The 60,948-nt window shown below is 41.3% G+C and overlaps 1 protein-coding gene across 4 annotated transcripts; it reads right to left on the bottom strand.

Annotated features, from left to right (window-relative positions):
- Positions 1-7,055: 7,055 nt before the first annotated feature.
- LOC109899435 (interaptin) lies at positions 7,056-24,847 on the bottom strand. Of its 4 annotated transcripts, none has more exons than XM_020494676.2 (17): positions 23,927-24,847; positions 23,577-23,669; positions 23,171-23,392; positions 22,854-23,003; positions 20,807-21,043; positions 20,511-20,615; positions 20,031-20,282; positions 19,553-19,648; positions 16,815-17,039; positions 14,064-14,175; positions 13,802-13,825; positions 12,577-12,626; positions 12,199-12,432; positions 10,823-10,948; positions 10,347-10,583; positions 10,164-10,268; positions 7,056-9,962 (listed from the first exon to the last, which is right to left on the bottom strand). In XM_020494676.2, the coding sequence occupies exons 1-17, from the start codon at positions 23,960-23,962 to the stop codon at positions 9,927-9,929; spliced, it is 2,340 nt and encodes a 779-aa protein (XP_020350265.1). In that variant the 5' UTR covers positions 23,963-24,847; the 3' UTR covers positions 7,056-9,926. The 4 variants fall into 4 exon arrangements, with proteins under 4 accessions (XP_020350265.1, XP_031691944.1, XP_020350267.1 ...); XM_020494678.2 differs by having other exon boundaries at positions 7,058-9,962; positions 23,577-23,666; XM_020494677.2 differs by having other exon boundaries at positions 7,064-9,962; positions 12,199-12,429; positions 23,927-24,754.
- Positions 24,848-60,948: the final 36,101 nt, after the last annotated feature.

Genomic DNA, 60,948 nt, shown 5'->3' with positions numbered 1-60,948 from the left:
CTCCATGTTAAAGTAGTACATTTCTTTGTCTTCTATTTTCATTAGTTGATTGACACTCGCTAAACAAACTGAAAGGGAACATACTGCCACCTGGATTGTGTTGTTTGAACAGGTATTAAGCCAAGGTTGGTGATTCACTGCCACCTTCATTTTTTGGAACGTTTGCTCATAGGCTGATACTTCCTGCTGATCTGGACGTTATTTTCTGTGTGATCCTTCCTTAACCTAGGGTTTCCCAAACTTGGTCCTGGGGCCCCACTTGGGTCACATTTTGGTTTTTGCCCTAGCAGTACACAGCTGGTTCAAATAACCCTGCCTTAACCCATGTCAAGTGTTAACAGTGTTTGGCCACCAAGTGCTAAAAGTCAGTATCTAAATCATGTGTGTGAAATGCTAGATGGTGTACGTAATGTAAACAGAGAGGTCTACTTTCTTTTGGACCTGAATATTGAATGGTTTTCATCAAGCTGTCCACTCAAGAGGTAGCTTCTCACTGTAACCAGTGCCTGTAATCTAGTTCAGGTTATTAATTAACCTACCAGGGTGTTTACAAACACTACAGGAACAAGATCATCCACATGTATAGGTCACATTTTTACAAATACTGATGCAGTGATCACAATATAGTGGCTATATCTAGGAGAACCAAGGTTCCAACAGCTGGGCCTAAAATAGTGTACAAGAGATCATATAAAGTATGTTGCTGTGACCCTTATGTAGATGATGTAAAAAATATTTGTTGATCTGATGTGATCAATAAGGAGCATCCAGGCGCTACATTTAATGAATTTATGAAATAGCTTCTTCCAATTATTGATAAACATGCACCTGTTAAAAATACCCGGATCGATGAGGAATTGAAAAACGGTATGGTTGAAAGAGATGGGGCAAAAGGAGTGGCTAATAAGTCTGGCTGCACATCTGACTAGCTGACATTGTAAATTGAGAAATTATGTGACAGAGCTATTTATCTAATAGAACTCAGAGGGTTTTCTTTAATGGAAGCTTCTCTAAATGTCAAACATGTGGTGTACCCAGGGCAGTTCTCTAAGGCCCTCTACTTTTTTATATTTTTACCAATGTCATGCCACATCTCTAAAATTAAGATAATTTTATTTGGTACAAATCATTCCCTAAGATTTATTTTATTTGTGATACAGCCTGGATATGAACCAGGGTGTCTGTAGTGATGCCTCTAGCACAGAGATGCAGTGCCATAGACCGCTGCACCACTCGGGAGACCTCGGTTGAATCTGATAATTGTCATGACTTTCCAGTCCCGAGATGGAGATCGGGGGTGCCGGCTAGGCAACAATATTTACATTTTTGAGAATGTGGAAATGTTCAGTGGATACTAGAAGAAACCTCATGTCGAATTCATTTTTGATGTTGTGACATCATGAAAGACGGTAGAACCAGATGTAGACTGTACCTCTGTCTACACTTCTCAATTATGAGGTATGCATCTGAATGTTGTTTAAAATGAATGACTAAGTATCTTAATACCTTTTAAAAGATAGAAATGTGATTTAAGTCTTCTAAATGAGAAAATGGTTTTTCATGTCAAGTTTACCAAGTCAGTAACCACACCCACGTGAGCACAGAGATCATGCAAAATGTAATGGAACGCCCTTTTTCCCCAAGTGTTTAAAAGGACGCGCTGAAGAATTAACATATTAGACCAGTTATGTGCAGTGCCAGCTGAATACGTTACAAATGGTTGAGAAATCTACCACTCTATAGACCAAGCAGACTAAAGGCCAAACCAGAGTCGTACACTCAACATCTCCGTGACCAAAGGATTTGGACGATCAACAATATTTACATTTTTGAGAATGTGGAAATGTTCAGTGGATACTAGAAGAAACCTCATGTCGAATTCATTTTTGATGTTGTGACATCATGAAAGACGGTAGAACCAGATGTAGACTGTACCTCTGTCTACACTTCTCAATTATGAGGTATGCATCTGAATGTTGTTTAAAATGAATGACTAAGTATCTTAATACCTTTTAAAAGATAGAAATGTGATTTAAGTCTTCTAAATGAGAAAATGGTTTTTCATGTCAAGTTTACCAAGTCAGTAACCACACCCACGTGAGCACAGAGATCATGCAAAATGTAATGGAACGCCCTTTTTCCCCAAGTGTTTAAAAGGACGCGCTGAAGAATTAACATATTAGACCAGTTATGTGCAGTGCCAGCTGAATACGTTACAAATGGTTGAGAAATCTACCACTCTATAGACCAAGCAGACTAAAGGCCAAACCAGAGTCGTACACTCAACATCTCCGTGACCAAAGGATTTGGACGATCAAGGACAGCTCAATCGTAAATACATAAATTGCATACTCTTTTTCCAAATGAGCGGTTATTAGAGTGCCTCAGATTTTGTATTTCGTGAGTGTAGCTTCCCAACGTCCGATAGAGTAACTCCTTTGTCTCCCTTCCTCCCCTCTCTGAATTCGCCACTGTGTTACAACCAAACTGTCCTGCTTTGTTAGACTTCTAGGGACTATTTACTGTATAATGATATTGTGTGTTTGTGTATTCTGTAATTGTTTAATTAGTTAGTAAATAAATAATTGAGCCAACTTGTGTATCGCTGAACTTACGCACAGCTCGGACACACTTACACTACCAGACATGCCACCAGGGGTCTTTTCATAGTCCCCAAATCCAGAACAAATTCAAGAAAGCATACAGTATTATTATATAGAGATATTATTGCATGGAACTCCTTTCCATCTCATTTGCTAAAATGAACAGCAAACCTGGTTTCAAAAAACAGATAAAGCAACACCTCACGGCACAACACCTATACCTATTTGATCTAGATATTTTGTGTGTATGTATTGACATGTAGGTTGAGTGTGACATATTTAAATGTATGTAAATCTGTTCTTGAACTGTTCATGTCCTGGGGCCGGATTCACGAAACATTACTTACGAAAAAAATTAAGAAGCTACTTAAGAAAGAAAATAAGAAGTTCATAAGATACAGTTGAAGTCGGAAGTTTACATACAGCTTAGCCAAATACATTTAAACTCAGTTTTTCACAATTTCTGACATTTATTCTAAGTAAAAATACCCTGTCTTAGGTCAGTTAGGATCACCACTTTATTTTAAGAATGTGAAATGTTAGAATAATAGTAGAGATATCTTTCAGATTAGATTTTTTCTTCACATTCCCAGTGGGTCAGAAGTTTACATACACTCAATTAGTATTTGGTAGCATTGCCTTTAAATTGTTTAACTTGGGTCAAACGTTTCAGGTAGCCTTTCACAAGCTTCCCACAACAAGTCAGGTTTGTAGGCCTCCTTGCTCACATACACTTTTTCAGTTCTGCCCACACATTTACTATAGGATTGAGGACAGGGCTTTGTGATGGCCACTCTAATACCTTGACTTTGTTGTCCTTAATCCATGTTGCCACAACTTTGGAAGCATGCCTGGGGTCATTGTCCATTTGAAAGACCCATTTGCGACCAAGCTTCAACTTCCTGACTGATGTCTTGAGATGTTTCTTCAATATATCCACATAATTGTGGTGCACCAGTCCCTCCTGCAGCAAAGCACCCCCACAACATGATGCAGCCACCTCCGTGCTTCACGGTTGGGATGGTGTCTTCAGCTTGCAAGCATCCCCCCTTTTCCTCAAAAATAATGATAGTCATTAGGGCCAAACAGTTCTATTTTTGTTTCATCAGACCAGAGGACATTTCTCCAAAAAGTACGATCTTTGTCCCCATGTGCAGTTGCAAACCACAGTCTGGCTTTTTATGGCGGTTTTGGAGCAGTGGCTTCTTCCTTGCTGAGTGGCCTTTCAGGTTATGTCAATATAGGACTTGTTTTACTGTTGATATATATAATTTTGTACCTGTTTCCTCCAGCATCTTCACAAGGTCCTGGGTTTGATTTGCACTTTTCGCACCCAAGTACATTCATCTCTAGGAGACAGAATGCGTCTCCTTCCTGAGCGGTATGAGGCTGCATGGTCCCATGGTGTTTATACTTGCGTACTATTGTTTGTACAGATGAACGTGGTACCTCCAGGCATTTGGAAATTATTTCCAAGGATGAACCATACTTGTGGAGGTCTAAAACTTTTTTTCTGAGGTCTTAGCTGGTTTCTTTTGATTTTCCCATGATGTCAAGCAAAGAGAGGCGCTGAGTTTGAAGGTAGGCTTTGAAATACATCCACAGGTGCACCTCCAATTGACTTAAATTATGTCAATTAGCCAATCAGGAGCTTCTAAAGCCATGACATAATTTTCTGAAATTTTTCAAGCTGTTTAAAGGCACAGTCAATTTTGTGTATGTAAACTTCTCCCACTGCAATTGTGATAAGTTAAATAAACTTTAAACAATTGTTGGTAAACATTTCTTGTGTCATGCAGAAAGTAGATGTCCTAACTGACTTGCCAAAACTATAGTTTGTGGTTGAAAAACGAGTTTTAATGACTCCATCCTAAGTGTAAGCAAACTTCCGACTTCAACTGTAGTTCGTAAATGTAATTCCTCAAACTGTTCTTTGAAATGTGTAGTTTTCTTAGGAACTTCGTAAATATATTTCTTAAGAACTTCGTAAATATCTTCTCATGTGGCATTGACATTAGTGACATACTTGAAACCAATAAATACGCATATGTGATAGGGATGATAGGATTTGGCCCACTATAATAAAGTGTTGATATTTCAATTTGATTAAATGTATTTTTTTGCTTTATGTCTCGAGAATAAAATGTTTTAGTTGGCTCGCGAACCCTTCACACACAAACACAATCATGAAGTGGAACGACATTTATTGGATATTTCAAACTTTTTTAACAAATCAAAAACTGAAAAATTGGGCGTGCAAAATTATTCAGCCCCTTTACTTTCAGTGCAGCAAACTCTTTCCAGAAGTTCAGTGAGGATCTCTGAATGATCCAATGTTGACCTAAATGATTAATGATGATAAATACAATCCACCTGTGTGTAATCAAGTCTCCGTAGAAATGCACCTGCACTGTGATAGTCTCAGAGGTCTGTTAAAAGCGCTGAGAGCATCATGAAGAACAAGGAACACACCAGGCAGGTCCGAGATACTGTTGTGAAGAAGTTTAAAGCCGGATTTGGATACAAAAAGACTTCCCAAGCTTTAAACATCCCAAGGAGCACTGTGCAAGCGATAATATTGAAATGGAAGGAGTATCAGACCACTGCAAATCTACCAAGACCTGGCCGTCCCTCTAAACTTTCAGCTCATACAAGGAGAAGACTGATCAGAGATGCAGCCAAGAGGCCCATGATCACTCTGGATGAACTGCAGAGATCTACAGCTGAGGTGGGAGACTCTGTCCATAGGACAACAATCAGTTGTATATTGCACAAATCTTTCCTTTATGGAAGAGTGGCAAGAAGAAAGCCATTTCTTAAAGATATCCATAAAAAGTGTTGTTTAAAGTTTGCCACAAGCCACCTGGGAGACACACCAAACATGTGGAAGAAGGTGCTCTGGTCAGATGAAACCAAAATTGAACTTTTTGGCAACAATGCAAAACGTTATGTTTGGCGTAAAAGCAACACAGCTCATCACCCTGAACACACCATCCCCACTGTCAAACATGGTGGTGGCAGCATCATGGTTTGGGCCTGCTTTTCTTCAGCAGGGACAGGGAAGATGGTTAAAATTGATGGGAAGATGGATGGAGCCAAATACAGGACCATTCTGGAAGAAAACCTGATGGAGTCTGCAAAAGAAAAAAAATTCAGTCTCTCGATGTGCAAAACTGATAGAGACATACCCCAAGCGACTTACAGCTGTAATCGCAGCAAAAGGTGGCGCTACAAAGTATTAACTTAAGGGGGCTGAATAATTTTGCACGCCCAATTTTTCAGTTTTTGACTTGTTAAAAAAGTTTGAAATATCCAATAAATGTCGTTCCACTTCATGATTGTGTCCCACTTGTTGTTGATTCTTCACAAAAAAATACAGTTTTATATCTTTATGTTTGAAGCCTGAAATGTGGCAAAAGGTCGCAAAGTTCAAGGGGGCCGAATACTTTTGCAAGGCACTGTACCTGCTGGAGCATGTGCTACAGGTGGGAGATGCTATGGTGACCAGCGAGCTGAGATAAGGGGGGACTTTACCTAGCAGGGTCTTGTAGATGACATGGAGCCAGTGGGTTTGGCGACAAGTATGAAGTGAGGGCCAGCCAACGAGAGCGTACAGGTCGCAATGGTGGGTAGTATATGTGGCTTTGGTGACAAAACGGATTGCACTGTGATAGACTGCATCAACGTTAACATCGTTAGCTAAGTTCTTCTTTGCAAATTGACGAGATAGTGCCAGCTATTTAACACTTAGAGTATTGTAATATATTGTTAATATCTAGCTAGCCAGATAATGCGTGTTTCATTTGTATTATTACTGTATTTAAATATCCTGAAGCCAACTGTTTCTGTGGCGCAAGAAAACATGAATGGTTACAAAAGTACCCATTCGTCTCAAGACAAGGGTTTAGCTGTCCTAAAGTTAAGTACATTTCAAAAGAAGAAATCCTAAAGCATTATTTTCAAGAATACCATTTCTTCTGAACTTTTTTCTTAGGAAGAAACGTAGGTAAAACTTTAAGAACATTTCTAACAACTTTATTGAGGAATAGCAACTTTGCTTAACTTTCTTCTTAAGTCCGAAGATAAGGGAAAAAAATGCCAGTTAAGAAATGTATTCTTAAAGTTTTGTTAATCCGGACCCTGGACCCCAGGGAGAGTAGCTGCGGCTTTCACAACAGATAATGGGGATACTAATAAGATACAAAAAATACCATAGGAAGTCCCACCCAATTGACTAGTCCATGCTAAAACAAACTTTGGGGGCAAGTTTGCCCTCTATCCAGGTGTTGCCAAAATAGCTTAAAGGGAAATACTACTGTTTTATCAGATGGTCTTACCTGGCAAGTCATTTTTAAAGGATGGAACTAGAAAGTTAATTCTGGAACTGATGCCTGTAATTAATCTGTATAAACGCTGATGTCACCCCTGTAAATGACTAGTCACAGTATCCACTATGCTTATATCATCAGGTACTTTATTTGTAAGCATAGTAAAGTAGAAATAAGTCATATTACAACACAAGCTAGGTTTCCACTCAATTGGCGACAGATTTTCATGCAAATATTCTAATATTTGCATTTTCCCACCAGAGATGTTTCCATCAAATTGACTTGTTGCCGATAAAAGGCTGTTGGTGATGACATAGTGCACATAAATACAACTTTTGCAGTTAAATTCCTGCATGTACCAAATGAAAAATACAAGTAAAATGGGTTTCCATTGCATTTTCAACTCTGATGATTTTGCCACAAAATATGTTGCATTATAGAGCGAATGTGCCCACTGTGGTATCTACTGTAGCCAACCGCTCGAAGATACAGTGGGGGTATAGCCTACATGAGATTATTATTTGCCAAAAATATATATTTTATTTGTCAAAAAGCAGCCAAGCATCGATCATCATGTCAGAATAAGACCCTGGATGTTGATTGGAAAGGAGCATCAAGTTCATCACCTCGCACTTTCACCTCCCTGAAGTTAATAAACTTCAATGCTTTCCCGAGTCATTGTGGGAGGACCAGACAGCATGTCATGTTGTGACTCCAAGTTTACTTCGATATAATGGTTATTGTCCCCCATGATGAAACCGAGAAGGGGACTGTGGATCGGTCTCCATCCATTTGTCCATCTGAACGTTAGTCACACACGATCTCAGACACCACTGGCCCAATTTCGACAAAACTTGGGTGAGTAATGCGTCCTGCGATAGAGATCCAGCATTTACAAAATTACACTGATTGGCCCAAGGCAGAAGCTATAATAATTAACTGAAATGTGGAAGAGGCGAAGTGAGAGGGATAACTGGGCACAAAATGTGTCTTCTCCTGGAGGTGGTGTTTTTTCTTTGGCCCATGACATAGAGTACAGGGAGTGGATTAGCTAAAGAGACTTCAGTGGTCAACATCCAGGGCAGCCTGCTGGACCGGGCATCATCTGCCAAGCTCACCGGGCCAGTTAATCAAGCTTTCATTTAGCAAGACCCGATGAGAAGTTTGATATGTGCCCTAGCCAACCACACAAAGGCACGATGGATTAATTTTCCCAGGTTGACACAGACATGCTCAGGAAAGTGATATCACAACTTAAGCCATGAGCTGGCCTGGCAACAACTGCCTTCTCGATCCTATTCCACCACCTTCAAAATAGTTTTTAATTGCATATCTAAAGTACAATCTATTGTTAATCAATTTTTTTCATTTTTGAAAAAATCCAAATCTGGTTTTCGTGCCCACCACAGCACAGAGACAGCCTTGGTTAATGTGGTAAATTATCTTAGAGCCAACACAGATGCCAATCACCTCTGTGCTTGTACTCTTATATTTAAGTGCATAAGTGAATTTCTTGCATAGCTGTCAGTGCAAACTTGTAGCATATTCAAGGTTTAAAAAGCTTTCTAAAGTTTGTAATTTCCACTTTAAAATGTCAGACTTGATTTGCCCTAACGTAAAATGCAGCAACCCCAACAAAAAACATCCACATTTACTGTTGCTGCAGGATTATCTTCCCGCTATAACAAACTGCCTCAAATTAAGATCCTACATTTGTATTTTTATTTATTTAACCTTTATTTAACTAGGCAAGTCAGTTAAGAACAAATTCTTATTTAGAATGACGGCCTACCCCGGCCAAACTCTAACCCGGAGGACGCTGGGCCAATTGTGCGCACTGCCCTATGGAACAACCAATCACGGCCAGTTGTGAAACGCCTAGAATGGAACCAGGGTCTGTAGTAACTCATTTAGCACTGAGATGCAGTGCCTTAGACCGCTGCGACCCTCGGGAGTTACATCTGTACTTTACTTGCATAAAAAGGTTGAATTGAAACCTGGTAACCCACAAGAAACATGCATTTCAATGCAAAACGGCAAGGACAAAGATAACAGTCGCTCATTCCAACAGAGTAGGAGTGTACCACAGGCTATGTTCAGTTCTTGTGATTGGACTCTATACACTACCGTTCAAAAGTTTGGGGTCACTTAAAAATGTCCTTGTTTTTGAAAGAAAAGCCATTTGTTTGTCCGTTAAAATAACATCAAATGGATCAGAAATACAGTAAAGACATTGTTAATATTGTAAATTACTATTGTAGCTGGAAACGGCTGATTTTGTATCGAATTTCTTCATAGGCGTACAGAGGCCCATTATCAGCAACCATCACTCCTGTGTTCCATTGGCACGTTGTGTTAGCTAATCCAAGTTCATCATTTTAAAAGGCTAATTGATCATTAGAAAACCCCTTTGCAATTACGTTAGCACAGCTGAAAACTGTGGTGCTGATTAAAGAAGCAATAAAACTGGCCTTCTTTAGACTAGTTGAGTACCTGGAGCATCAGCATTTGTGGCTTCGATTACAGGCTCAAAATGGCCAGAAACAAAGAACTCTCTTCTGAAACAAGCCAGTCTATTCTTGTTCTGAGAAATGAAGGATATTCCATGTGAGAAATTGCTAAGAAACTGAAGATCTTGTACAACGCTGTGTTCTACTCCCTTCACAGAACAGTGAAAACTGGCTCTAACCAGAATATAAAGAGGAGTGGGAGGCCCCGGTGCACAACTGAGCAAGCGGACAAGTACATTAGAGTGTCTAGTTTGAGAAACAGGCGCCTCACAAGTCTTCAACTGGCAGCTTCAATAAATAGTACCCGCAAAACACCAGTCTCAACATCAACAGAGAAGAGGCAACTCAGGGATGCTGGCCTTCTAGGCAGAGTTGCAATGAAAAAGCCATATCTCAGACTGGCCAATTAAAAGAAAACAGATTAAGATGGGCAAAAGAACACAGACACAGGACAGAGGAATTGTAAAAACACATGGTCCTGGTCTTCAATGGTCTTCCTTATGGCCCTTGTACAAATGGAGCTGGAGAGAGAAAGTGGAATTGTGAGTGAAACATTACATCAGACATGAACAAGAATCTAATATCAGTGCTTTAAAAGATTAGAGAATAGGTGAGAGGGGGAGGGGGAGAAATAGAGAGAGAGAGACAGACAGACAGACAGACAACCAAAGACACAGAACAAACATAACAGGTAGTGGAGGTTGTGGGGTAGCTGGTCATACCGTTCTACGGTTCAGCACATCTTGAAGCATATAGCGGATTCTGGGGGAGGTCCTCCTTCTCTCCTGTATCAGATTAATCTGGGTGTAGTATTCATCCATTCTGGGCTGTGGAAGTATAGACCGGCTAAGTGAATGCTATTGACTTACAAACAGACGCACATCAATAAATCCATACAGACAGACCTGGTTCTTCTCAGAGTCCAAGTCTTTGCCAATGGTGAAGAGTATTGTGCACAGACCCTCTAGCGAATCATCATCTCCATCCTTTATTAGCTTTACGATGCAGTAGTCTATGAGGCCCTCGGTCATCATCTTCAACTTGAACAAATGGCAGATGAATGTGATGTTGCATAGCAACTCCCGCTGCCCCTCTGCCTTAGCCTCCTCCAGCTCCTCCCTCAGTCGCTGACGGTCCTCCTCCTGGAAGGAAATCAGGATATCTGTTCAGCCTGCCTTGTACTAATACAAATGGCATTGGACTAAACAAGGTACAAGTGTTACAATGATCAGTTGAAGGGAATACTTTAAATGTAATATCAATGTAAAGTTAATCAATTACAAATGTTTATAAAATAATAAGGTATTATGAAGAGAAATAAAGTTGATGTAATGTGGATTTTGACATCTCAAAGATGAAATGTTGCTGTATGAGGTGCAACCTCAGTGGTGGTGTCGAGTTCCCTCTGCTTTTCTTTTAAGATCTTTCTATTATCCTTCTCAAAGCCCTTCTGGCATTGGTTCAGCAGCAGCTTGCGGAAATTTACTGTCACTCCAGGTATTTTGAGCTGAAAGGGCAGGATATATAGGAGACAAAAACTCATTAACGGGTTATCCGATTATGGAGCGAGAGAGACAGAGTTAGATTTGAATTAGTTCGGATTAGATTCTGAACATTGACCACTATTACATTACTGTATTGGATACTTATTTGGTAGATATACAGTCACTAGTGAAGGTCTACACCCCTTGCACACAGTCTTCACATTTTTGCTGCCTTCAAATAACAGAAGGGTTCAAAATCTGGATTTCTTCCTACAGATCTACACAAACTACTTCACATTTTCAAAATGAAAGACAAATTAATAAAAATTGTAATGTGAAGAAATATTGATTGCGTATGTCTTCACACCGCAGAGTTAGCCCAATACTTGGTGGAAGCACCTTTTGCAGCCATTACAGCTGTGAATAATTTTGAATAAGATTCTACAAACATCACATAACTCTTAGGGCATTGTTTTTAGTCAAAATTGCTTTTGAGAATTGAGAATCATTGATGGACAGCAATACTCAAACCTTGTCTATATATTTTTCACGCAGATTTAAGTCAGGGGGTTGATACTGTACCACTCAGAAACACTCAATACCTATTGGAAAGCCATTGGTGTGTTTTTTGCATTAAAATGTGCTTAACTGTCCCACTAAAAGGGAACTCTATCCCATGGTTAAGTTTGTAGAAGACTATGGCGGGTTTTCCTTAAACCTTTCAAATGCATTTTGATCTTGACAAACTCCCCAGTTGCTGCCGGTGACAAGCACACCCATAACATGTTGCCACCACAATACTTGAAAATGTTGACTCCAATGCTTCCCACAGTTGTGTCATGTTGGCTGGATGTCCATTGGGTGGTGGACTATTCTCAATACACAGGAAACAGTTGAGCGTGAAAAACCCAGCAGTGTTGCAGTTCTTGACACATTCAAACCGGTGCGCCTGGCACCTACTACCATATCCCGTTCAAAAGCATTTACATTTTTTGTCTCACATACACAATTCACATCTCAATTGTCTCAAGGCTTAAAAATCCTTCCCTCTCCTTCATCTACACTGATTGAAGTGGATTTAACAAGTACATCAATAACGGATTGTAGCTTTTACCAGGTCAGTCTGTCATGGAAAAAGTGTTCCTAATTCCTTTTGTACACTCAGTGTATGTTGCCCTAAGAGCTGGTAAAATTGTATTAAAAACAATAAACAGCTGTTGGTGACAGGCAAACACAAATACACACATGGAGACTTGTACAGATGCATACGTACCCCCTTGAGTTGGTTGCACACCTTTGCATAGACCTCTGCGCTGGTAGGGTTTAAGATGGCCCTCTCATATATAGAGTCAATGATGCCCTGGAGTTTGTCCTCTGTGTCAATGGTGAATGCACTCACTACCTTCATTGACTGATGGAAGTTCTTGGGAGTCAGGCTGGTCAGGATGTTATCCATTTGTTCATACATTTCCTCTGTCTTCACTGTCTCTAGGTCCACAAGGTCCTGCTTCAAGTAATACGTTAAGGGGGCAGAAGAGGGAGTAGGCAGAGTTAAATAATAAAGGGGCAGCATCACCAACAGATATTATCTCCATCGTTATTCAACCAGGAGCGTATTACACATGTATATATTAATCTGACCAGATCTTACCAAGTCCTTTTCTTCCACTGCCTGTCTGCTAGTGCTAAGAGAACTGATAGCTGAGAGGGAGAAGAGAGAGAAAGAGAGGAAATGAAAACAAGAAGAAAGAGGAGGTTGTATGTCAGTCCTGTATGTTAGGTCCTTCACTTTATGGCAGTAATTGTTCTGTGATGGTACTACCCATCTAGCACATTTGGTTCCTTGGAAGTTGTGGGAACGTACATTTTTGGTTTCCCATTAGTTCTGGAAACAAAGTCATACGTTTCCTGACTGGTAAAACTGAACGTTTTTTAAAATTAAGTATTGAATGGAAGTGAAAACGTAGCCTGTTCAGGGAACGTACATTAATTTTTCAAGGAGGTTCTGAGAGCGTTTTACTATGTTTCCCTGAAAGTTTTCCTGGGAGGTGGTATTAACATTCTGAGAACTAAAATTATAGGTAATTAAATAACGTTCTGAGAATGTTTCAACACTGCTAATTTCATTTAACTGATTTTAATTCCAAGCATAGATAGGACACATGGACATTATTTTGCTTAAGCTTTAATCATGCAAACACATTTTTAATTGTGGTATGCCGTCAGTGAGACTTGAACCTATGATCTTGGAATTAGTCCACAGTGCCACCACGACGGAGCTATCACGCCATGTTTTTTTTACTCACACAAAACTGTTCATTTTAGTTTATTTAAACAGACCACATTTCAAAGGGAACAAGCACTCATCAAAATCAGGTGTGGCCAATTAGTGGGTGCGGCCAACACACATGAACACACTTAACAAGATAGGAAATATATGTTTTTAAATACAATTCTTAGAATTGTTTTTAAATGTTACTAATGTTTTCTTTTGTTTTTTTTAATAGAAAGTTTTCTTAATGTTCTGAGAACATGACTTTAAATAGAACATTGAGGAAACCTGTAGAAAACTTTATCATGAAGTACTGAAATTCCCACAGAAAAACGTTGTTTCTTAAAACATTCTTGGAACAATTTGAGAACATTATTTGAAATAGAACCATGAGGAAACCTGTAGGAAATGTTAAGATGAAGTACTGAAATTCTCACCAAAGAAACATATGGTTTTCAGAACATTATGTGCTAGTTGGGTAATCTGCACCATTCCCAGAACGTGGTGGGAAGGTTGTATGTAAACTAACCATAGGACAACCACGCTCTCACCAAGATCTAAGAAACATATGGTTCTCAGAACGTTGTGCTAGCTGGGTACTTACTGTATGGTCCCAGACTTTCTTCAACTGTTGAAAGAAATAGAGAAAAAAAAAGTGTTAATGTATGAAGGAATTTGGCTTGTGGACAGAAATAGTAGGCCTTGGGTTGCAAAAATCCCAGTAATTTAACCAATATTCTCAGGTTGGCAGATTCCCTGTATAAGGAAGGAATAAGCAGGGAATCTAAATTCCTCTAACCAGGATTTCTGGAGAATCTGGGCATGTTGGGAAAAATACTGGAATTTTGCAGACCTAAAATAAGCACCTGATTTAGAAAACTCCACAAATTGCAACTTGGAGGAATCTTCAAATTGCTTTTGCATTTCAGAGGCACATGTCCTCACTTCTTCAAACGCCTCAGTGATGCTGGGCAATTTCTACAAACAGACAAGGAAACATGCAGGACATCAGATATACCACAAACCCATTTCAGAAAAACTTCTTAATACACCGCGACATGGTAAAAGTCAACATATAAGGTGTTCATATAAATAGTTATATGTAGTGAGCAGAGATAGAAGTTTGCTATATTATTGTTTAAATATATATTTATAATACCTTTTCAAAAAAGTTCATCAAAAACAGATCAAAACAATGAACTAAAGGTTCACAAGATATTAATTAATCAAGTCTTCCTGGTTTGTGAATGATGTCAATTTCTCCCAGTTACTTTCGAATAAAGGATTTTGGAGTCTTAAGGTATATGTATGTCAAGCTTTCCATTTTAAAGATTTCTTGGATTATCATTTTGGGGCTTCTACTTTATACCAGTTCCTGGTAATGGCTTTTTTACTTGGAGCAAGGTGCCTTTAACAAGTATTTGTGACTGCCCATCACATTCTCTGGGACAAAATAAATGGGTGTGGTTGGCATCTACATAGCCACACAGCTGCCAGCATGGCTGTTGTATAGTTAGCTGTTGACTTTTGATTCTAGGTGTGATAAAAAAACGACTTGTTTCTCCAACAGAACTCTCCATGTTCTTGAGTTTTAAGAAGTACAGTGCATTCAGACCCCTTTCTTTTTCTAAATTTTGTTACATTATAGCTGTATTCTAAAATTGATTAAATTAATGAAAAATCTTCAATCTACACACAATACCCCATAATGACAAGGCAAAAACAGGTTTACATTTTTCTTATATATATTCAGACCCTTTTCTATGAGGGTCGAAATTGAGCTCAGGTGCATCTTGTTTCCATTGATCAACCTTGAGATGTTTGTAAAACTTTGGTTTCACCTTTGGTGAAATCAATTGATTGGACACCTGTCTATATAAGGTCCCACAGTTGACTGTGCATGTCAGAGAAAAAACCAAGCCATGAGGTCGAAGGAAATATACATAAAGCTCCGAGACAGGATAGTGTCGGGGGAAGAATACCCCAAAAAATTCTGCAGCATTGAAGGTCCCCAAGAACACAGTGGCCTTCATCATTCTTAAATGGAAGAAGTTAGGAACCACCAAGACTCTTCCTAGAGCTGGCCGCCTGGCCAAACTGACCAATCGGGAGAGAAGGGCCTTGGTCAGGGAGGTGACCAAGAATCCGATGGTCACTGACAGAGCTCCAGAGTTACTCTGTGGAGATGAGAGCATTCCAGAAGGACAACCATCTCTGCACCAATCAGGCCTTTATGGTAGAGTGGCCAGACTGAAGCCACTTCTCAGTAAAAGGCACGATAGCCCACTTGGAGTTTGTCAAAAGGCACCTAAAGGACTCTCAGACCATGTGAAACAAGATTATCAGAGGCAGGGACTGGGAGACTAGTCAGAACCGAGGGAAAGATTAACAGAGCAAAGTACAGGGATCCTTGATGAAGAGCACTCAGGACCTCAGACTGGGGTGAAGGTTCACCTTCCAACAGGACAACAACCCTAAGCACACAGCCAAGACAACGCATGAGTGGCTTCGGGACATAAACCCGATCTAACATCAAAGGAGAGACCTGACAATAGCTGTGCAGTGACGCTCCCCATCCAGCCTGACAGAGCTTGAGAGGGTCTTTAGAGAAGAATGGGAGAAACTCCCCAAATACAGGTGTGCCAAGCTTGTAGCGTCATACCCAAGAAGACTCGTGGCCGTAATCGCTGCTACAGGTGCCTCAACAAAGTACTGAGTAATGGGTCTGAATAGTTATGTAAATGTGATCTGTTTAAGTTGAATACATTTGCAAAAATGCCTAAAAATCTGTTTTTGCGTTGTCATTATGGGGTATTGTGTGTAGATTGACGAGGGAAAAAACAGTAATCAATTTTAGTATAAGGCTGTAAATGTAACAAAATGTGGAAAGTCAAGGGGTCTGAATACTTTTTGAATGCACTGTATGTTGGGTACTGCATATATTGTCCCAGTCTTCCTCTGAGATGTCTATATTCAGTTCCTTTTCCCATTTTGCTTTAATATAACGAGTTGAGTCTATCAGGCCATGACACAGTGAAGAGGTTGTCTTCGACATTGCCTGTTTATATGCATTTCGAATCACATGGATAGTCATACGTGGTATGAAAGAAGGCTCTGTCATTTTTTTCTCTTTTTCAAAATAGTCCATTAACTGTAAGTATCTGAAGAAATCTTGGTTTTCCATCGCACATTTCTCCTTGGAATGAAAACAGAGTTCTTCATCCTCTACAATGGCACACAATGCTGTCATGCCTCTCTCAGCACATTCCTTAAATGTTTTATCGTAGATACCTGGTTTAAATTTTGAATCAAACGCAAACCATTTCAACATTCTGATTTCCTTTTCCAGGTTGTGTTCTACAATCCAAAACAAGAGGTCTAGTGTAAATGATGATATAGGGTTAAGTATTCCTGTATTCCCAAATGGGTCTTTATCCCCAGCTGAAGTTGTCTATAGTATAAGTGCTGAATGATATTGACTGACCAATACAGAGAAAATAAATACCTTTGTTCAAAACTGATCCAAACATTTCCCCTTATAAATGTTCAAACTTTACACACTTCAAAATGTGCTTGTAAACATCTGTAGCACTTTATTCGAGCGCTATTGATTTTACCTGTAGGAAATGGGGGTAGACCTCTATGTGTGGAAGCTGTCTACCCTCTGTTTCGGTTCTCTTCAGCTCATCAAGCTCCTGCTCCAGTGTCTGTAGGAGTCCCTCAGCCTCACTCACCATCTCCTTCTCTTTAGCTTGGATCACCTCTCTCACCTCTGAGCACCTTGTCTCAATCAGCTTGGTGAAGAACCTCTCGCTGTCCTCTATTGTAGCCTGTGATAAGCACTATCAAAAGACAGAGAGAGAAAGAGGCATCTTGTTGAGACATTTGGCTCAGAAACTTTGGTAAGCATTGTCTGCGTCCCGAATACTCAGCACTTCCCCCAAAGTATTGACTTGCATACTCCCCGTCATGATTGATGGGCTGCGGGGGATAGCTGACGTTTTACGGGTTCCTGACAAATACTGCTAATTTGTGTTTTTTAATGCTGATCTTAACTTTTTGTTACATAATGTCTCCGCCATAATGTCCTATGATCGAAAACGGCTTCTGGACATCAGAGCATCGATCACTAAACTCAATTTGGATGAAGATTTCTACTTCAACGAGTCAGCAGCTCTAGACGTTCTTCTTACTTTGTACCAGGCCCTAATCCCTGGGACTTGAAAGAGGAAGCAGCGGCTACAAAGAGACAGGCGAGGCGGCATGCTAATGAGATTACGTCGGCGAACAAATAGACGGCCATTTCCCTTTGTTCTGATGGCGAATGTGCAGTCACTGGAGAACAAACTGGATGAACTCCATTCGAGACTATCCTTTCAACGAGACCTAAAGAACTATAATATCCTATGTTTCTCCGAGTCTTGGCTGAACAAGGTCATGGATAAGAGATATCTCGTGGGTTTCTCCATGCATCGTCTAGACAGGACGGCAGCCTCGGGTAAGACTAGGGGATGGGGGGGTGTGTCTCTTTGTTAATAGCAAGTCTCTAGTTTTTGCTCCTCTAAGTTGTATACTTCGCAGCTGTCTATTTACCACCACAAACCAATGCTGGCACTAAGACTGCACTCAACAAGCTGTATAGAGCAATAAGCAAACAAAAAAATGCACATCCAGAAGCAGCGCTTCTTGTGGTCAGTGATTTTTGTATTTATTATTGGTACTTTTTACCCCTTTTTCTCCCCAATTTCATATCCTCAAATTGGTAGTTACAGTCTTGTCCCATCGCTGCAACACCCGTACGGACTCAGGATAGGGGACGGTCGAGAGCCATGCATCCTCCCCGAAATACGACCCCGCCAAGCCACACTGCTTCTTGGCACACTGCTCCCTTAACCTGGAAGCCAGCCACACCAATGTGTTGGAGGAAACACCGTACATCTGGCGACCGAAGTCAGTTTGCACGCGCCCTGCCACCACAAGGAGTCGCTAGAGAGCGATGGGACAAGGGCATCCCATCCGGCCAAACCCTCCCCTATCCCAGATGGCGCTGGGCCAATTGTGCGGTGCCTCCATCACGGATGGTGATTTTAATGCAGGGAAACTGAAATCCGTTTCAGCTCACTTTTATCAGCATTTCACCTGTGCAACTAGAGGTGACAAAAATAATCTTTGATCACCTTTACTCCACACACACAAAAAAATACAAGGCTCTCCCTCACCCTCCATTTAGCAAAACTGATCATAACTGCATCCTCCTGATTCCTGCTTACAAGCGAAAACGCAAAAAGGAAGTACCAGTGATGTGCTCAATACGGTAGTGGTCCGATGAAGTGGATGCTAAGCTACAGGACTGTTTTGCTAGCACATACTGGAATATGTTCCGGGATTTATCTGATAACATTGAGGTGTTTACCACATCGGTCACCAGCCTGACAGCACTTGAGTGGATCTGCAGAGAAGAATGGGAGAAACTCCCCACATACAGGTGTGCCAAGCTTGTAGCATGATACCCAAGAAGACTTGAGGCTGCAATCGCTTCCAAAAGGTGCTTCAACAAAGTACTGAGTAAAGGGTTTGATATTTCCAGTTAACTTTTTTATAAATTACCAAAAATGTTGTTTTTTTAAACGTTTTTTGCTTTGTCATTATAGGGTATTGTGTGTAGATTGATGAGTGGAAAAAACTTTTTAGAATAAGTTTGTAACGTAACAAAAAGTGGAAAATGTCAAGAGGTCTGAATACTTTCCGAATGCAATGCATGTTGGTTACCCAAAATAAATGCAAATAAAAAAAGCTAACAATTGAGATTCACCCATAGACGAGCCCTAAAACAGCTCATCACACAGTGTGGGTGACTGCATACTTGGGAGTGTTTCTGAAAGTGGGCGTTGCAAAAGTAGTGTGTGGACCAACTGTGATGGGTCTAACATTAGTGCTCCACTATCCGTTAGACCAGCTTAATGTTTACATAGCAGGTGAAGAGAACTAACGTAGCAGATTAGGAGAATTAAAGTGTCAGGTTGGGAGAATGAGGATAAGGTTAGGAAAAGGGTTAGGGTTAGCTAAAATGCGTGGCAGGTTAGAATAATTAACGTGGCAGGTTAGGAGAATGAGGTTAAGGTTAGGAACAGGTTTAGGCTTAGCTAAAATGCTACAGTTGTCAACAATAGACTCATCGTGCAGCCCAATCAGCCACGCAAAATGGTCTTGAGTGGCTACAAATCTGCCCAATTACATGATTCACTTTCCATACAACCACTTCTGTTGATCCTTCCACTTCTGTTGACACAACCACTTTCAGACACCCTACATGTGTGCAGTTATCCAGGACTCCATCAGTCAGCTAATGTCACACCTTTAGAGACTCCACTTCCTGTCTCAGTTTCTGTAGTTCCTCCTCTCTCTCCTGGATTATCTGTTGGCATGTCTTCAACTGCACATTCACCTTTTTCTGTGGACAAACATACAGATAGTTGTAATTGACATCACACAATGGATCAAACCACATCCCTTTCTGATAGATACAGATACAGTACCAGTCAAAGGTTTGGACACACCTACTCATTCCAGTGTTTTTCTTAATTTTGACTATTTTCTAAAATGTAGAATAATAGTGAAGACATCAAAACTATGAAATAACATACATGGAATCATGTAGTAACCAAAAAAGAGTGTTAAACTCTTAGCCACCCTTTGCCTTGAAGATAGCTTTCTACACTTTTGGCATTCTCTCAACCAGCTTCATGAGGTAGTCATGAATGCATTTCAATTAACAGCCTGCCACATATCTATGTACCTCTTATACTAAGCCTATAATGGTATCCCATCCACACCTTTTTGGTAGCCCCCAAAGCAGCAGCTGAGTCTTCAGCTTTCAGCTTATCATCATGATGAGGACATGTGTTCTCCTGTAGTGGTATAGATGTGCTGATCAGCTTCTGATTCTTCATGGCTAATGACTTATAGTGAGGACGCAAAACAGGTTCTGTGTCTCCAGGTCCCGTGTGTTTCTCAGCATCATTGTCAGCTTGCAGCCCGGTCTTCTCCATCTTTTCCACCAACTCACCAAGCTGGGCCGTTTCTTTCTGGAGAGAGAAATACACACACAACAGAAACATTACATCACTCATCTAAAACATTACATTTTGGCAATGCAATAATCTGTAATATTATAGAATTGATAGAACTGTAATTCCTACAATTGATACATATAAAACCACATAATATGGGTTTAATAGCATAGAACAAGAAAATGAAACAACTAAGAGGGTAGATATGGGTGTTTAAAGAGGTAGACAAATAAATGGTCATACCTTTCGGAGGTCCAGCACATCCTGCAGCATGCTTGTGATTCTGGGGGAGGTTGTCCTATTCTTCATAATCTTCACAATCATGTTGTAGTACTGATCCATTCTGGGCTGTGGAAGTATAGACAGGCCAAGTGAATGTAGTTGACTGATTTATAGATCTGAATCTATTGGATTGATCAATCCCAAAATGTGGACTAAAAATGCCATTAATTTTGCTGTCATGGATACAAAATAAAATGTTTTTATTTTGTTCAAAAACAGACAGACGGATGCATGGATGGACAGACAAAATTCTGTACCCTGGCCTTCTTAAAGTCCAAGTCCTTGCCGATGGTGTAGAGTAATGTGCAGAGACCCTCCAGAGAGTTATCATCTTGGTTCTTCAGCAGCTGTACGATGACGTCGTGCATGACGTGCTCAGTCAGCATCTTCAACTTGAACAACTCACACATTAACTTGATATTGCCTAGCGACTGCCTCCGCTCCTCGGTCTTGGCCTCCTCCAGCTCCTCCCACACTCGCTGGCGCTCCTCCTCCTGGAAGGAATAAGGAAAGTTAACAAGTTAAACTATACAAATTGTTACTAGTTAGATAACAAACCATGTTCCAATTATCAATTGAAGGGAATAGCACCACAATATACACTGCTCAAAAAATAAAGGGAACACTAAAATAACACATCCTAGATCTGAATGATTGAAATATTCTTATTAAATACTTTTTTCTTTACATAGTTGAATGTGCTGACAACAAAATCACACAAAAATGATCAATGGAAATCAAATTTATCAACCCATGGAGGTCTGGATTTAGGGTCACACTCAAAATTAAAGTGGAAAACCACACTACAGGCTGATCCAACGTTGATGTAATGTCCTTAAAACAAGTCGAAATGAGGCTCAGTAGTGTGTGTGGCCTCCACATGCCTGTATGACCTCCCTACAACGCCTGGGCATGCTCCTGATGAGGTGGTGGATGGTCTCCTGAGGGATCTCCTCCCAGACCTGGACTAAAGCATCCGCCAAGTCCTGGACAGTCTGTGGTGCAATGTGGTGTTGGTGGATGGAGCGAGACATGATGTCCCAGATGTGCTCAATTGGATTCAGGCCTGGGGAACGGGCGGGCCAGTCCATAGCATCAATGCCTTCCTCTTGCAGGAACTGCTGACACACTCCAGCCACATGAGGTCTAGCATTGTCTTGCATTAGGAGGAACCCAGGGCCAACCGCACCAGCATATGGTCTCACAAGGGGTCTGAGGATCTCATCTCGGTACCTAATGGCAGTCAGGCTACCTCTGGCAAGCACATGGAGGGCTGTGCGGCCCCCCAAAGAAATGCCACCCCACACCATGACTGACCCACCGCCAAACCGGTCATGCTGGAGGATGTTGCAGGCAGCAGAACGTTCTCCACGGCGTCTCCAGACTGTCACGTCTGTCACTCAGTGTGAACCTGCTTTCATCTGTGAAGAGCACAGGGCGCCAGTGGTGAATTTTCCAATCTTGTTATTCTCTGGCAAATGCCAAACGTCCTGCACGGTGTCGGACCCTCATACCACCCTCATGGAGTCGGTTTCTGACCGTTTGAGAAGACACATGCACATTTGTGGCCTGCTGGAGGTCATTTTGCAGGGCTCTGGCAGTGCTCCTCTTGCTCCTCCTTGCACAAAGGCGGAGGTAGCGGTCCTGCTGCTGGGTTGTTTCCCTCCTACGGCCTCCTCCACGTCTCCTGATGTACTGGCCTGTCTCCTAGTAGCGCCTCCATGCTCTGGACACTACGCTGACAGACACCGCAAACCTTCTTGCCACAGCTCGCATTGATGGTCCCTCCTGGATGAGCTGCACTACCTGAGCCACTTGTTGGGTTGTAGACTCCATCTCATGCTACCACTAGAGTGAAAGCACCGCCAGCATTCAAAAGTGACCAAAACATCAGCCAGGAAGCATAGGAACTGAGAAGTGGTCTGTGGTTATCACCTGCAGAACCACTCCTTTATTGGGGGTGTCTTGCTAATTGCCTATAATTTCCACCTGTTTTCTATTCCATTTGCACAACAGCATGTGAAATTTATTGTCAATCAGTGTTGCTTCCTAAGTGGACAGTTTGATTTCACAGAAGTGTGATTGTCTTGGAGTTACATTGTGTTGTTTAAGTGTTCCCTTTATTTTTTGGAGCAGTGTATTACCAATGCACAGTTAGGGCAACATAATCAATCGCACATCAAAGCATTAAAATCATACAGAGGAATGAATATCATTTAGATCAGATTAGAATATCACAAAAAGATGTTTCAAAATGTTGGTCTATAATGTAGTCGACAGTCTCTGAAGGGATGGATGTGCTACCTTGGTGATGGCATCCACCATCTCCTGTTTTTGCCGGAAGATTTCGCAACTGTTTCTCGCCATGTTCTCAAAGTTTGCTTGGACTCGGTTCAGAAACAGCGTGCGGAAATTTACTGTCACTCCTGGTTTGGCAGCGCTGGGTACTCTAAGCTGAGGAGGAAGATATGCAGAAGGGAGAAAAAAAACACAGGTTAAAAGCACAATATGTATGATTTCCTGCTGTTCTTGGTGTGTGGTCACTGGCATTTGACAAAAAATAGCAATCACCTCTGAGAAACAGACAAAATAAAAACAGACAGAAAATTGTATAGACTTACCTCCATGAGGCAGTGGCAGATGTTGGCATAGGTCACAGACCTGGTAGGATGTGCCAGGGCCCTCTCATATATGAGGTGAATGATGCCCTTCAGTCTGGCCTCTGTGTTAATGGTGAACTCAGTAATTGCCAACATCGATTGCTGGAAGTTGTTTTGATTTACCCTATCCAGGATGTAATCCATTTGAGCATACAGTTCCTGTGTCTTCTCTGGCTCTGGATCCTGAAAATCATTCTTCAAGTTATAAATTGGGGGACAGGTGAGGCAGTGACAGACATCAAAGTTAAAGAGGGTAAGGAGGTCAGAGAAACAATTAGGGGGCAGTGTGATATCACCAACAATTTAATCAGGAGGGAATCACTGAACACACATGTACCTACTGTGTACATATAAACTCTGGACTTACAAAGTTCTGTTTTTCCACAGCCTGTCCACTGGAAGAGGGAGCTGGTGACTGGGTTTCTTGTTTGCATGTCTTCTTGGTCCCACTCATCTTCTTCTGTGGACAAACACACACTGGTATTGAGGCAATAACTACCGTGGTATTACAACATACACTCTTCCTGAATGTTATGTTGTGATAGATAGAAATGTGTCTTTGCCTTCTCTGGTAGATGGGAGGGGCATGTGTAATTCACTGAACTCACATGACATGTAAAGTACAATGTACACGTAGGATAATTTCATACTGTGAAACATTCAATGATACTCCATGTAGTTTAGTCACTGCAGACAGGAACATGTTATTATCCATACCTTTTTCTTGTTAACCAGGTGCTGATTTCTCAGCATATCTTTGCTGAGTATTTCCTCAGTATATGACTATGTTTCCAGATCCAGTGTCATCCATTTGCAATCCAGTCTTCTTCCTTTTTTCAATTTCATCAAACTTGGTGTTTGTGTTTAGTACAGGTATTGGGGTGTAGGTCTCTGCACTGGAAGCATATCTGGTAAGGTTACTTTGGTCATCCTGATCCCAGTTACCAATACATAATTTGCAGTAACTCTGTACACAGGGAATTCTCACCGGATTCAGTAAACCCACAGATTAGACAACTTAATTTTTTCTGATTCAAAATATCAATAGTTTGAGCCACAGTAGTTGAGTCACTGCAGGTTACTAACGTGCGATATTTCCGGTGCAGTCTTAATAAAACACGTCACTGTACTGCTACAGCGCAGTTGTTGGTTTTGTTTCTTGTACTGCTAGCGTACCAAAATATAGACCACCGTCGGTACTTTCCAACGTCGGCAAATGACTCCTAGTGGTTAGAACAAACAACGAGGTGGGCGGAGCCAAACACGAGCTAGCGAGAGCCTATTGGCGCGTTCTAGCATATATTTGCGTATTTCCGTTAGTAAACGACTATATAACGTGTATAATAACTCAATTCGCACATGCACTCCTTCTAAAGAACGACATTTTAGAAACGTTGGCAACGTTTCTAAAATGTTTTTCTAAAAAAAACATTGTCCACTCTGTTTGTAACATATTTTAGTTTTGGAAACAGTGAAAAAAGGAGGAACCCGTACACAGTTCCTGATAGTATCACTGCTCTTTATTCAGCGTTTCGCTACACTCGCAATAACATCGGCTAACCATGTGTATTTGTCCGATTTGAGTTAACGTATCCGCCTCACGGCCTTCAAAACGTCAGAGCGTTTGTGAGTTTCTTCTTCTTCTTCTTCTTCTTCTTCTTCGTCTTCTATGAGGTATAACGGTGGTTGGCATCCAATTTGTTGCATTACCGCCACCTACTAGACTGGAGTACAACTCCATTACATTTAATGTATTCCTACCTCATGCCATCATCAGGAAAAGATGGGACATCACCACTTAACACACCCTGTAACTCTTCTGCTGTCAAGTCTCGCACACCCAAATACCGCTATGCAGCTGCCACCACAACCTCAATTTCCTGAGACTTCCGATTCATCCCTACAGTACAATTAATAACCATTGCTATAAATGCAAAAAATCCCATTTTACTGAAACATATTACCTTTTGGCCTATCCCTCTGTACTGGTATATCTCTACTACTCTCACCACTCCTCCCCCTTAACCCATCTTCCTCTACTTTATTCAATGCCTCAGTATATGACAACTTCTGCACTACTGTACCCCTGGAAACAGCAATCTGCTTCTCTCGCACGGGACATTTCTGATCCCCAGCTCCATAGGCACCCTTACAGTTAACACATTCCACTACTTTCCCCAATACTACACATTCCCTTGTCTCATGCCCTTCTGCACATTTCTCACACCTTGGACCTTCCTTTATACACACTGCTGCCACATACCCATAAGCTTGACACCTGTAACATTTTAATATATTCGGAACATACGCTCATATATATCCTAACTTCACTTTGTCAGGGAAAGACTCAACTTCAAAACTCAAAAGAACAGACAAAGAATATTCTGTTTCCCAACTCTCGCCACCCTGTCCACGTTGCATCAAATGACGAGCATCACATACACCGGAAATCTTTGCCCTCAGCTAGGCAACTTTTATATCTACTGCCAGCCTGGTTAACACTCCTTTCATTGGTGCCCTTTTCTTGAGAACAAAACAATTCACTTTTCTTACCCCCATTCATTTGACTTTGAGCGCATTCTTCCTCTGCCCAACAGACACACAAACAATTATCACTAGACCACTTCTAGTTACCCTCACCGATTCCACATGACCCAACACTTTTTTCACCCACTGTGAAACCACAAATGGATCAGCCAAAAGGCAAGAGTCCACTTTTTCCATAAACTTTTTCCATAAACTTCACTCCTACTGTCAGACTCTTCTTCATCCTGATCCTCAGTGCATACCTCAGTCTAACTTTACTGCAAATACCACCTCCGATACTTCACCTTAATTCACTTCCCTTTCTCCTCCTGTCTTCAGCTCCCTCTGCGTACACCTTCTACCATTCTTCTTTGACAAACCATCTTTTTTTCCATACTTTTTATCAGACTCAAGCTTACCCGCTTCTTCCCTCTCTCTCTTAGGGCTCTTCAACACCTACATTGCTTGCTGTTTGGGGTTTTAGGCTGGGTTTCTGTACAGCACTTTGAGATATCAGCTGATGTACGAAGGGTTATATAAATACATTTGATTTGATTTGATCTTCTCCCTCTCTTTTTCCCTCTACTCCTCCTCCGTTTTCCAAGTACACGTCCTCTTATGATAATAGTGCTGCTCCATTCCTGACACCCATCTTGTTCTTGCTTTCTCTAGGGACTCCATTTTCCCTTTCTTTCTCGACACGTCATGACCCTCGACTCAATACTATCTCCTTTTGTAAGTTTTTTAAATTTAGCACCCTTATGTAAACCTAGCCCCACCCACATCCGTTCCACGCATCGAATGACATTACTCAATGACATGGATCCCAATCTCAAATTCACTATTGAATGTGACACTAAACGTGTTCATTACCTTGATATGTGGACTGAGAAATCGACTAGAACCCTGTTTACAACTCTGTATAGAAAAGTAACCGACAGAAACACTCTATTACATGGGGACAGCTTCCACCCTGACTTACAAGAAGCCAGTTTTTCAGACTGCACAATACAGTATATGCCACTCCACAGAGGACTATCTAGAAAAAGCAGCAGAGATGCGCAATAGGTTTCTAAGAAGAGGCTATTCTCCACAATGTGTGGATGAAGCTCTTAATTTGGCATTGGGGAAAACACGAGATGAACTGCTACAAAAAAATACCCACTAGCGCTAACGAACACTCTGTAATGTTCACAACCACATATACTTTGAACTCGCGGAAAGTGGGAGATGCTGTCAAGAAACACTTGCATGTTTTATCATCGGACCCAGCTATGCAGGCTGAATTTAAGAATCCACCACTTATTGTATATAGGAGAGGTCACAATGTACGCAATAAATTGGTCCATGCCAACTGCCAGCCTTTTAAGCCCTCTTCCGAATGGTAGCTATAAAGGCAGAGGTTCTGCACAGTGCAACAATATGATGAAGTGTGAATATTTCTGCCAGAAAAGGATGTCATGGCTTTAGAAGCTCCTGATAGGCTAATTGACCTCATTTGAGTCAATTGGAGGTGTACCTGTGGATGTATTTCAAGGCCCACCTTCAAACTCAGTGCCTCTTTGCTTGACATCATGGGAAAATCTAAATACTTTTTTTTGTAGACCTCCACAAGTCTGGGTCATCCTTGGGAGCAATTTCCAAACGCCTGCAGGTACCACGTTCATCTGTACAAACAATAGTTCGCAAGTATAAACACAATGGGACTCAGGAAGGAGACTCGTTCTGTCTCCTAGAGATTAATGTACTTTGTTGCGAAAAGTGCAAATCAATCCCAGAACAACAGCAAAGGACCTTGTGAAGATGCTGGAGGAAACAGGTACAAAAGTTTCTATATCCACAGTAAAACGAGTCCTATATCGACATAACCTGAAAGGCCACTCAGCAAGGAAGATGCCACTGCTCCAAAACCGCGATAAAAAAGCCAGACTACGGTTTGCAACTGCACATGGGGACAAAGATGGTACTTTTCGGGAAAATGTCCACTGGTCTGATGAAACAAAAATAGAACTGTTTGGCCCTAATGACCATCGTTATGTTTGGAGGAAAAAGGGGGAGGCTTGCAAGCCGAAGAAAATCATCCCAACCTTGACGCACGGGGGTGGCAGCATCATGTTGTGGGGGTGCTTTACTGCAGGAAGGACTGGTGCACTTCACAAAATAGATGGCTGCATGAGGGGAAAACATTTGGTGGATATATTGAAGCAACATTTCAAGCCATCAGTTAAAGCTTGGTCGCAAATGAGTCTTCCAAATGAACAATGACCCCAAGCATACTTCCAAAGTTGTGGAGAAATGGCTTAAGGACAACAAAGTCAAGGTAATGGAGTGGCCATCACACTGTGGGCAGAACTAAAAAAGTGTGTGTGTGAGCAAGGAGGCCTACAAACCTGACTCAGTTACTCCAACTTTGTCAGAAGGAATGGTCCAAAATTCACCCAACTTATTGTGGGAACCTTGTGGAAGGCTACCCGAAACGTTTGACCCAAGTTAAACCATTTAAAGGCAATGCTACCATATACTAATTGAGTGTATGTACACGTTTGACCTACTGGGAATGTGATGAAAGAAACAAAAGCTGAAATAAATCATTCTCTCTATTATTATTCTGACATTTCACATTCTTAAAATAAATTGGTGATCCTAACTGACCTAAGACAGGGAATTTTTACTAGGATTAAATGTCAGGAATTGTGAAAACTGAGTTGAAATGTATTTGGCTAAGGTGTATGTAAACTTCCAACTTCAACTGTAGGTAAAACCTGGAAACGCCAACCGGAAGCTTCACATTTATATATTCAGTAAAATATCTATCTCAATGTTCCTTCTGTGGCTCTGCTGTTGGTTTAGTTTCTTCAGAAAGAACTGTGTGTGAGAGAGACATGGGCATGTCAAATGTATTCACAAATGTAAATCACAAATCCACAAATGTAAAACACTTTCCACAAATATAAATCGCAATCCACAAATGCAATTCGCTATCCACAAACAAACACCTTTTCATTTTTATTTATAAATCAATAATTGCATTAGAATATTTTATAACTGCAGATGTTGAGGTCATTTCCAAGGGTCTTAAGTAAAATGACTGCTATAAAGACTGAGTTATCACACGTAGAAAGCGATTTGTAGTCATGTAAAAAACACTTGATCACATAAAAGTTGATCCCATTGATGCCGTTAACCCTGATCACTGGTTGCTGTGGAAAAGGAGGTCATCAAAGGGGGTGAGTGTAACGGGTGTGAAATGGTTAGCTAGTTAGCGGTGCATGCTAATAACGTTTCAATCGGTGACGTCACTCGCTCTGAGACCTTGAAGTAGTTGTTTCCCTTGCTCTTCAAGGGCTGTTGCTTTTGCAGAGCGATGGGTAACGATGCTTTGAGGGTGACTGTTTTTGATGTGTGCAGATGGTCCCTGATTCAAGCCCAAGTTGGGGTGAGGAGAGGGACTGAAGCAATACTGTTACAAAGTCTGATCCCATTTCCTACACCTCCCCTCTACCTTCTGCATGCCTCTGGAGAAATGGTTAGAAGCCTCAGGAATACTTATGTCTCCTTGATGCTCATCGTCTGTGCAACATGAGACAGCGGATGGATTACAATCACTTACAATGTATGCCATACAGTATCCTTCACATTTAGTGGTGCTATCACACTGGCCAGCTAATTCAACTATTTGGTTGATGAACAGGTGTACACCGCAATAGTGTTGCAAATATAGAGTAATCTAGGGCTAGGGTTATTTACATTGGTTAACATTTTATGGTTATAAATAATATAATATAATTTCTGCAGCCTTGAAAGGCAGGCATCAACATGGCCGAACGAGAGGCTGCCAGCGATTTATAGAAATCGCTTTCTATGGTTACGAGCCTTTTTTCTACGACTACAAATTGCTTTCGCGCATGATAATTTTTTCTAATGTGTGAGAACTTTTTTTCTACACGTGAGAACTTTGTCTTTTTCTTGTTGTCAAATGTTTGCGCATATCTCTCCTACAGTGGCTTGCGAAAGTATTCACCCCCTTGGCATTTTTCCTATTATGTTGCCTTACAACCTGGAATTAACATGGATTTTTGGAGGGTTTGTATCATTTGATTTACACAACATGCCTACCACTTTGAAGATGCAAAATATTTTTTATTGTGACACAAACAAGAAATAAGACAAAAAAACAGAACACTTGAGCGTGCATAACTATTCACCCCCCCCCCCCCCCCCCCAAGTCAATACTTTGTAGAGCCACCTTTTGCAGCAATTACAGCTGCAAATCTGAAATGCAAAAGGTCCTCTACTCCGACAATTAATCCATAGATAAAAGGGTCAACCGAGTTTGCTTCTAGTAATCTCTCCTCCTTCAGGCTTCATCTTTTTTGGACTTTATATGGCAGGTGGCAACCAACCTTAAGGTGGAAACAGGAGACAAAGGGCTGTGAGATATAGGTTTAATCCTAGACACATGAAAAGTGGGCTGCATATGGACGGTACGTGGCAACAGAAGATGGGAAAGGGCTGTTAAATTGGAGGGGCAGATCTCGGAACCCGGAGCACAGGCTGGCCGATGAACCCAATGAGTGTGCAGAATGCCTTCCATAACCGGGATGAGAACTGAGGCCCCCGGTCAGAGACCATGTCCACTGGGATTCCATGGATCCGGAAGATGTGCTGCACCATGAGCTGGGCCGTCTCTTTTGCAGAGGGTAGCTTGGGAAGAGGAATGAAATGGGCAGCTTTGGGTAACCGATCTGCTACTGTCAGGATAGCGGTGTTTCCTCAGATGGGAGAGACCCGTGAAAAAGTCCAGGGATATGTGAGACCAGGGACAGTGAGGGACAGGCAGTGGTTGAAGGAGACCAGCCGGAGCTAGCCGAGGAGTCTTGTTCTGCGCACAGGTAATACAGGCGGCGATGAACAATGAACGTCCGGAACCATGGTAGGCCACCAAAAGCATTGCCGCACAAAAGTCAGGGCCCAACGGGAGCCCAGGTGGCAGGTAACCCTGGAGGAGTGGGCCCACTCCAGGACTGAAGTGGCGGACAGCGTCAGGCACAAACATCCAGTTATCTGGGAATGCTGCGCCTCATGGACCTGCTTCCCTATTCCCCAGCTGAGTGCCATCGCCAGGCACGAGGTGGGAAGGATGGTCTCGGGTGTGTAGCCACGGGGCTATAGCGGCGTGACAATGTGAAACCGGTTGAAAAGCAGGGCCCATCTAACTTGCCAGGAATTGAGACACTTGGCAGTGCAGAGATATTCCAGGTTCCTGTGATCCGTCCACACAATGAACGGATGTCCCGCCCCCTCCAACCAGTCTCTCCACTCTTCCAATGCCGTCTTCACCATGAGAAGCTCATGATTCCCCACATCGTAATTCCTCTCTGTGGCATTGAGGCAATGGGAGAAGAAGGTGCAGGGATGTAACTCGAGGTCCACGGCAGAACGCCGGGACAGTGTGTAGCAGGGGATTGAGATGGTGCCGGAGAAGGCAGAAGTTTTACGTGACCCCAACCGATTGTATTTCTTGTTTGTTTATTTGCGTTGTTAGTAACTTATTTTTTACTTATTTTGTACATAATGTTGCCGCTACCATCTCTTATAACCGAAATGAACTTCTGGACATTAGGACTGCGATCACTCACCACGGACTGGCAGAATACTTTTTTGCTTTAATGAGTCTGACAAGGCCGACGCGAACGATATACTGCTTTCTCGGGAACAGGCCCAGATCCCCGTGATTTGCGTGAAGAGGAGGCGGAGAAAAAGGGGCCGGATGGCAGGCTGCATTCTGAGAATTCGTAGGCTATCAATTAAACCCACACTTCTTTCCATTCTACTAGCAAACGTGCAATCTTTGGACAATAAAATAGATGACCTATGCAGAAGATTAAACTACCAACGAAACATTCAATACTATAATATTTTATGCTTCACGGCGATGTGGCTAAATGACGACACTATCAACATACAGCTGGCTGGTTATACGCTGAACCGGCAGGACAGAGGCGTCTCGTAAGACAAGGGGTGGCGGGCTATGTATTTTTGTAAATAACAGCTGGTGCATGATATCTAAGGAAGTCTTGAGCTATTGCTCGCCTGAGGTACTGTAGAGTATCTCATGATAAACTGTAGACCACACTACCATCCTAGAGAGTTTTCATCTGTATTTTTCGTGACTGTTTACATACCACCACAGTCAGAGGCTGGCACTAAGACAGCATTGAATGAGCTGTATTCCGCTATAAGCAAACAAGAAAACGCTCACCCAGAGGCAGTGTGCCTAGTAGGACTTTAATGCAGGGAAATTTAATTCCATTTTACCAAATTTCTAACAGCATGTATCTAGAGGGGGAAAAAACTCTGGACCACCTCTGCTCCACAAACAGAGGCGCATACAAAGCTCTCCCTCGCCCTCCCTTAATTTTATCCTCCTGATTCCTGCTAAAGAGCAAAAATTAAAGTAGCAAGCACCAGTGACTAGATCAATAAAGAAGTGGTCAGATGAAGCAGATGCTAAGCTACAGGACGGTTTTGCTAGCACAGACTGGAATATATTCCGGGATTCCTCCGATGGCACTTAAGGCTTACACCACATCAGTCATAGGCTTCATCAATAAGTGCATCAATGATGTCGTCCCCACAGTGATCATACGTACATACCCCAACCAGAAGTCATTGATTACAGGCAACATCCACACTGAGCTAAAGGCTAGAGCTGCCGCTTTCAAGGAGCGGGAAGCTTATAACCCGGAAGCTTATAAGAAATCCAGCTATGCCCTCTGACGAACCATCAAACAGGCAAAGCATCAATACAGGACTAACATCGAATCGTACCACACCGGCTCTGACGCTTGTGTGGCAATGCTTGCGGTCCATTACAGACAACAAAGGGAAGCCTAGCCGAGAGCTGCCCAGTGACACGAGGCTACCAGATGAGCTAAACTACTTTCATGCTCGCTTCAAGGCAAATAACACTGAAACATGCATGAGAGCACCAGCTGTTCTGCAAAACTGTGTGATGATGCTCTCCGCAGCCGATGTGAGTAACATTTTTAAACAGGTCAACATTCACAAGGCCACAGGGACAGATTGAATTACAGGACGTGTACTGCGAGCATGCGCTAACCAACTGGCAAGTGTCTTCACTGACATTTTCAACCTCCCCCTGTCTGTAATACCAACATGTTTTAAGTTGACCACCATAGTGCCTGTGCCCAAGAACACTAAGGTAACCTGGCTAAATGACTACCGACCCGTAGCACTCACGTCTGTAGCCATGAAGTGCTTTGAAAGGCTGGTCATGGCTCACATCAACACCATTATCTCAAAAACCCTAGACCCATTCCAATTTGCATGCCGCCCCAACAGATGATGCAATCTCTATTGCACTTCACACTGCCCTTTCCCACTTGGACAAAAGGAACAAGTATGTGAGAATGCTATGCATTGACTACAGGAGAGAGACCTAGCCACGTGGTGCCAGGACAACAACCTCTCCCTTAACTTCTTTGGGGTATCCCCCCTTCTTCTCGGAGATCTTTGTGGGCTATACTCGGCCCTGTCTCAGGATGGTAAGTTGGTGGTTGAAGATATCCCTCTAGTGGTGTGGGGGCTGTGCTTTGGCAAAGTGGGTGGGGTTATATCCTTCCTGTTTGGCCCTGTCCGGGGGTGTCCTCGGCTGGGTCCACAGTGTCTCCTGACCCCTCCTGTCTCAGCCTCCAGTATTTATGCTGCAGTAGTTTATGTGTCGGGGGGCTAGGGTCAGTTTGTTATATCTGGAGTAGTTCTCCTGTCCTATTCGGTGTCCTGTGTGAATCTAAGTGTGCGTTCTCTAATTCTCTCCTTCTCTCTTTCTTTCTCTCTCTCGGAGGACCTGAGCCCTAGGACCATGCCCCAGGATTACCTGACATGATGACTCCTTGCTGTCCCCAGTCCACCTGGCCGTGCTGCTGCTCCAGTTTCAACTGTTCTGCCTTCTTATTATTCGAACATGCTGGTCATTTATGAACATTTGAACATCTTGGCCATGTTCTGTTATAATCTCCACCCGGCACAGCCAGAAGAGGACTGGCCACCCCACATATGCTCTCTCTAATTCTCTCTTTTTTTCTCTCTCTCGGAGGACCTGAGCCCTAGGACCATGCCCCAGGACTACCTGACATGATGACTCCTTGCTGTCCCCAGTCCATCTGACCGTGCTGCTGCTCCAGTTTCAACTGTTCTGCCTTATTATTATACGACCATGCTGGTCATTTATGAACATTTGAACATCTTGGCCATGTTCTGTTATAATCTCCACCCGGCACAGCCAGAAGAGGACTGGCCACCCCACATAGCCTGGTTCCTCTCTAGGTTTCTTCCTAGGTTTTGGCCTTTCTAGGGAGTTTTTCCTAGCCACCGTGCTTCTACACCTGCATTGCTTTCTGTTTGGGGTTTTAGGCTGGGTTTCTGTACAGCACTTTGAGATATCAGCTGATGTACGAAGGGCTATATAAATAAATTTGATTTGATTTGATTTGATTTCTCAATTTCCACCTGAAGACATACCCTAATCTAACTGCCTGTAGCTAAGGTCCAGAAGCAAGGATATGCATATTCTTGGTATCATTTGAAAGGAAACACTCTGAATTTTGTGGAAATGTGAATTGAATGTAGGAGAATATAACACAATAGATCTGGTAGAAGATAATACAAGGAAAAAACATATGTTTTCAGTTTTTTATTGTTGTTGCATCTTTTAAATGACCAAGAACAGCCAAACATTCAGATAGGATGCTGGGGATAATTTGAATGAAGCACATAAGAGGGCAACAATAGTTTAGCAAAGTGTCAGACATATAACTTCAAGAATGAGTGAGCTACATGATATTGAGCATAAAGTCACCCAGGTGTCCCACACAAATGTGCCCAAATGTACCCAGTGGCCGAATTGGTACAGTGATACATTTTGAATCAAATAACTATATACAAAATACATAAATGCTGTTCTAACACACCCCCCAAAATATATATATTTTTAAATAGCAAGGGTAACTATTTACACATTTTCGATTTACAATATAGACCCTCAGTCCTCTACACAATTGTGTGCTGCTGGTGCCATGGCCCAAAGCAGTCTCTTTCTGCTGTAAAGCATAGGGTTACTGAACAAGTTGTGCAGGTGATGGGGCAGTTCCTGTGACAAAGGGCACAACAACACCTCCCTACTGTGCCCTTTTTGCCCTGAGGCACATTCATGCCTGCAGAGATCAATTTGGGCAGGTGAACACCACTGGTTGAAGGAGCAGAAGGGACAGAGGTAGAGGGGACTCTGATCTCTGTAACCCAATCAGAAGGGCTGCAATGAACTGAAGAAGGTGTAAGGCACACAGGCTAGTGACACTACAGACTAGTGAAGTATACAGCTAAGGAGAACTGAACATCCAAGGTTCTACTACTACTTCACTGCAAACCAGGCCTAACCCAATGAAAAGCAATTGTACAAACATGCAAATTCACCGCACACGGTCCCAAGACCCACACCTGATAATAGAGTCATAGAACCCACCCCCGCCACCCTCCACTGAGCTAGACAGTCTGCAATCCCCGTTCTGTTCTACCCACATAACCCACACTGTATTTCTTTTTTAACTACACACTAAAAACATTTAACAAGACTAGACCAACGAAAGAGGACATAGGCATAATATTGAACATTTAAATGTAGCTTTTGAAAACAATTAGCTCTCCCAGCTGACAGGACCCCCTGGGGTCTGGGCATGTGCACCACTTTTGGGCAGGTCAGCATGGCTAGTGGCAGACCGGCAGTGGATACATATCCACACTATACTGAACTGGACAGGAACGACAACTAGGCTATACTCGGATTCAGGTTGATCACCGTAGGTTTTACCCTGATTAATTATGTAGAATTGAGGAGTGCACTACACTCACAGTGCGCTCTGTTTACCAACACATACAGCTTAGATAAATAATTTGCATGTCCAAGAGCATGCTACAACATGGAACATGGTCTGTTCCCAAAAGCCGGGGAGATGGTTCGCACTCCTAGCACTATCTCATCTGGATCCCCAAATTCCCCCTCACTACCTGTCTTCGTCGCCGGCTGCCCTACCCAGCAGCGAAGAACAACATCCTCGTTAAATTGAGTGCAATGCAGATAGTAGCAAAGGCTACAAGCCCAATGTTCATCAAAGCACAACTACCCCACCAAGACCTGCCTGGGCTCTCGGCTCTGCCTTATATCAGTTTCTCAGGGTCCCGGGCAGAGTCTTGCAAGCAGGCACGGGTGTGAGAAATTCGTTTTTTAACGTCATCCCTTACAAGCTGTCCCACAGCTACACTACACTACCATAGCATCCGCTCGCCAGTCAACATATGCCTGGTGGCGTGCGGGGCAGCTGATGCCTACTACCACATGCCTACTACCACATCCACTGCTGGGACATGGCTGGAGGAGCTGCCATCATTAGAGAGGCCAGGGGTACCATTATGGACACCTCAGGTGAGTCATATCATAGACATGAGTCACTATGCACTGCGACCATGATAGTACATATTGGACATTGAGTTGTAACTAGGAAGTGGCGGGCTTCTGTGAAGAGGTGTGGACTGTAGATGGTACATGATCAAGGCCTCCAGTGAGTAAATTATTTTATTGATCTTAGTAATATTTCCACCATCTTAAAGTTCTCCCAAGTGAGTAAAACACTGTTGCACTTGCTTTACTTGCAGACCACTTGCTATAACATCTTTATCTTTTATTGTTCTCCTACCCTGGAGGACCATTTGACCTGATGTCCAGGATGCTGATCATAGCCAGCAGTAAAACCACTGCAGAGCACATCTCCTAGGTGATTCAAATAATCCCCTGTAGGAAGGGAATACACCAAGGACTACACCATCACACACACCCCAGCAAACAACAAACGTTACCACAACATAAGAGAACGTTCCCTTAAGTCTCATTAGGTAATTACCTAACGTTTTCATAGGAATGTTCCAGTGCCTTTCAACGACTGTTTCCAAGAGGCCATTCCGTTACAGGAAAACTCCACCTAAAGAACTATGTTTTGGTAGTTGTTTCATTAGTCCACAATCAGGTTTTCAAGATATGTGACTTTCAAAATACAGAAATGTTCCCTGTATGATGTATTTTGCATCATATGATGCAACACTTTTGTTTTTTGACAGTTAGGAGAATATTCCATCAACGTACCACCAAACATACGCAGAACATTGTTGCCATGTTCTCAGAATATAAGATATTAATGTTCTAGACACGCTTCATAGGAACGTTGCAAGAACATTCATGTTTTCAGCTTTCTGTGGGTTAGGAAAATGCCTTGTTTCTGTAGCCAAGCAAATCAAGGCCCTGATTGGTGAACCACTGATCCATTCACAGCTCTTTGTCTGTGTTAAGGGCAGACACACAGTGCTTTTAACATACATATTTCACACACTTTGACATGTAAAATTTCATTGCGCATGTTCATTTATACAGTCATTATTATTCAACATGTCCTCACGTGGGATTTGAACCTCTTGGTTCACGGTACTCTGATGTTCCTGCTACACCACCAGGTATCAGTTAATCTGACTATACTCTCATCATTGATTTGATTTACTTAATTCAGCAATTTAAGTGCTTTCTGTATAGTTGTCTGATGTTGGTGGGGCATATTAACCTGTTTTAATGATATTTCTGAATCACTATGACCAATATGTGTATCATGTTGTATTTATATGCTGTGTGTATGCAGGGCTGCCTTGTAAATTACATCTAAATCTCAATGGGACTATTGCTTACACAGATCAAGTTGTTTTTGATCAACACACGTTGATCAAGGCACTGAATGGTCAATCTGTGGTGTGCATTGGCCGTGCAGCATTTACAGTGATTCAGCCTCTGCAGAAGTCAGGGCATTTATACTTCTTGTGCTTTACGGAGCTGATCAGAGCTGTTGTGAAGGAAGTTGTCAAGGAAGTGAGTTGGTGTTTATACAGAACCTCCCGCCCTCACCTACCGTCAACCAATCATGCCGATAAGGAGCTATACGGACCCCTTCGCATTGTTGCAATATTTGAGAGGTGCACGGTGATGCAGTACGGAGCGCAGTTGGGTCTTTGTGTGCCTCCAGAGGCTTTGCAATTGCATCACACCATCCATACGGTGCCTCCGACCGCAACATTTGTCGGATCAAGCATAAATTGGCTCTTACAAAAGCCGTTGTAATCACTGCCAAAGGGGTTTCTAACATGTATTGACTCAGGGGGTTGAATACTTATGCAACGACCATATTTTCATTATTGAAATTTCTATCAATCTTTTCAAAACCATTTATAGAAATCTTCCACTTTGACATTAGAGCATTTTGTGTAGATTGTTCCAACTTTGTAACAATAAAATGTGAACAAATTCCAGGGGAATGAATACTTTTGCAAGGCAAAGTAGTTTGAGTTCAAACAATACGTTTTGAAGTACTTTCTGAATTCCTGTTCAGAAGAGTGCAGAAAAAGTTGACAATGTTTGTTTATTCCACATAAGGACTCAACATGCTTCCTTGAGAGTATATTATTTCATATCTTAAGAAAATAGACTTCAGTATACTATCAAAAAGTATATCTAACTTACAGTTGTTGTTTTTTTACAATCGCTTACACACTAAAAGTGGTACTTGAGGCACACTCAGTGAAACCATTAACTCATGTACCTGATCTTCAGACCAAGTCTGAAAAACTGCAAGAACCATTATCTGCTTTACACTCAGTTTGCAATTGTAAAACACACTTTTTGCAAAACACTAAACACAGTTCTCTACATGGACACATCATTCAAAACTAATAGGTTTTGTGTTTTGTTTGGAAAACTCTGTCATTCCAAATGCCACACTCATTTACCGATTACCTACACCCAGTGCTCACGTGTGAGAATTTCTTCACTTAGAAATCAGGGCTTGAGCACTATAAATAGGCTTCAGGTTGGCTTTCTTGGTTTGGACAACAATGGAGGCCAATTTTGGAGAGAGAGTTAGAGGAAGAAGAGTAAGAGGAGTGAGAGTGAGAGTAAGAGGAGGAAGAGGACAAGGAGGAGGAAGAGGACAAGGGGGAGGAAGAGGACAATGGGGAAGAGGAAGAGCCTATTTATTTATCTTCTACTGTATTTGTTTTGTCTGTTACTGTTCATCCAGGATTCAGGATGAAAATACAATGTTTTGAGAAAGAAATACGTTAGATTTTTTCCCCCCTTGCATTTCTGTTTATAGTGTAAATATATACTGAATATGCATACGTAATGTATATATTTGTGCACATACATGTACAAACTGCTGAGGACTCCACTGCACATGCAAAAAACACAAGATAGTAGTGTTTTACATTTGTCACATCTGTGTGTAGTTGGCGTGTATAAGAGCTAATCATTTGGTTTGTCTGTAGAGTTTTGATGCAAAAATAGTTTTGAATGAAGTGTTTGGTTTTGCAAGAGGCGTGTGACATTTTGCATGTTGTGTGTGTGTTTTGGGGTTTTGTGTGGAGTCTAGAGAAAAGGAGCCATAGTTTCAGAAATCATGTGTAGGCAATTGTCAAAAACTGTAAATGCCCAACTGTAAATGCCCGTTTTCAAAAACGAATGAGCACAAACATTTGCATATTACCCAGCAACTTTCTGCAGCTGAGGTTTTGATTTATAATATGATATTGTTCCTGTCACACCCTGACCTTAGTATTCTTTGTTTTCCTTGTTATTTTGGTTAGGTCAGGGTGTGACATGGGTGATGTATGTTTTTGTCTTGTCTAGGGTTTTTTGTATGTTTATGGGGCTGTAACCAGTCTAGGTAAATTGTATGTCTATGGTTGCCTATATTGGTTCGCAATTAGAGGCAGCTGTCTATTGTTGTCTCTGATTGGGAACCATATTTAGGCAGCCATATTCTGTGGGTAGTTTGTGGGTGATTGTCTATGTCAGTTGCTTGTGTCAGCACAGTTCTTATTATAGCTTCATGGTCGTTATTAGTTTATTGTTTTGTATTCAGTGTTTTCTGTAATTAAAACATCATCATGAACACATACCATGCTGTGCTTTAGTCTACTCCATACGACGATTGTGACAGTTCCTCATATTTAGCTTAGTCAAATGTTTTGATGTTAATTTTCAAACTGAATAATGTACTTTTAATTACACATTTTATTTAAATGTTAATTTATTACCATAATGTGAACAACTAAAGTTTTAAATACCAATGGTGCACAGTTCTCAAACGTGTTAATTGCAAATTACTGCCCTGGGGTTAACTGCTTTGTAAATAGCATGTTAATGTTGATTGAGAAAATGCCTTTGTCAATAAATTTAACCTTTTACATGGCTAATTACAACAGCTGATGTGGTTAATTAGAAGTGTATTTGTAAAAGTATACTGAAAACACAATGTAAATACACTTTATTGCAAAGAAAAATACAGAAATTCTAATTCAAATACCATTGTAGTGTAATTCAACGTATATTTATTTAGCTCTTTATCTAAAAAAACTAAGAATATACTTAAATACAAAATAGTTTCCCAATTTAGATAATTATAATTGTATTTTAATTGCTAATAAAATACAAATAAAATTGACATTACATGTATTTAAAAAATTTCAATTGAGAGAATTCTAAATATATTAAAATGTGTTAAAGTATGATTTAAGTATATAATTTTTTAAACATTTTTTTTCCCACTTGGGTACATAGCCTTCTGAACATGTGATACAGTATGTAAATTCCTCCAAGACCACATCAAAACCCATAAAAACACAACATGATAAGTCAAATCATTGGTGGTATAGTTTCCTTTGTGGTCCTCAAGGGAAATCTGCAACCTCATACCAATTAACATAGGCTGGCTAGAAGCTCAAAGTTATAAGCTTGTGTCTAAATAGCACCCTAGTCTCCTGATCAAAAGTAATGCTCTAAATAGGGAATAGGGTGCCATTTGGGACGTAACCAAGGGGAGACATGGGATAGCCAAGATTACCATGTTGAGTGTGTAGTGGTATCTGTATTTATGTTGAGTGTTTAGTGATGTGCTGACAGGGTTCTAAATTGGAATTGTTCATAGATAACACTGGGGCTCCCAATTTAAAAAAGTTAGTATCACAATCTCAAATTCAGGAGCACCAGAAAAGCAGATTTAAAAAAAAATGGTTTAGATCAAATGAAATGTTATTCTTCACATGCTTTGTAAACAACAGGTGCTTACTTATGGGTCCTTCCCAACAATACAGAGAGAAAAATTTTAGAAATAATAGAAAAGTAAAAAACATAATAATAAAAGTATTAACTCTGAGGGGCCCCAGTGTTGAGCGTCAGCTTGGCGGATGTGTTGTTGCCTATCCTCACCACCTGGGGGCGTCCCATCAGGAAGTCCAGGATCCATTTGCAGAGGTAGATGTTTAGTCCCAGGATCCTTACTTTAGCAAAGATCAAGGAAGGCAATATAGCATTTAATTAACAACATTCTCTCAGCATTCTGGTTCAGTGTTGCTTGCCTTGAAGCAAGCAAAGAAGGCATTTAGCTCATCTGGTAGGCTTGCATTACTGGGTAGCTCTCGGTTGGGATTCCTTTTGTAATTTGAGAGCGTTTGCAAGCCCCGCCACATCTAAAAAGCAGAGCCGGTGTAGTAGGATTCAATCTTAGTCCTGCATTGACGCTTTGCCTGTTTGATGGTTCGTCGGAGGGCGTAGCGGGATTGTTATCAGCATCAGGGTAAGTGTCCTGCTCCTTGACAGTGGCAGCTCAAGCCTTTAACTCAGTGGGGATGTCCCCTCTAATCCATGACCTCTGGTTGGGATATGTACAGTTGAAGTCGGAAGTTTACATACACCTTAGCCAAATACATTTAAACTCAGTTTTTCACAATTCCTGACATTTAATCCTAATCCTGACATTTAAAGTCCCTGTCTTAGGTCAGTTAGGATCAGTTAGGATCACCACCACTATCACCACCACTATTTTAAGAATGTGAAATGTCAGAATAATAGTAGAGAGAATGATTTATTTCAGCTTTTATTTATTTTATCACATCCCAGTGGGTCAGAAGTTTACATACACTCAATTAGTATTTGGTAGCATTGCCTTTAAAATTGTTTAACTTGGGTCAAACATTTCAGATAGCCTTCCACAAGCTTCCCACAATAAGTTGGGTGACTTTTGTCCCATTCCTCCTGAGCTGGTGTAACTGAGTCAGGTTTCTAGGCCTCCTTGCTAGCACAAGCCTTTTCAGTTCTGCCCAATTCTATAGGATTGAGGTCAGGGCTTTGTGATGGCCACTCCAATACCTTGACTTTGTTGTCCTTAAGCCATTTTGCCACAATTTTGGAAGTATGCTTGGGGTCATTGTCCATTTGGAAGACCCATTTACGACCAAGCTTTAATAACTTCCTTGCTGATATATTGAGATTTTTCTTCAATATATCCACGTAATTTTCCTACCTCATGATACTATCTATTTTGTAAAGTGCACCAGTCCCTCCTGCAGCAAAGCCCCCCCACAACATGATGCTGCCACCCCTGTGCTTCATGGTTGGATGGTGTTCTTGGCATGCAAGCCTACCCCTTTTTCCTCCAAACATAACGATGGTCATTATGGCCAAACAGTTATATTTTTGTTTCATCAGACCAGAGGAGATTTCTCCAAAAAGTACAATCTTTGTCCCCATGTGCAGTTGCAAACTGTAGTCTGGCTTTTTTACCGCGGTTTTGGAGCAGTGGCTTCTTCCTTGCTGAGCGGCCTTTCAGGTTGTGTCGATATAGGACTCGTTTCACTGTGGATATGTATACTTTGTACTTGTTTCCTCTAGCATCTTCACAGGGTCCTTTGCTGTTTTTCTGGGATTGATTTGCACTTTTCGCAACAAAGTACATTCATGTCGAGGTGACAGAATGCGTCTCCTTCCTGAGCGGTATGAAGGCTGCATGGTCCCATGGTGTTTATACTTGCGTACTATTGTTTGTACAGATGAACGTGGTATCTTCAGGCATTTGGAAATTGCTCTCAAGGATGAACCAGACTTGGGAGCAGACTGCGATTTGTTTCTGAGGTCTTTGCTGATTTCTTTTGATTTTCCCATGATGTCAAGCAGAGGCACTGAGTTTGACGGTAGGCCTTGAAATACATCCACAGGTACACCTTCAATTGACTCAAATTATGTCAATTAGCCTATCAGAAGCTTCTAAAGCCATGACATAATTTTCTGGATTTTTCAAAGCTGTTTAAAGGCATAGTGAACTTAGTGTATGTAAACTTCTGACCCACTGGAATTGTGATACAGTGAATTACAAGTGAAATAATCTGTCTGTAAACAATTGTTGGAAAAATGACTTGCATCATGCACAAAGTAAATGTCCTAACCGACTTGCCAAAACTATAGTTTGTTAACAAGAAATTTGTGGAGTGGTTGGAAAACGAGTTTTAATGACTCCAACCTAAGTATGTGAACTTCACTGTGGGGATGACGTCGTCGATGCACTTATTAATGAAGGCAGTGACTGATGTGATATGCTCCTCAATGCCAACAGATGAGTCCTGGAACATATTCCATTCTGTGCTAGTGAAACAGTGCTGTAGTTTAGCATCCACTTAATTGGACCACTTCTGTATTGCGCACGTCAATGGTACATCCTGTTTGAGTTTTTGCTGGTAAGCAGAAATCAGGAAGATAGTTATGGTCAGATTTGCATGCGTGGGAGAGCTTTGTATGCATCTCTGTGTGTGGAGTAAAGGTGATCTAGAGTTTTGTCGCTTCTAGTTGCACAGGTGACATGCTGGTAGAAATGAGGTAAGACAGATTTCAGTTTTCCTGTATTACAGTTTTTCTCAATTGCTAAAACACAATTTCTGAAACCTTGCTCTATTTCCTGAAAACATTAAACACAAAACCTCATCTTCAAGCAGTATTTACATAACCTCTGACTCCTCTCGCAAAATGAAACATTCGCCTCAAAACAGTTTTACCTGTGTTTATAATCAAACACTGCTCTCAAATCATAAACACGTGATCAAAATGAAATACACTCTCAAGCAGTCAGTAAACAATACACCGAAAAAATAGAAAACACATTGTTCAAAACATTCAATTCTTAGGGAGAAGTACATTTTGAAGAATAATTTTTTTCTTCATAATTTCCGTTATTGTCTTTGTCACGTTCTGACCTTAGTTCATTTTTATGTCTTTGTGTTAGGTTGGTCAGGGGTGAGTTGGGGTGGGTAGTCTATGTTCTTTTTTCTAGGTTGTTATATTTCTATGTGTTTGGCCTAGTATGGTTCTCAATCAGAGGCAGGTGTCGTTTGTTGTCTGATTGACATTCATACTTAGGTAGCCTGTTTTCCCCATTTTGGTTGTGGGTGTTTAATTTCTGTTTAGTGTCTGTTCAGTGTCTGTTCACCTGGCAGAACTGTTTTGTTTTCTCTTCATTATTATTTTGTGTAGTGTTCAGTTTGCTCTATTAAAACATGACGAACACTTACCATGCTGCATTTTGGTCCTCCTCTCCTTCCACCAACGAGAAGCGTTACAGTCTTTTGATGAACGAAAACATGTTCTATCATAGTAGCTCAAAATTGATCAGAAATTACTACTCTGCTTTGCTCTTTGCAATTTTGTTTTTTGTTCTTCCTCCTCCTTGTACCCCTATTTTTACAGTACTGTACCCTGCATCTCACAAACGTGTCCTTTGTCTCTGTGATACTGTAATTCTTGTTCTTTGTTGATATGAACCTGCAACCAGTCAAAATCTATTGAGCAGTCAGTACTGTTAATAAATGGAAAGCACAATGTTCAGGGCCATACAATTTGTCCATTGTACAGTATACAGCCTACAATGCACTGTACTACAGTATACAATACTAAAAGGGACAAAAATCAAAGGAGTAAACATTTGATCAATGTGCTTCTTCTTGTCTTTGAGCTGGGTCAGGCCAGAGCACTTCATCGACATCACAAGCAATATTGTCCCTCCTGAGGCAACGGGGGAAGAAGCCTTTTGTGTGCTGTTTCCAGCCCTGACATGAGTCTTCATCTATCTCACCACAGGCTAAATCCATGGCTTGCAGCAGATTTACTCTGGTGTAGGGTTGTCTATCATACACTTTCCATCTCCAAGAGGAGAAAAACTCTTCAATCGGATTCAGGAAAGGAGAGTATGGAGGGAGGTACAAGTTCATAAACTACTCATTGATGTTAAACCATTCCCTTACCTGAGCAGCTCGGTGGAAACTGACATTGTCCCACACTATCACATAGGTGGGAATGGGATTCTCATTTAGCTCTTGATCCTGCTGCTCTTGAACCTGCTGCTCAAATAAAATATCTCTTAGATTGGCAATACATCTTAGAAGGTGCTGGGTGTTATATGGCCCGAGTGTAACATGGTGATGTAAAACACCATGGTTGCTGATAGCACCACAGATTGTGACATGCCACCTCGTTGACCAGGGACTTCAACAATGGCCCGCTGTCCAATCATGTTTCGGCCTCTCCTTCTCCTCTTTGTTAGATTAAAGCCTGCTTCTTCGACAAAGATGAACTCATGGGGTCTGTCCAAGGATTCCAAGTCAAATATTGTCTGTGTAGAAATACAATATACTGTATGTAGGATTTTGTAAGTCGTACAGACACAGTGCTATACTGTAGAATACAATTAGGCTTCTGATTCACATACATTGTATGTACTGAAGAGTAATGTCATTCACATAACACACAGTATGTGTTAGTACTGTAGACAATCTGGATTACAGTAAATGTTTCTGAATGTACACTTACTTGCACATACTGAGCTCGCAGTTCTTTCACCCTTGGTGAGTTGCGCTCAAAAGGTACTCTGTATACTTGTTCCATTCGCATCCTTTAACGATGGAGGACACGGTCAATTGTGGAAATGCTCACACTGTCGATTCCCTGGAAGTGTGTGCTGTCTTGTATCACTCGTTCCTGGATTTCTCTTAGTCGTATTGCATTGTCTTGAAGGACCATGCCAACTATAACGGCCTCTTGCTCCCGAGTGAATATAGCTGTCCTTCCACTTGCATGTGGCAGCCTTGCAATTCTACAAAAAGTAGTTGTGCAGTTATAAAACATATTCATGCAGTACAATACATACAGTGATTAACTTTACAAATGTCTATTGAAACAGCTGCATATAGTGTAGTACAGTAAATTTGCAATTGCAAAAATACAGTAGTATCCTGTACCTGTTCTCTTCTCTGAATGTCCTTACTATGGTGGACACAGAAAATCAGCTCAAATTGGTTTGCACTCTAAGTCCTGCTTCCCTCATTGTCAGTCCATGGACAAGAACATGGTCTATAACTGTTGCTCGAATTTCATCAGATATTTCCACTCTTTGTCTTCCTCTTCGTCCTCCTCTTCCCCTTTCTTGCCCTCCTCCTCCTCTTCCTCCTCGTCGCCCACCTCGCATACGTCCTCGTCCTCTCACATTGCTTCTTCTATCCATTCTCAGACTTGCTCCTTCCCACCTTCAACAACCTGTTTGCTCTCTGAACTGGCTTATATTGGTTGTGTCGCATCATTTGAAACAGGTTAAATCAATTTTGAGTGGTTGTGTTCAATCAATGACATGTTTTCTCTATTTGTATTTGATTGTTGCCACTTGTGTTTACCAGTATGGATGACATGTGCATTAGAGTGAAGAATGTGTTTTGAGAATGAGAATGTGTTTAGAGTTTTGCTGAAATCTAAGTGAGATCTCCAAATTGTGTTTTACCATGTGAAATGGTTTAAGGTATTGACAACAGACTGCATAATTAGCTAAATGAGTCCAGGCAACTGAGAACTTTGCTCAGCCAATGGGTTTTAGTGTTTTAGCAATTGAGAAAAACTGTAAAATCACCGGCCACCAAGAGCGTCGCTTTTGGATGTGCATTTCTTCTTTTCTTTTCTTCTTTGCTTATGGCCCTGTACAGCTCGTTGAGTGGGGTTTGTGGTGGTAAATAGGCAGCTATGAAAAATATAAATAGTATGGTCTGCAACTTATCATGAGGTATTCTAACTCAGGTGAGCAGCATCTTGAGACTTCCTTAATAACAACCAGCTGTTGTTAACAAAGAGTAAAACACCCCGCCCCTTGATGTTACCCGATGCTGCAGTTCTGTCCTGCCGATATGTAGAAAAAACAGCTAGATGTGTATTATCCATGTCCTTGTTCAGCCAAGTTTCAGAGAATCATAGGATATTACAGTTCTTCAGGTCCCATTGATAGGATAGTCTCGAACGGAGCTTGTCCAGTTTGTTCTCCAGTGATTGTTTATTCACCAACAGAGCAGAGGACTTTGGGGGTTTTATTTACTTGGCGCCGTAGTTTCAACAGGGTGCCTGCACGTCAGCTTCTTTATCGCTGTCTCTTTCTCTTCCAGTTGTTGGTCATTAGGGTCTAGTCCGGGGTGAGCAGTATGTCCTGCGCAGTCGACTCATTGAAGTAGAAATCTTCATCCAAATCGCGGTTAGTGATCGCTGTTCTGATGTCCCCAAGCTCGTTTTTGTTAAATGAAAACGGTGGCGGAAACGTTATGTTTTAAGAAAAAGTTAAGATCAGCAACAACAACAAAAAAAAAACATAGAAGAATTTGTCAGGAGCCCGTAAAACGGCCGCTATACATTCCAGCGCCATTCTGTTAGATAAAGCATACATGAATTCTATCTACTTTTGAAACACATGCTTTGCCCTAGAATCGTATAATCCTTTAAAGACACGGCTTAATTAAAAATCTAAAAGGTTGATTGAAGTTACAAACTCCTTTGTGGAATATTATGATTCTACATTGTGTAAAAACACTATTTTCAGTTTGCACTAAAAACAATCTGTTTTCTTTCTACTAATTAAGGCTGGAAATTGCCAGGGACTGAACGGTATGTATTTTGATTCAAACAATTCTATATGCATTGCGATTCGATGCTGACATTTTATTGCGATTTGATGTTCCAAACACATTGTTCACCAAATTGCTCAAAATGCTCATATGCTGCAGAGGGACAAGAGAGAGCCATGATAAAACGTGTTTTGATCAGTCATGGTAATAAAAGTCCAGACAAATGTTGGCTTACCATTGTTAAAATTCAAAAGGCACTCGCACAAATATTTAGGAGCAGATGAGACCAAAATGGGCTCACTTTAGAGCCCTGTGTGCTGATCATTCTCTGTGTCAGGTTATCAAGGGTGCCCTACAGAACAAGGTGAAGATCATGACTAAGAGCTCCTCTATAGATCTCGTCACCCAGACAGACCATAAGGTGGAGAAAATCATCATCCTTTCTGTCAAGGAGAGGTTCCCCACACACCGTTTATGTTCGTTTTTTTATGTATTATTTTCCCTGTCTTTCTGTGGATCATCTATATTGGAGAGGAGTCAGTAGCAGCTGGAGTGGCCTTTGTGTATACAAACAACCGCAAATGGATCATCAACCCTGTGGATGGCACCACAAACTTTGCACATTGGTAAGACCTCTCTATAGCCACTACTATATTTTAGAACTTTGTAACATATGATACTGTAGCTACTGGTCAGATATTAGTTGTCATTAGATATTGTGTTGATGGTTCACTATGAATGTTAAGGTTTCCATTGGCTTTGCTGTCAATAAACAGGTAAGTTGTTGGGGAATAATCAGAATTAGTTGGTAACATAGGTAAGATGTTTTATATTCATCATATGTTTGTAAGTTACTTCTCATCAGAATGTTATTTTTGTCAAATACTGTGGCGGGGTTGCAGTATCTGTTCTATGTCAAGACTAAGTTACTTGGGCCGGAGAGAGGGGAGAGGTCAAGCGTGTATCTCTTGGCTCCACAATGTCTGTGTGCCAGTCAGTGTGTCTCTGTGATCTTGTCAAGATAGGATGGATTTGATATATGGCTGTGTATATGGAGGATTTGTTTATGGTTCTGAGTTTGAGAAAAGAACATAGTTTAGGAGACAAAGCTGAACGATAAATTATGCCTATGCTGTCTGGCTCTGTGTGTCTCTGCTATAAAGGATCTCAGTTGCAATGTGTAAGGGACTCTCAGAGAATTCATTGATAGACACTGAATTGATCTGAGAGTCACAGGGTTGTGATAGAGCTCATATAATTAAAGATGGACTTTGATAACTAACTCTGACTTGTGTGTGGTTTGCTCTCATGATTTGGTAAATAGAGGAAATTTCCACGACAAAGTTCACACCTATAACTGATGCAATTAAATTAATATGCAATTCATTAAGTGAACAATTCTAAAACCATTCCTGCTTGTTACTAATGGTAAGCCCAATCACTGATAGCAGTTGCAACAGTGCTTATTGTAACAGGGTGGATATTGCCTGTTAATAGTCAACCCTTTGTGTCTTCATTGACTCTGCCCTATCTTTCTCAACATTTTCATAGTGCAAAAGAGCTGTTCAAAGTGCAACATTTACCATAAACCCTACATAATCTGGCATCATGATTTAATTTGAAACGTTTCTTCAAAGAGTGGTGCAGTGGTCTAAGGCACTGCCTCTCCATGCTAGAGGCGTCACTACAGACCCTGGTTTAATTCCAGGATGTGATTGGGAGTCCCATAGGGCGGTGCACAATTGGCCCAGCGTTGTCCGGGGTAGGCCGTCATTGTAAATAAGAATTTGTTCTTAACCGACTTGCTTAAGTAAATAAAGGTTAAATTAAAAAAAATAAAGAGGCAACTTTTATGTATTGCTCAGTTTACTCTACACGTGCTAAATTATTGTCCCCTTATAATGCACATTGTTGAAGGAAATGTTCAAATTTTTAAATCATGCTGAATGATTATCCCCCTAGAGTCAATTGACGCACCGATTCATCTATCTAAGTAACATAATAAAATAATCTCCATCAAAACCTGTCAGTTTAAAATAGAGATGTCTGTTTTTTGCATTGGCTGCGTCTCAATCCACTGCATTCGCCTATGTCAACCATCCGCATCTGTTGTGGATGGTGGCCGAGCTACAGTTGTGTTTGTCAGACCATGAGACATCCCAAATATCGGTCTTCTCACGGACATATCTGTAGCGTCTGAACGGTTTGGCCTATTATGACCACTCTATGGAAAGGGGAGATTCAACCCCCAAAAGTGTCACGGGGTTCATCTGAAGCTAACCGGTATCGGTAAAAAAAAAAAAATGGAAGTATGGACGTAGCATTGTGCGTACCCAAAAAGGGGTAATATATGTGTAAAACATTTTTTACAACTATTTTCTACATTATAGAATAATAGTGAAGACATGAAATAACTATGAAATAACACATATGGAATAATGTAGTAACCAACCAACATTTTTACAAATGTGAGATTCTTCAAAGTAGCCACCCTTTAACTTGATGACAGCTTTGCACACTCTTGGCATTCTCTCAAACAGCTTCATGAGGCAGTAACCTGGAATGCATTTCAATTAACAGGTGTGCCTTGTTGCAATCCTGTTAACGGGATGATATGACAACAGCCAGTGAAAGTGCAGGGCGCCAAATTCAAAAACAACAGAAATCTCATCATTAAAATTCCTCAAACATACAGGTAAAGGTAGTCTTGTTGTTAATAATCCCACCACAGTGTCCGATTTCAAATAGGCTTTACGGCGACAGCACCACAAAAGATTATGTTAGGTCACCACCAAACTACAATAAAAACCTCATCAACCTTTGATGATCTTCATCAGATGACACTCATAGGACTTCATGTTACACAATACATATGTATGTTTTGTTTGATAAAGTTCATATTTATATAAAAAAATCTGAGTTTACATTGGCGCGTTACATTCACTAGTTCCAAAAACATCCAGTGATTTTGCATAGCCACATCGATTAAACAGAAATACTCATCATAAATGTCGATGATAATACAAGTTATACACATGTAATTACAGATATACCTGTCCTTAATGCAACCGCTGTGTCAGATTTCAAAGAAACTTTACGGAAAAAGAAAACCATGCAATAATCTGAGACGGCGCTCAGAACAATAGTCAAATTAGCCGCCATGTTGGAGTCAACAGAAACCAGAAATTACATGATAAATGTTCCCTTACCTTTGATGATCTTCACCAGAATGCACTCCCAGGAATCCCAGGTACACAATAAATGTTTGTTTTGTTCAATAATGTCTGTTATTTATGTCCAAATACCTTATTTTGGTATACATATCCAAACGCTCGTTCTGGTTGAGCGTTACTTCGGACAAAAACTTCAAAAAGTTATGTTACAGGTTGAAGAAACATTTCAAACTAAGTACAGAATCAATCATTAGGATGTTTTTATCATATATCTTCAACAAAGTTCCAACCAGAGAATTCCTTTGTGTCTTGAGGAGCAACGGAACGCAAGTGGATATCATGTGGAATTTGCATGACCAGAAAATGGCTGACTGCCAGACACCTGTTCATTCTGTTCTTATTCAGTCCCACAACACAGTAGAAGCCTCATTCATATTCATATAGACGGTTGACATCTAGTGGAAGCTGTAGGAAGTGCAACTTCATTCATATCTCAAGGGGATTTCAATGGGAACTGTGTTGAAAACCTACCAACCTCAGATTTCTCACTTCCTGTTTTGATTTCTCCTCAGGTTTTGCCTGCCATATGAGTTCTGTTATACTCACAGACATCATTCAAACAGTTTTAGAAACTTCAGAGTGTTTTCTATCCAATACTAATAATAATATGCATATATTAGTAACTGGGACTGAGGAGCAGGCTGTTTACTCTGGGCACCTTTCATCCAAGCTACTCAATACTGCCCCTGCAGCCATAAGAAGTTAAAGTTAATTTGTGGAATTTCTTTCCTTCTTAAAATGCGTTTGAGCCAATCAGTTTTGCCGTGACAAGGTATGGGTGGTATACAGAAGACAGCGCTATTTGGTAAAAGACAGAGTCCATATTATGGCAAAAATAGCTCAAAAAAGCAAAGAGAAATGACAGTCCATCATTACTTTATTAAGACATGAAGGTCAGTCAATCTGGAAAATGTAAAGAACTTTGAAAGTTTCTTAAGTGCAGTCGCAAAAACCATCAAGTACTATGGAGAATGCCACAGGAAAGGAAGATCCAGAGTTATCTCTGCTGCAGAGGATAAGTTCATTTGAGTTACCAGCCTCAGAAATTGCTGCCCAAATAAATGCAGACACATCTCAGCATCAACTGTTCAGAGGAGACCACGTGAATCAGGCCTTCATGGTCAAATTGCTGAAAAGAAACCACTACTAAGAGACCAATAAGACCAATAAGACCAATAAGAAGAAGAGACTTGCTTGGGCCAAGAAATACGAGCACGAGCATCAGACCAGTGGAAATCTGTCCTTTGGACTGATGAGTCCAAATTTTATATTTTTGGTTCCAACTGGTGTGTCGTTGTGAGATTCAGAGTAGGTGAACGGATGATCTCGGCATGTGTGATTTCTACCGAGAAGCATGGAGGAGGAGGTGTGATGGCGTGGGGGTGTTTTTCTGGTGACACTGTCTGTGATTTATTTAGATGTCACGCCCATATCCGTTTCACCTGTCCTTGTGCTTGTCTCCACCCCCTCCAGGTGTTGCCCATCTTTCCCACTTATCCTTTGGGTATTTATACCTGTGTTTTCTGTCTGTCTGTGCCAGTTTGTCTTGTTTGTCAAGCTTACCAGCATTTGTCCTGTCAGCTTCTGTCTTTTCCAAGCCTCTCTTTTTCTTATCCTCCTGATTTTTGACCCTTGCCTGTCCTGACCCTGTACCTGCCCGCCTGACCATTCTGCCTGTTCTTGACCCTGAGCCTGCCTGCTGTCCTGTACCTTTGCTTCTACTCTGGATTATCGACCCCTGCCTGCCTTGACCTGTCGTTTGCCTGCCCCTGTTGTTACAACAAACATTGCTACTTCACACAGTCTGCACTTGGGTCTTGCCTTGATACCTGATATTAGAATTCCATGCACACTTAACCAACATGGCTACCACAGCATTCTGCAGCGATACACCATCCCATCGGGTTTGTGCTTAGTGGGACTATAATTTGTTTTTCAAAAGAACAATGATCAAACACACCTCCAGGCTGTGTAAGGGCTATTTGACCAAGAAGGAGAGTGATGGAGTGCCTCCACAATCATCCGACCTTATCCCAATTGAGATGGTTTGGGATGAGTTGGACCGCAGAGTGAAGGAAAAGCAGCCAAGTGCTCAGAATATGTTGGAACTCCTTCAAGAGTGTTGGAAAAGCACTCCAGGTAAAGCTGGTTGAGAGAATGCCAAGAGTGTGCAAAGTTGTCATCAAGGCAAAGGGTTGCTACTAAGAATCTAAAATATATGTTGATTTGTTTAACACTTTATTTTTTACTGCACGATTCCATATGTATTTTTTCAGAGTTTTGATGTCTTCACTATTATTCTACAATGTAGAAAATAGTAAATTATTCAATATGTTTCTATGGGCTATAGTTGTAAAAGCCAAATTCAACATTTATGCAAATATTTTGTATATATATATTTTTCTCCTAAAATTCAAAATCAAATAGCTAAATGAACCAGTGTGACCATCTTAAAACAATTCCATATGTCAGTTTATAACCCCCCCCCCCCCCAAACAGCTTAGACTTACAAGGGTTTTAATGAGGTTTCCAGTATTTACTGCACTAAAATGTCACTCTGTAAGTGTTACATTTATTACAGTGTCTTATCACGGTGGCGATTCCCTTTCCACCAGTCAACGTCAGTACAACATACTGCGGGGAGTCACACTCTCGCAACTTCGGTTAAAGGATCTACAATCACGCCTGACAGGCTTGGATTCATTCCTTAAATTATTCCTCTCTTCATCTTGTTGTGTACAGGAACGATTCACGGCACTAAAATAAACAATTGGAACGCAAGACTGTCAAACATGGCGCCAACTAAACTATCCCTAAGAGTGGTAGAGCGTGCTCACTGCCTGAATGTTGTGTACAGAAGTTTGTATGGCTCTCATAAGTTTCCTAATCACAAACAATTTGTTATTCTTAGAATTTCCTGGCCTGGCTATACCAAAAAGTAAGATGGCCAATGCGACCGAAACAATGAAGGCTAACCAGGTTCAGGTTCGCGGCCATGCCCCAATTAATTAAAAGAAACTTACGTTTGTTGTCTTGTATGTCTCGGCTCGGTGCCCTTGGTCGAATCACTTTGTGAGACTAGCGGACAGCTGGCATTGTTCCCCTACTAATCCACGGCACAGGTTCTGTCGGCAATTGTGTGGCATTCTTTAGGGGGCTTGGTGGTTCCGATTCCAACTATCTCTCCTGGATGCCCATACCACGGCTGAGTCTGAGTTGCGGGTAGCGGAGATGTTTTGGGTCATTGGACGCATTCCGTGGTGTTCACATTGTCATTCTCCCCAGGGTATGAGTAATACATTGGGCCATTCACACCCTGTCCACAAGGGGGAACCCTCCCCATAGGTGGCGCATTACTGGGATAAATTTCTGATTTCTGTCTGTAGCTCACCAATCCCTATAAAGTAGGTGTCTAGTGATACAGGTTATGGACCCTGTAGGCGATTTGTCCTCGATAACAGAGTCGAGGGAACAAGCAGGGTTGGACACGACCCTGTTGTTTTCCCATACACAGTCTCTGTGGTTCATATGAACCCCGAAATGAGCTGTCTTCCTCCAGCTCGGCGCTTTTTATTCCTTGGAATTAGAGTTGATTACGAATTGCCCCTGTCTGTTACCACAGAAGGGGTCTATTTTTCAGAGCTGTCTGTCCCATTCCCAGCTAGGTTACAAGGCACTTTGTCGCCAGTAGGCTGCCTATGACTGGTCAGTAGGGTAACCTCCATGATAACATTGTGACAACAGGCTAGTTGTTACAACAGTACCCCCAGGTGGCACATAAACACAGTTTTTTCAACCCCAAGATCCACAGTGTTCACGGGTGTCAAAATTGTTGTGTCTCCCGCATGTGAGTTAGATGAAAAGTGTCGCTTCTCCACGGTTGTCAAGAATGGTGGTTATTTTTCCATTTCCAATCTCTCTGTCCACAAGGTGGCGTCCCGCCTCTTCAGATGGCATTACATGGGAGGCTCACGCTCCGCTCCGACCATGCGCAGTGTGGCCCTGGATTATGCGAACAGTGACTTCGGGATACAGGCAACAACTCAGCGCATTCTGTTTCTGGGTCTCGAGCTAGACATTCGCTTATAAAGCTTTTTTATCCATATGGAGAGTGTTCGGGTTCCGGCTCTGCTTAGACAAATTTCGTCTTGGTCACACAATGCGTTTTCAACAGTGCCTACTCCTACTGGGGGTGATGGCTTCTGTGATAGAAGTCGTTCCCTGGGGCTAATGTTGATGCGGGCCTTCCACGCTGAGGGCTAGCCACTCACCTTGACTCATCGCGCAGCCTAAGCCGGTTGCTTTGTGTGGGCCATGGCCCATCGATGGGACCCTCTTCTATTGTGAGGGGGCTCCCATGGGTTGAGATGTATCACGACAGACGCTTTTGTAATAACTTGTCTTGGTTGGGTTCATGTGAGTGACTGATTGCTTGCACAAAGGAGGAAACCACAATAGCACTCCCAAGCAATTTGGCATTATGCCCAGAATATTGTTTTGGGACTAGATAAGTGATACAAGGTCTCAGCTTTGAGGGAAGAAGCCTTGTGAGGTATCAGTCAGTCACATGCAGGAACCAACGTTAATAATGAATAATGTAAATCATGCTTATAACTTGTTTGTGTAGCAGTATAAAAGGACTGATAGGGAACGCCCCCTTTCCGAGTTTTCATCATGCTTGTACTGAGTTTGTGAACCTCTCTGCATGTTAAATAAAGATTGCTTCGTTTACTTTGACTTTGAGTCCTTAGTGTTGAATTTCAACAACAGGCTCCTGACTGTCTGAGTAGGTGGGGCGAGGCTGAGTGTGGGTGTATTTTTCCAAATTCAACAGACATACATTGTATTAACCAGACTGATAGTAGCTCATTTCCAATTTGTTTAATTTCTTTGAATACTAAATAGAATAAGAATGGAGTTTTAGGTCTACTCAGGATGGTTATAGCCAGACTATCACATTGGCCCTATACCGTAGACCAGTGGTTCTCAACTGATTTTGCATGGGGACCCAAATTTGGGTCGTCAAACCCAAATTTGACGACCCAATATTATGGACTGTTGTTGATTACATTTTATAATGTTGTATTGCAGCTGCCTTCTTGGGCAGGTTTCACTTGCAAAATAGACTCTGTCTCAATTATGGTGTTAATGAAGTCATTACACAGCCATGTCACCTGGGGTGGCAGGTATCCTAGTGGTTAGAGCATTGGATTAGTAACCAAAATGTTGCAAGATCGAATCCCTGAGCTGACAAGGTAAACATCTGTCATTCTACCCCTGAACAAGGCAGTTAAACCACTGTTCCTAGGCCGTCATTGTAAATAAGAATTTTTTCTTTACTGACTTGCCTAGTTAAATAAAGGTTTATAAAAATTCACTGAGAAAGCATTTATTATCAATTCAAGAGAAGAAGCCATTAAATTAGGCGACCAGTTCAGGAGTGGGGTGTAATAAATTATCAGACTCAGAACATGAAATCAAAACCAGCCCAACAATGTTAATGTCAACACATACCAGTCCAATTATGTTAATGAACAGTAACACATACCAGTCCAATTATGTTAATGAACCGTAACACATACCAGTCCAATTATGTTAATGAACTGTAACACATACCAGTCCAATAATGTTAATGAACCGTAACACATACCAGTCCAATTATGTTAATAAACAGTAACACATACCAGTCCAATTATGTTAATGAACTGTAACACATACCAGTCCAATAATGTTAATAAACAGTAACACATACCAGTCCAATTATGTTAATGAACAGTAACACATACCAGTCCAATTATGTTAATGAACAGTAACACATACCAGTCCAATTATGTTAATGAACAGTAACACATACCAGTCCAATTATGTTAATGAACAGTAACACATACCAGTCCAATTATGTTAATGAACAGTAACACATACCAGTCCAATAATGTTAATAAACAGTAACACATACCTGTTTAAAATTGAAAAAACAACAAGGAATTCTTAATCATCAATTATCATGTCAATAGTTTCACAATCTTGAAAAGGGTTTTTAAAAGTGTATGTTTTTAACCAGTTCATTAAAATGTAATATGAATGTCAGAATTAATAAACAATAATAGTTTAATTAATATAGGGAACAATAACTCATTAACCTGTTTATTTATTTATTTATTGTGTGTGTGTGTGTGTGTGTGTGTGTGTGTGTGTGTGTGTGTGTGTGTGTGTGCGCGCGCGTGCATGTGTGCGTGTGTGTGTGTGTGTGTGTCTTATCAGACGAGAGGATACTCTCCCAGTACGCTGCTCCAGAACATTGGCAATGTCATTTCCGGGAAGCGAATGCTCAGTCTGCGATCAAACGACAGCTCCAACAGCAGAGCCTCTTCGTTGCTTGGCAACGTGACGCTTCCCATCTCCACTTGAAAGGGGTCCGGTATACAGTCGTCTTGTCTCCTGTTCTTGTAGTGGCAAAACATTCCCTGCAGCTTGACAAGATGCTGTTTAACGTTTTTTTTCTTCCGTGTGTTGCCATGCGCTTTGTTGATCTGATTCTGAATCTCGAAATCAGTATTGGGAAACATATCCTCCAGTTAGAAACATGATTTGCCCAAACGGTATACTTAATCTTGAAGCCACCCACTTTGTCCCTCTGTTCAAATTGATTGTCACCTCCCATGCATTGACATATTGAGATAATTCACATTATCAAAAATATCAGCCAGGTAGGCAATTTGCGTGAACCATTCCACACAATCGAAATGTTCGTGCAGAGATGACTTGTTTTCCGAAAGAAACGCAGAAATCTCCGCTTGAAGCTCATAAAAGTGACCCAACAATTTACCCCTGGCGGACATGTGCATGATAAAGCACATGCTGGTGCTCGCTCCCCATATCCCTGCAGAAGGCCCGGAAAACACCTTCTTTTCGTGGAACTCTTTTTGATATAGTTGACACACTTGATCACAACCTGGAGAGTTGCGTGGAGCTCTGGCAACATGTCATTCGCTGCCAATGCATCCCTGTGTAGGAAGCATCTCTCCAGGATCCGCTTTACTACCGGAGTGCTTTCCCGTCATGGTAGCTGCCCCATCAGTGGTCACACCGGACACACCCATTCCAGGCCAGTCCCACGGAGCCCAGGTACATATCCACTGTGTTAAAGACAGGCTCTGCAGAGTTGGTCTCTGACATAGACCTTTAGAATGACATGGTTAGCCACATCCGTGGATTCATTGGGCGTAATGGCCATTTGCAATAATGCTCTCTGATGTCTGGCTCGTTATGTTCTCAGACATGTCCTGGATTCTCGTCATGGTGTCTCATGGTGTCATGGATTGGGGCATGGTTTTAAGTTAGTTGGCGGCTGACTCTCCTAAGATTTCAATGCACATATCATTCGCAGCAGAGAGTATGAGATTCTCGGCGCTGGTGTGGGCTTTTTTGCACATAGCATTGCGCTGGGCCACAAGGTAAGATGCGCGAAATGCCTTTTCATGTACCATGCATACTTTGTTGAATTAATCTTGCGAGGCCTCCAGATTTGGACATTTCCTTCAGCTGTCAGCTGTTTTATCTTTGTTGCTTGGATGCTTGGTGCCCAGATGGCGTTTCATTCTGGAGGGTTTCATGCTCTCATTAGCTAACAGTAGACCGTAGTGCATAGGACGCACTACTGTTCTACTCACCCTGTCTGTCTTCTATAAATGGGTGTGTTCGTAAATTCATCAGTTATAGCGAATTTATGAATGCACCCTACGTAAAACCATATTTGATGAATTCAGGGTCGTATTTTCTCTTCTTGACAGGGACCGGATTGTCTGCCTTGTTGTTGACATTGGAAACAGCAGTAGATGAGGGAGCTGCAGGTTTTAAAAACGTGTCCATGATTTTACTCTGACAGCTAGCCAACATTAGTTAAATGACAGCTAACTATCCACATGTGCAATACCTGCAGAACAAATCTGCATAGTTAGCTGTCAATCAAGCTAGCTGTCAGAAGATCTGTATTATCTGATTGGACATGTCACATTTAAAACTAAACAATGTTTCAGAATTACAATGTTATTGCACTTTAGATGTATGTGTGTGTGTGTGTGTGTGTGTGTGTGTGTGTGTGTGTGTGTGTGTGTGTGTGTGTGTGTGTGTGTGTGTGTGTGTGTGTGTGTGTGTGTGTGTGTGTGTGTGTGTGTGTGTGTCTGTGTGTGTGTGTGTATTGTATTGGTCAATGAGCGAGTCCGAATTTAGCTAGACATTTCACAACTGCCGACGCACTGCACGTGGAAAGTCAACAACAATAAGGGTATCCTTTCAAAATATAGTATCGGTGCTACGGTTACCTTTCAAAATAATGTTGATTGGATTTGATTTTTCATGCACAAGTCCCGCAACCCCTTAAAATCCTCCCGCGACATCTATGTGGGTTGCGAACCCCCCAGTTCAGAATAACGGCCTTAGACCATCTAGCCCATCTATCCTATTTAAAAAGAACTGAAACAGAAACAGATCATTTGGTTCCATTTAAACATATTTATTAATGAAACCAAAGTGCTGTAACATGTACAGTATAAAATAAATCAGCCTAGTACACAGGCCAAAACTTTTCAAAATGTTCAAATTAAAAGCATATTGCACTGAAAACCATGGACAGTGGGTTACATCACAAATTCTATACAATTGACAGCAACATAATAAACTAAAGCACTGAACATTGGGAATTAGATCAGAATTACTGCTAAGGCTTGATCCATACATTCAATAAGAAAATAGCTAGGTATTCTAGCCTAAAAAACTCAAACAATCCATATGTTCAAATAAATAGACCTGATTAACATGACATCTATAACATAGCCACATCCCGAGTCCCCGGTAACGACACATTCACAAATCAAAAGATGGTTTAGTATTTAGTTTAAAAGCTCTGACAAAGGCCAAGAAAACAATAAACACTTTTTAATGAGAAAACAGTCATCCATTTTGGGTAAAAAAAAAAACTAAAAAACATGTAGCCTGTGATGCAATACTTGTGATCATTTTAAGGAGGACAAAAACTACTTAGCCTACATTTGAACACCACTGCATCTTCCCAATTAAGTAGCCTAGCTTAGTTGTCTAAAATTGTAATTTTTGTAACACAACACAATGCCAAAGATGTGTCAAGTTGAGGGAGCGTGCGATTGGCATGCTGACTTCAGGAATGTCCAGAGCTATCGCCAGAGAATTGGATGTTCATTTCTTCACCATAAGCAGCCTCCAACGTTGTTTTACAGAATTTGGCAGTACGTCCAACCGGTCTCACAACTGCAGACTTAGCGGGCATCATGTGGGTGAGTGTCATGTGGGTGAGTGGTTTGCTGATGTCAACGTGGTGAACAAAGTACCCCATGGTGGTGGTGGGGTTATGACAGTGGAGACTCCTCAGAGGAGGAAAGGGAGGACCATCCTCCTCAGTGATTTACATTAAAATAAATATAGTGAAACATTAAAAATATGATCCTTTTTAGATAAAACTGTACAAAATACATTCACATGTCACCAAAAAATGTATTAAAACACACTGTTTTACAGGTCTAAAGTAGCCTCAACAGCACTCTGTAGGGTAGCACCATGGTTTTGTCAGAGAACAGCTAGCTTCCATCCTCCTCTGGGTACATTGACTTCAATACAAAGCCTAGGAGGTTCATGGTTCTCACCCTCTTCCGTAGACTTCCACATTAATTATGACAACTTCCAGAGGACATCCTCCAACCTATCATAGCTCTTGCAGTATGAACTGACATGTTGTCCCTCCAATCAAAGGATCAGAGAATGAATCTAGTACTGAAAGCATAAACTACAGCTAGATAGCACTGCATATAATGTGGTGAGTGGTTGACTCCAAGAGAAAGAGAATAGTTGAACAGTTTTGAACAGATGAATTTCTTCAAAAATGAAGGAGGAGCAAGAGGGAGAGAGAGAGCAAGCTATATTTCGTAAATTTGTTTCACTTACTTAGCTAGCAAATGCAGCTAGCTAGTTTAGCCTACTCAAACACCAGCCTCAAACAGAGGGATACTATGTTAGCTAGCTGGCTATGACTATCCAACACTTGAACTCTCCAAGTCAAGGTAAGCTTTTGGTTTTACAAATGTAATGCCA

This window comes from Oncorhynchus kisutch, linkage group LG11, assembly GCF_002021735.2.
Source record: "Oncorhynchus kisutch isolate 150728-3 linkage group LG11, Okis_V2, whole genome shotgun sequence".
NCBI classification, from domain to species: domain Eukaryota; kingdom Metazoa; phylum Chordata; class Actinopteri; order Salmoniformes; family Salmonidae; genus Oncorhynchus; species Oncorhynchus kisutch.
Note: the sequence above shows the minus strand (reverse complement) of the source record. Positions and strands in the feature narration are given on the sequence as shown.

Excerpts from the sequence above, each read along its gene's own strand:
- LOC109899435 (XM_020494676.2), bottom strand. The coding sequence starts at position 23,962 with ATGCTGAGAAATCAGCACCTGGTTAACAAGAAAAAG. Across the intron at positions 21,044-22,853 it reads TGGTGGATGCCATCACCAAG|GAGGAGGAGCGCCAGCGAGT; the intron begins GTAGCACATCCA and ends TATTCCTTCCAG. Across the intron at positions 14,176-16,814 it reads TCTACCCCCATTTCCTACAG|AAATTGCCCAGCATCACTGA; the intron begins GTAAAATCAATA and ends GTCTGTTTGTAG.